This window comes from Sprattus sprattus, assembly GCF_963457725.1.
Source record: "Sprattus sprattus genome assembly, chromosome: 1".
NCBI classification, from domain to species: Eukaryota; Metazoa; Chordata; class Actinopteri; order Clupeiformes; family Clupeidae; genus Sprattus; species Sprattus sprattus.
In genome coordinates, this window is record NC_137920.1 from 63,365,200 (window position 1) to 63,437,288 (window position 72,089).

Consider the following 72,089-nt stretch of genomic DNA (forward strand, 5'->3'; position numbering starts at 1 on the left):
ACATGTTTGCCATGGTCTCTTAGTAAGTCTGAGTACAATTTTCCACCTGATTTTGTCAAAGACAGCTAAAGCATTTGTGTATCACTGGACCACATTGGATAAAGGAAAGGAATATTGTGCAATACTGCCTCCAAATAGATAGCACCCTTAACTATTGAGTTTAACATGACACTAAAAATGAATGTAGGCCTTCTTTATGTTAGTGAGAGCAGTCCAATATAAGGACCTACATAATGGTGCTACATGTACAAATAAAAAAAAAAAGTACATTTGGAAAGACATCCCATAATACACATCCCATGATGGGGTTGCCTGTGTTAGTTAATGCTGCCCAATTGGCAATGGGGTTTCCCTAGGTTAGTGCGGCCCTTGGTGATGGGGTTTCTCTTGGCGATGGTGTTACCCTTGGTAAGTGCAGCCCTTGGCGATGGTGTGACCCTTGGTTAGTGCAGCCCTTGGCGATGGTGTTACCCTTGGTTAGTGCAGCCCTTGGCGATGGTCTTGCCCTTGGTCAGTACAGCCCTTGGGAATGGTATTGCCGCCCTGGTCACCCCTGCAGGTGAGACACCGAGGTGTGCAACGGTAGAGTGGAACACGCTGGTCGATCTCCTTCAAGCTTCTGGAAACATCCTTTTCACCACTCCACAGCTGTGAGAAGATGAAGGCTTTGGGGCCGCGGTGCTTGGTGAACAGGTCCAGGGCCGGGAGGAGGTTGTAGGGGCCATTGATGTTGGAGCACGACCTAACACAGGGGGCCGTGAGCACGTAGAACACCACGCAGCTATCTGGTGTGGCTCTGTTCAGCAGGACCTGCAGGGGCGACTGGCTGGGTTTGGGTGGGTACAGCAATGTGTACTCGGCACGGACACTGAGCTTCTGGACCTTCATGGAGATCGCTTTGGCTGCCATGAGCTCCTGGCCTTTGTAGAAGCCCTTCTTCAAGCCCTTCTGCACCTCCTGCTGGGTGTCGTTGGGGAGGAACTTCTCTTTGATGGAGTCAAACTTCGAGGTGCAGTGATCCTGGTGGACATTTATGGCTACAGCATATTCCTTATTTTCAGCAGGACTGAACCTGCAATAAACACACACCCATATCAATACCGAGATAATGACAGTGAAAAAAAGATATATTTTCCAACTTGGAAAAAAAGAATGTAATAAACCAGTATACTGGTAACAGTAAGGTATAGTCTGCAATATCAGTATAAAATATTATTTCTGTCAGTTTAACGCGCTATTAACATTCATTTTTTTATCGCAAGATTAACGGTTTTTTTTATTACCTTTTTTTTTTTTTTAGATTAAAGTTGGCAAACTGTGTAGAAGGCTTACGTTACTGTTTCAGTGAATGGTGAGTGTGATGCAGCGAAATGGATGATAAAAAGCTTTCAATGGAAATTTTACTTCTAAAAGTACGTTTTTGTGTTCACTGTTGTCTGAAAATGTCAACAGGCAGCTGGCTGAAAGCAAAGAAGTAGTAGGCTTACCTTTTATTGGTAACCTATCTATTACGGTTCATTGTTTCTAAAATAAGAGGCCTGACTGCTATTTCCCAGCAAACTTGAAAAAAAGCAAATATTAAGCCATAGTTAAACTGCACTATAGTCTGTGTCCTTGTTTACCTGAAATATACACTTTATAATTTGATTTTGTACCGCCCTGTTGTTTCTCAATAAAATAAAACATTTGCATAAAGCAGGCCAATCCACTTTTCCATGTTGATAAGAGCATTAAAAAAAACTTAGAATAGATACAAATTTGTGATTAATCGCGATTCATTTAGAGTTAACTATGACATAAATGAGATTTATCGCGATTCAATATTTTAATCATTAGACAGCACTATAAAATATGTGAAGATTTTCCACCACAGAAAAATACCACATTTATCATAAAAGTGTATTTTGCAGAACACATACAGTAAATAATATGTAAAACTGTGTGCTTATGGCCCAAGTAAAGGTAACTCACTTGGTTTGGAAGTAATCAACGATTTTCCTCAGAGTACTGATGTTCACCCTGGTACTCTCAGCAGGGATAATGTCAGCACAGAGCAGGCACAGGAGAAGACACACACCTGCACACACCTGTATGGAAAACACACAACATGGACGACTCACACACCTGCACACACCTGTTTGGAAAACACACAACATGGACTACTCCACACCTCCCCAAGCACACATCAGTATTTTTGTATTAAATAAAGAAGAATGAATTCACACAATTAAAAGGAAAATAGATGACGGCATTGTTAATACAGAAAAACAAGAAACAATAAAAGATGAGCTGGAGAGAAGGAGACATGCAACATTCAAACATAACTCCCTTTGCCATGTACACAAGCCAACACAAGCACCATTCACACATAACTCCCTTTGACATGTACACACACAAACACATGCAACATTTTTGTTCACAAGAAAGGAGAAAGTAAAAGAGATGAGGGCAAGTGAAGGACAATGAAAGATAAAGAGTGAAGGAAAAAGTGAGTAATGTAGAGAGAGAGAGAGAGAGAGAGAGAGAGAGAGAGAAACAGAGAGAAGTAGAGAAAGAGAGTGAGGGGAAGAGAGAGATAGGGAGACGAAAGACAGAGAGAAGGAAAGAGAGAGCTGTCAAGAAAGAAAGTAAAGGAACGAGAGAGAAGGACAGAGAGAAAGAAGGAGAGAGTGTTTGGACTTACCATGTTTCCTGGTGCCAGTTTGGTGGGGTTGGGGTCTGTTATGTGATGGACTGAAGGTGTGTATGAGCCTCAGGCTGTGTGTGATGCAGGAGGTCCTGAGAGTCTGATTGACTTTCCTATATAAGCTGATCTGCATAGCACTAGGGAACACAGCTCCTTATGAAAAGTCAGCCAATATAAAGCTAAATGCTAAAGTGCTTACTTCTGCTGTCAGGGTTTGCAGTTATACCATCTCATCACACCTCATACCACAGTGTGTGAGTGTGTTTCACGGACAAACACAAACTGATGTGATGACTCTGAAGTTTCAAGTTTCAAGTCTTTCATTGTCAGATGCACAGAACAACACGGAGTCAGACTGGGCACTGAAATTCTTAAGACAAGACACCACACAACAATCTGCCATAACATATCATAGTATAACATAATATAACATTACATATTAGTACTCTGGACATAATTTACACATATGATAAACATACTACTAAATATATACAATATTATATGCTAAACATATAATACACATATAATAACCTCTACTAGCCTAATAAACCTCTACTTACCTAAAGACAAAGACAAATCAAGTGTGGGAGTAACAGACAGAGTGACAGTGTGTAAAGTGGCGAGTGAGAAAGAAAGAGGAGTGCATCACTGTCCATTTAGAAGCTTGGTGGCCCTTGGGAAGAAACTGCTCTCCAGTCTACTGGTACGATCGAATGCTTCGGTAACGCCTGCCAGAGTAATAATTCTGAAGGAAGGATTGGAAGCAGTCTTTCAGAATCCTGCAAGCTGAAGAGCTCATGGTCTACTTTAATCCCACTCACAGTTTCAGTTATATCAAGTTATGTTACGTTTGCGTACTTTAAGGCATTTTTCTAAAGCAAAAGTGTGTGTGTGTGTGTTTTTTGCTTTGTCAGGAGTTAAGATATGCTGACATGTTCACACAATGGCATTTCTCTGGTAGCTGAGCTGTAGTTTTCATGTTGGTTGTGTCTGTCACTCTGTTGAACCATGCACCTCTCCACAAAACACTTGAGTCTGTTTCTGTGTTCCTCATTAGCAACTGATAACTGTTAAGATGGTTCCCTAAGGTAGAGATAGGTAGGATAGTTAAAAAGCTACAATAGGTAGAAACCCTCTGGGTGGGTTAGCACCAACCAACTGTTAAAGGCACCCAGTGCAACTTTCGAGGCTTAAAAATAAACATTCAATTTCTAGTCTTTTTTACACGTAGTAAGTTTCAATAACTCCAGTCCATACCATTACATATCGACATTCAAGGAGCAAAGATGAGACATCGTTGTGTGGTGAGAACTGATAGAAAATCGATGACAACAACAATCGCCGCCATTTTCTTTATTTTTTGTAACCTACAATAAATAAAGCAGGATTCCAGTCAATGGAAAAATGGCCTCTCCCCACCGGCGATTGTTGTTGTTTACGATTTTCTATCAGTTCTCACCACACAACGACGTCTCATCTTTGCTCCTTGAATGTCGATATGTAATGGTAAGGAGTTATTGAAACTTACTACGTGTAAAAAAGACTAGAAATTGAATGTTTATTTTTCATTCAATGTTTATATAAAGTTGCACTGCGTGCCTTTAAGATGGTACCCTAATTTAGAGATAGCATGTGAAGGTCATAGCTAGGTCAAGTGGTGTGAGAACTTACACATTTGATACACCACTTGAGCTCCGTAACATCCTGTAAATAGGCTACAGTTAGTTGGGAATACACACATCTGTTCCTTTATTGTTGTGGACGAGTGAGTGTGACTGAAAATGTGTTCTATCCCATCTATCCCTATTCCCTGTTTTTAAAGGAATAGGAATATTTTAGGATTTCCTCAAATAAAATGTTGTAACAGATCCTGTCCTTATGATTGGCTTTTTCTGAAACTGAGGCACAGTTATGGTGTACATTGCAGACCAAAAATTGCATATTCTCCGATATTTCAAAATAAGTGAAAGCGAAAACTTTGATAGTGAAGTTTATAAAAGAGTAGAAAATTGAAAAAGCTCAGATTTGTTATTGAAAGTGATGACGAAGACTAGATACTATAGTTTGAATCACGTGTTGTTACTTTGTCTTTGAAAGATGAAAACTTGGAATTAAACTGAAGCCATTTTAGCAGGGCCGTGTTTTTTTGTTTACTATCGATCAATGATTTGACTCGATGGTTAAACATCCTATAAAAATCCCATATCCCAAAATGCAAAGCAAAATGCCATATAATGAACAACTTACTAACATCGACCGTAAATGTATCGTAACGGAAAGTCATTGTACGTATCTTGAAGAGAGCAAGTAATTGGTTGCTAAGCAAAATCTGAAACACATTGTGTCATGAGAAGACTTGAGAGCTCAAATCTACATGTTTTCTATTCACAATTACCATTTCTTTAAATTTACAAAATGAAAGGAGAGAACAATGCCATATAATAAATATATATGTATGTATAAATAAAATATATACACAAAAGCCTCAGTTTGATATTTCCCGGCATGACCGAACGGTCAATATTTTAGGAAGTTGTTTATATTCATATGTTTTTTTCTGAAGAAATTGTCAGACCAGAGGCTACATATTTTTAAACAAAATGTTTTTATTATCAGATTAAACTAAGAGTCACCAACCAAGACAAAATGTCTCATGACAATAAGGAGAAAGTATTTCTAACAGCTTACTAACAAAGACATACTTTTATACAGTTATATCTCCTCAATACAATCATAACCCCAGTAGATTGTTCAGAGTTATGGTGATAGTCTTAGCAGTGTGACTCAATTTAATGAGCAGAGCTTCTATACCGCTATAAATTATTTCAATATAATGCAAGTTTCCATAACAAACCAACATATGCATCACACACCCACAGTTTAGCACGCTTACAGAAATGGAGCGATTAATGGCTTACATGAACTGAACAGAAATGTTATATATTATGACTGCTTGTTATAGGAATTATCAGCACAAACAGAAAAATGAAATTGCACTACAAGATCCTCATGACACGAACTTCTTCCCCATCCTCACTGACCGTCTGCAGACGAGAGGGATCCTCTTGGGCAGGCTGGCTGTAGACCATCTCCGACGTGGGCACAGTCATGGACGGACGCGTGACCATCATCATTGAGCTGATGGGGGGGAGCTGGGTATGGTTCTGACTCCCTCCCTCCCCTGCCTCACGAAGCAGGAACTCGCGGGACAGGCTGGCAAACATGGCCTCGTGCTTCTGGCATTGATCCTCGTAGAAGCCTCTGACATCTGACACGGAGGGGTTGAAGTTCGGATAGGTGTAGGCACCATGGGCATTAGGGTATGTGCTGACAGGGTAAGAATATAAAAAAAGGTTAAAACATTTACTTTGAAAGTTCTGTAAGGATGACTCAGATAATGTCATTCAAGTATGTTACATTTTCACATCTGATCCTAAGCTGATTCTAGCTGGGGATCACTGTACTTCACTTACCAAGGTGGATAGAACTGGGTCCCCGGAACATAGACGGGAGAGGGAAAAGGGAAACGTTGAGTAGGGATTGCGTTCGTAGGGTGCTGCCCGGGTGTTGGTGGGTACACTTGATGGTGTCCAAGATTTGATGTTTGCAGTTGAAAGCCCTTCGGGAAGTGCATCATATTGGTGGGAGTCACCTCTCGCTGTGGCTCCATGAGGTGGCTATGCTCATGCTGGACACTGGGTTTTCTGAAGCAGGGCCTGTGGACCACATCCCCTGGAATGTCAGAGAGGGGAGCTAGATCAGTGCACAGTCTAAAGGCAACGGTAACAGCGCATATGTGTTAACATGACTTGGTGACTGGTGTCCTCTGACAGCTTACCACATGCAAGATGTACTAAAGGTCGAGGAGGAGGTTGCTGACGGAATAGAGATTGCCCACCAGGCATCTGGACAGGACCTCTGATCATGTGCACAGGGAGTCCTACAAAGAAGCAGTACTTTTGAGATGTGGATTGTGATATCCTCATAAGCACATGGGTTATTGATGTATTTTAATCCAAGTTATAAAAAGCCTCATATTTTTATGGTCTGCCTGGGACTAGGTCAGTCAGTAATTATGGTGGTTGTAACTTAGTTGAGGTCTTGGATGGTCTACAGTTCAATGTTAGGGATGATGTTAAATCATTTGAAATACCCCTTCTCTTGAGAAAGTCATTATAGCAACGCTTGATGTCACTCAACATGAGTTTGACTTGTTTTATTTATCTACATTGTTTTATTGCCTACATTCAAAAAAATACATTTAAGTTTTCTGTAGTTCTAAGATGTTAACTGAAATGTGTTAATACATGTAATACATGCGTAATCAACCAAACAAAGCTCTAGAAGAGAATCTGATGTGTTCTGACTTACTGGGTCTGCCTACATTTCTATACAAATATTGTCCAGCTGAGCTTCTACCACGTGAAGAGGGTTGCCTTGCCATGGTGTAGGTCGCAGAACTGTGGGGGATTGGAGGTGGTGAGGTGGTGGTCAGGGGAGCTTGTGTTGATGTTGAAGGAGCCTCGTCCCCAGCACCATAACCTTTTCTTTTCCCTGGTCTTGGCTGATAGACCCAACCTAACAAGGTGGTATAATACGGATTAGATTCAATTGACTAAATGTCACACTCATTCAACAAGGACTAAATGACAGAACGTTTCACTGGCTTACCTGGAAACTCCTGACGATGTTTAACTTTAAGTTTGTGTGCCTCCTCATAATAAGGCATTTTCTGTTCTTCAGTTAGCCTGCTCCACTCAAATCCCAGCTGTACACTAATGTCTGCATTGTTGGCCATGGGATTAGCCTTGGAGAGAGCTTGACGGTGGATTCTGGCCCACACCATGAAGGCGTTCATTGGTCTCTTGATGTAGCCACTGCGGTCTTTACACATGGGTATATCTGGATCATCTTAGAGAGACAATTCCAGAAATCAAGATTACATTAGCCTATTTACAGCCAACCTGGACCTCACCTCCAATTTAAAGCCATGATATGCCATTAAATTTCTCAAAACAAATTCTTCACATTCTTTGAGCAGACTCAGAAGAACAACACAGTGACCTTTTTTTCAGGTGTAGATGATAACCTGAATATAATGAAAGTATAACAAACTGCTTTAGTTAAAAGGAAACTTTTGGATTTTCCCGTCTTTTTCACCAGGGTCAGAACAATCAAAACTGGTCCAGTATTGAGTTAGAACAATATAACCAAAACAGCAATACAAATTAATGTTATCCGTTTCACATCCGCTTGTTGAAGCCACTGATAAACTGATGTTATTATTAGTGTCTGACAACATGGGAAGAATCCATACAGAGATAGCTGTAATGAATAGCATATCAGTGACGGAAAAAAGGTATTTACATTGATATCGCATTGTCATTTTGCAGTTGTCAGTTATGACGTTCTAAATCCATACTGGATCGATTGGATCGAACTCTTGTCACTAGTAATAATGTGGACCTTGAAATTAGGTCCAGGTTTTAAAACAAATCCCTAAGTTTGCCTTTTGGTTAAATACAGAACAGTAGTGTGTTACTCAATACGAAGATGGCAAGTTCGAAAAGGTTTACATGTTACATGCTACTCATTCTGTCACTTAGGCCTGGTTAAGAGCTTACTGCATCAAAGATCAAATGAGCTTATTCCCATCTCAATCCCCTAATTAAGCATTAGCAAGTAACTGCTCAAGTAAATTAGGGTGTTAGTATTAGTTTGGTAGGAGCTAACATTAGCTAACGTTAGAGTAGTCTGATAATGAAACACAACTAAATAAGACTAACAGTTAGCCCAGCTGGCTATCTACTGAGTTTACCTGCTGTTGATGGAGATTGTGTGAGGTTTACTCCGCTGGTATCGACTTTCACGGAGGTCTCAGTTGGCAAACTCATAGGAAAGGGGGGGAAAGGAACCCGACTGAGGGTGATCGGCTCAGCCCCTTCAAAAGTGTATTGTAGCTGGAAATCATTACTTTGAAGTGTTTGTGTTGACAGATCTCCCGACACTTGTAGTTGATCATGCCCCACAAATTGAGTTGGGACAGAGAACACCTCTGTAATTTTTGGTGAAACATTTACCTCAAGGTCGTCATTGTTAGCATTAGCAATGCTTTCCTCTTTAACCTGGACAGACTGCACTTGAACAGATGCGTTTGTAAAAACAGGGGTCATAAATAGAGTGTTTTGGCTTATAGCTTCACTTTCCGTCGGTAAAGTTGAGTTGATCAAGTCTTCAGTTTCTTGAGGCGAAGCAGTTACTGGAACAATGCTGTCCTTGCTGGAACCTGCTTTAAAAATGACTGGAACATTGCGTTTTTTAGAGTCCTCACTGCATTTAACGTTACAGCTAAAGTTTTTCGGTAGCTGTTTCTCTTCACTGAAGGTCTGATCTTCTGACTTATCAACGTAAGACACTTTCGGTGGCCTACCTGGTCTCCTCACACCTTCGCTACAAAGTCTCTTGCTAGGTTTTTGTTCACTTTCTTCATTTTTTCCCTGTTCGTTTTTCCTGAATGACATCTGCGCCCTTCTTTTAGGATGTCTGTCCATTGTTGCGGTGATGATTCTCCTTCAAGAAAGAACCGTTTGTGATCTCAGTAAAGTTTCAACAATAAACTGTCGTAGAATGTTGCTCATTCAAAATGTTGCACACGCGCTTAGTAACCATGTAGACCAAAAACATTTCACCTGAAACAAAAGATCGAACCGTTTTAAGAATGCGTCATAAAGTGTCAAAACAAAATGGCATTATTGTGATGATGGATAAAGAAGAACGAGCCGAATTACTCTAGCCATAATGAACTACCCACCAGCATAGGTCATCATCTTCCACTGTTATCTAGTCTTATCTTTAGCAGAAAATGTGATATTCAAATGTGAAGCCTATATAATCAATAAAAGTTATCTCGGAGCAATACGAAGCTTAGTAGCTTATGCAAACAATCACTACAGCCCTAAGACTTGCTTTTGCTTAAGATTACATTTGAAATATTTTTAAAGAATCCCTGTTCTTTTACATCGGCTAACAGAGCTCATACAAGGTCCACTGCCTGTCCATACAAGTAGCCTACAAACGCAATCATCAAGATTGCAGACACAGAAATATACACACTCAGACTTCTCAACATTAGGATAAAGGAAAAGAAATATAACAAATTATAATGTGTATCTTAGAAGGGAACAGCACATTATGTTTACATACAGGACTTTGAAGTGCTATTGCTTTGTCTAACTTAACAGATTTGTCATAACAGATGTCATAACTGAACTACTCACCCTCAAGCTGAGGTACATAGGTATAAAGAAATACAAACACAGACAGCGTTTAGAAGAGAAATAATTAGGATATGCATACAACGTAAATTAGTGTGTGTGTGAATAAGTGTGGGAAATATTGCTCCCACTTTCACTCCCTTGAAACATGTTGACACTTATGGAGGAGGATTGTAATTCTTCAATAAAAAAAAATAATGTAATAAGAAATATTTGTTTGATCAGTTTTGAGCATATTCTAAGATTGGTATACAATGGCATACATGTTGTTGGTAGTGTAGAACTATGTTAACGGTTTATGTGAGATTGAACAGATAAAGCCGTCTCAAGCTTTTCACTCCAATTTGGTGACATCCTGTGGACAAAAATGGAACTTAAACAAATGACTAGGAGACCCATCCTTAATTTTCCAAGTTTGCCCAAAGGCTTCCTTCCCTTTAATGTCTATTTCTGTATATTCCAGTTTACAAGTTCTGGGTTCAATCTTTGCTTACTTTGACCTGCATGCTCAGACGGTGATTTATGTTAAATTACAAGGAACTTAAACAGGTTCACACCCAAAAGCTTTACTTTTCTGGTTGATGATGTTGATGTTCACTATGTGATGATGGCCCAATTAATGACTTTGGGGAAATAGGTAAGGGCATCTGGGCAGTGTGAATATGTCTTATCTATGGTATGCCATATAAAGGTAGGCATTATAATCATTATACTGATCTTTAACATACGTCTTATGTTAAAAGGTCTTGTTTAAAAACGAAATACCAAACACTGAAAACAAGATTAGCAACAACCTCTCTCTTGTATTATGCCTTTGTATATGCTTAAAGCAAACTATAACCAACATTATTCTGTTTAACTGATTAAACTGCCCTGAAGAGATTTTCCAATACAGTGGAATAGCCAACTCCTTTTGTTTGTAGTTTACCCAAGCATGTGTCAGTATCAGTAGAAGGTATTTGTCACAGCATACAGCAACACTGAAACCTTACATCACAGGGACACGGTTCTTTGCAGGCACAGAGCACCACTTCTTTGATCCTAATTATCAGGACTTAGTTACAGGCCTTGCTTCGCAGATGAAAAATATCCTTGAGGGGAAAAAGACTAGGGATGTGGGGTTCATTTGCGTCACATTGAGAGCAGCAACTGAGACCTGCTACACAAATATGACTAGGAGACTACTGGAAGAGATCACAAAAGGCTCTGTATTGTTAAATTACATACTCAATCCTCCGAAAGGCACAATAGAAAACGATGAAGTCTTCAGACGTTTCAATTAACTATTTAATGTCATACATAAAATGTATTGAGAACAAATCAACGAGAAAAAAAAAACTATTTGATTAAAGATTCCTGTCTTTCTGCTGGCTTCTCATAAAACTAATGTTTTTTTTTCTCCATCGACTCTCACCTTCCTAAAACAATATATATGAATATAATAAAGTTTTATAATGTTAAGTATTAAAATAGGAAAACTAATCCTCATGGAATAAATCTCAAGAGTAACAAAATAAAGATTTGGTCATCTTAAACATAATGCCTCAGAATGTGACGGAGGAGATCTGGGTTTGTGTTTGAGTGAATGTCACATGTTCAGCAGCATGTGGGAATAAACAAACAAACAAACGAAAAAGACATGCAAGTTAACAGCAATGCAAATTTGAACAGCTTCATACACGTACTGAACTAGCCTTTGGATCAAATCTCAAAGCGACAAAATGGCCACCATGGCTGCAATTCTCAAAATTTGTGATGTCAAAACTGCTACAGCAGGTTGTCAAAATATTTATTGTATCTTAACAAGTCAGATGCTGAATCTGTTGGACGTCCTTTACTGACGGTACAATCGGAACAGCTCTCTGTGATGCACTGAGCAGCCTTAAATGCTACCATGTTGAAACAGCCTGATTACTGACAGACATGAAAGTCTAACTGGGTTAACATACCATGAGTTTGACCTTGTGCGCTCAAAAACAGACCCTTGTCATCTCATAGACGTAAAACAACAAAGAGCTGTGGCAAACACTTCACTTCAACCCCCCCCCAGTCAACCATGTCCTTCATCACTGATCATGTCACAAACCAAAGAAACGAAAAACCAAAAGAAAAATTTAAATCATATTAACCAAAATAAAACTCACACTTCATACCTGGAAATACAGTAACATGTTGATATACTTTATAACAACAGAGGATCTGGAAACAGTTATCATCATTATACATGTTCTTGGATTGAATACTGGCTTACTCTGAAATCTGCCCCGCATACATAAGAAGGCAACTAGCTTGCTGTCAGGCACTCTGTTGTAGGGACAGGCTTGCCATCACTAACTATACTGTGAAACCGTTATGATCACAAGTCAAGCCTGTCTGTGACTGGAGCAGGGGGAGAGAGGCCATTGAGGAATGACTGATTACAGTTACGTGTGGACTGCAAATGTTATGTTTTTCAACAGGTGACCACTTTGAGAGACAAAGTATTGTTCTATTGTAACCATATGACTCCAACATAAAACAATATTTTTTTTAAAAGGAAAAAAAGAAATTAAGGACCTATGGTAGTTCTTTGTCCTTCAAGCCTTCTTGCCCACATCCATACTGTCCAAGAGGTCTTCAATAATGCAATAATTTATTTCTTTGCACACACAAAAAAAGAATATTTACAAAGACATACGCGTTCATTCTTCTAAGTCACAGCATGAAGTATGGATAATGTGAGGTAATTTCTGGAATTTTCTTTTTTTCCTTCTTTAGACAGTAAAAGAAGCGGAAACACCAAAGTAGAAAAAGATGGGAAAACAGGACTAATTTGATCATGTTGTTTTCTTGAAATTGGTAGATGTAACAAAACTCCAAAAGATACTTTCTTTGAAGTATGTCATGTATATGCTTTCCATTCCTCCCTCCCACCCCCCTTAAAAAAAAGTTGCTCTGAAACCACAACCTCATTCTCATCCCACCAAGGAAAGACCCCAAAGAGCAACAGAGAACTGATGTGGGTGGGGGTGGGGGGCTGACCCCCACCCTTGCTTGTTTAATTTTTTTCAGTTTGTCCAGGTGTGATAGGCAGCCCCCCCACCCCTCCCCCCCTCGGTGGAGTTTTCTGTTCTCCCCATTCAGTTCATCACAAAAGTCTTCATTCCCATCCGCCTCCTCCTCCACATGTTCATTTACCAAAGTTGCCAAAGTTTGCAAAGGCATCTTGTTTGGGTGGAATCATGGTGGGGGTCATGCCCATCGCTAGCATGCCAGCAGCACCTCCAGGCAGGCCCACACCAGCAGGGGCAGTCATGCCCATGTTCATGCCAGGCATTCCCTGATTGACAGGCATGCCCCCCACTCCCATACCCCCAATCCCCATCGTACCCGTTGCCATGGCCGGGGGTATTGCCATGCCCATTTGCCCGCCAGATACCATCATGGAGCCAATGGGTGGTCTGGGGGCCACTGGAGCTGCTGGCTGCGAGTTAAGGTTCATGCCAGCAAAACTCTGGGCCATCATGTTCAGAGGTGGCTGGATGCCTGTAACCGGTCCTGAGGAGACAACACACACCATGATGAGTTACTGTGTCCAAAGGAAGAAACACCCTTCACATTAATTACGGTTTGATTTTTTTTGCTGCCAGAAAATAGTGCTCTGTCAATACTGAACACATCGCACCTTCAAATCGTCTAAGGACAGATTACTTAAATTTCACATCAAGAAAAACAAGGTGTTCCTTGATCACTCATAAGCTGCTCCTACAGCCTCAAAAAAGCTCACAAAAAGATTGAACAGCACTAAGTGACCGAAATATAATACAATTAAATAGCCTACAAGCCACCCACCCTGCTGCTGGATCATAGTGTTGAGAGTGGGCTGCGAGGGCTTGGGCTGCTGCAGGCCTGCTGAGAGGAAGTCCAGGCTAATGTTGACACTGGGGTCGGACCACGTGGCGGGGAAGGAACCCTGCGCCCCCAGCTTCTGCATACCCATCTGCTGTGGCATCATGGGACCTCCTAAACCGTGCATAGGACCGCCCAGAGTCTGTGTGGGGAAAATGCGATGATAAACATTATGTGAAACAAAGTCAGAAAGAGGCATTCTCAAAAGCTGAGCAACATGATTCACTTTGCATTTAACCAAGTACACATTTTGTCTTGGCAGGACAATTTATATAAAGAGCAAAGACACCACACTAGAAAATAAGTGTGTATAAGAACTGCTCTAACATTACATTAACCTGAAGCTGAGCTAGAGGTATTTATGGCAACAAAGAAGCCATGCACCATAACAAAGCTGTTTGGTGCAGTCACCCATTAATGCTCTGTACTATTTCTGGTCATCACTGTTTATAAACTCTCAGTATATAATTGAGGGGTAGCCTGCACACTTGATGACATTAACCACCATTTGTCTTTGCTTCACTACAGCAGCAACTGTTTCAAAACCCCCAGGCTGTATTCTACTAGTCCAGCTCTACTCCACTCTCATGCTGTTAGAGGAGTTGTGGAGTAGGCATGAGAAAGTGCATGAATGGCCACAGCCATCTGCCTCACCTGAGACCGTGACATGGGCATGTTCTGGTTCGCACACATGTTGAAGCTCAAGCTCTGTGAGGCGCTGAGTGTGGCGTGGTTGGGTCCCATCAGGTCAAAGAGGTCGGCCGAGGGGGCCTGGGAGGAGGTGGGTAGCGCCTGAGTCGGGGTGGCCTGGACTTCGCCAAAGAGGTCCGTCACTGCTTGGGGTGCAGCCGAGACGGCGGTGGTGGAGGCTGGCGGGCTGGAGGTGGTTGTGGTGTTGCCGAAGGCGTTCCACTCGCCAAACTCTCCATTACCACTGGAGGCTGGAGACACAGAGGACAAATAGGACCTCGGTCATAATATGTACATGTTAGACATTTAGCAGAATTACACATTAAAGGAGACAGCTTGCACACAAATTATATAACGACTGGATAGGCACATGTTAACACCATGCTGAATCAGCTTGACATTGCAGTGTAAGTAGAAGTAGAATACTGCTCATACAACCAAAATAGATATTAAAGAATTCTATTCTCAATTAATCTTACATACATTTTATTTGCAAGAGAGACATTACTACGGTCAGGAGAGACTGACATGGTATGTCAGTGCATTTTTGTTCCCAGGTCATTCTTCAGTGACATGTAGGTGTGGGTGCGTGCATGCATGCGTGTGAGCGTGTGTGTCTGTGTGCATAAGCGTGTCTTTCTTCTTGACGGGGGACAGGGGTGAAGCCACCCACTTTGAGGGAGGTGACCTTACACACAGCCCACCTCTGATGGAATCTGACATCACATAATAGTAATGTCTCCTTCAAACACATACCAGCGCAGAAAACACACACACACAAACAAAACAATTATACATGCAGCACATAATCACAGCACACTACACTTTCACACTGGAATGGCATTAGTTGACCCGAGGCAGGTTTGCTTGAGGGAGCAGGCAACCAGGCCATCTGGGAGTGACCTCTGAGAGGGGGAGTACGGTGGAGGGCAGGCCAGTCCAGGCCAAGGGATGCGGGCGGGGGTTGGGGGTGCTTGTGGGGGGGAAAGGCACGAGGCATGAGGCCCCGCTCTGACGGATGAGTCAGGACAGGTGTCCATCCGCATCTGCCTCAGCAGCTCACGCCTCCATCTGGACGGCTCCGACCCTAATCAATATTTCAGCGTCCTTCCAGCACGCGTGATGCCCTGGCTTACCCTACACATGGGTTGCTGCTGCTGCTGCTGGTGCTGGTGCTACTGCTTGTTTTGCAGGGCGTCCTCAAAAGAACACCACACTGCTTGTGCATCTTGTGCTCCTTGATCACAGGCAAATAAAATCCTACATGGCTGCTGGATAGGCCCATTACATTTAGTCTCCATCTTGTTTTTCTCTCTCTCTTTTTATCTCACACAAAGTGTTTTTTTTGTATTACTTTCTGTTCGGTAGAGAGGTTGTGGTAAGGATATCTGTTGTCTGTTTGTGAGTGCATGCTAATCTCATTTCACAGCAGAGCTAGAGACTTACCAGCTTTGGGAGGGAGGCTAGCAGAGGCGGCTGGCGAGGAGAAATCAGCAAACCCCCCGATTAGATCTGAACCTCCACCTGCCGAGAGGAAATAGCAGATCAGACAGCCGAGATTAGCCAAAGTCTACTCTCCTCTCTTCCTCCCACACACACACACACACACACACACACACACACACACACACACACACACACACACACCAATAAATTCCTCTTCCGTTCATGCACACTGCATCACCTTCTGTCATATCTTATCCACACATGCTCCTCCACACAAACATGCTGTCTGTTGTCTGTCTGCTTCTCCCCCCCACACACACACACGCGAAAACACACACACAACTTCTAAAAGACAGAGTGTGAAGCTGATGGATGAGGACAGTAGCAGGATGGGGAGGAAACAACACCATGTGTGCAGCTTGGCCCCGTGGGCTCTGCACCTCCTTGCCTTCACCTCACAACTCATGCATACCCAACTCATACACACCCCCCCTCACAGTCACATAACTCGAGGACACCTTCTCTCAAAGAGGTAGGATGGCACTGGATTCTCCTTATCCTCTTTTTATATCACTACCTGACTTGCTTCAAGCAAATGCCCCCCAAGCCCCCCTTATGTGCTGTGGTTCTGTTTAAAGTTTAACAGCGAGTTTTTCCTTGCCCCTGTCACCATTGTGCTTGCCTTAAAGGGGGTTCAGGCCCTGCGCTCTGTAAAGCACCTTGAGCCAATTGTATTGTTCTGGTGCTATATAAAGGATTGAATTGATTCGGCTGTGAGGGGTGTAAGCAGCGATAATCATCCCTATCTAAATACAGGTTACTTGAGAAAATGCAGCAGGGACCAGGACAAGTACAGTGTCCTTCCATCAGTGTTGCCCCAAGTTGCAATTCCAACCCCAGACCTTGTGTATGAACACCAGTGGTTACAGGTGATCAGCAAAGGGCTGTCATGCATCACAGAAATTACAAACAGAAATTCAGAAGTCAGATCTTGGCCGCGTTTAACACATTGCTAAGACTAACTCATAACTATGCTCCAAACACCCACATAAAACTCTCCAAGGATATCCATCCGAGATCTTGTGTTCAAATGAGCAATTAACAGGAGATTGGGGAGAGCCTTATTCACTACCCCCCCCTCTCACACAATCAGACACAGCCAGGTGTGTTATGATACTTACTAGGCACAGTGCCATCCCCTGATAGAGACATATGAATGTTTGGCAACAGGATGTGCAGATCATCTACTGACACATCAGATGACTAGTGACAAATCAGGTCAACTAGAGAATAGTTCCACAAATAACCAATGTAAACAAAGACCACCACTGACAGCCTGCCAATGAGATTACAACCACAACACTCAGTCAACCTGCATTCACATCAGCAGTTACCAGCAGAAAAGCACATTTCCTGGTATTCAATCAACATCAGCAAAATTAGAGAAAACAATTGAGGTACAGTACGAGAGAGGTTAATCAAATTGTGTTTTTTTTTTTTTTTTTACTGAAAATGATTCTTGGGTCCAAATGATATGGTCTTCACAAAATAACCATACCATGGCCTAGAGATAAGATATTGCCACAAGTGTATGGTTTTGTGTAAGGCACTTCTACATCTTTCTGAAGAAAGAGAGAGCCTCTAAAGCACGTACCACTGGTTGATGTCTGTGCTGGGTCCACCATTAACAAGTCTGCAAGGCCACTGCTTGATGACTGACTGATGGATGTCTGTGAGAAAAAGACAATGTTAAATCATCGAGAGGAAAGACTTCCAACTGAATTCTGAGAAGGGAAACATACACAACCTAAAAAAAATAAAAAAGTATTGAAAGATGAAAGATTAGAAACATATGCCATCACACCAATGCACTAGGAGAGTTTCAGTGGAATCTTGTCGGCGTGTCGCCATGAGAGGGCAGCATAAGCTTAGGTTATACAGCACAACACACACTGGCAGTTCGCCACTCCCAGGCTAGGCATTTCTTGGATCTGGCCAAACGTGCGTTGGACAGCTCAACATTTACGTGTGTTTGTATTTCAGTCTATTTACTGCCAACACATGGCATAAACATTATTTCCATTCCATTTTGTGCATTTATGCATATGTGCAATTGATACAAAAAACATATTTAGTTACAGTATTCAGGAAGCCGACAGGAAACAGATGTAACAGAGATAGATTACCCTTGCGTTCTCTGCGTCTGGACTGCTCTTATCGCCGGTGTAATGAGCGGCAGCCCCCAGGTCCACTGTTTTAGTGGGAATGCCACCCCGTTTGCGTGCGGAAGAGCTGGTGCACGTGGACTCTGCTGCCTGGGTGGCAGGATTGTTCGAGTCTGTGTCCTCCTCATCCTTGAACTCTGACTTGGAGGGTGGGCCATTTTGTGATGCTCTGTCTTCCTCGTTGTCACTGGGGAAAAGAAAGAGGTTCACCTTGATCAAACTTCTGTTGTGGACTGAAGTTGGAGTTAGTCTATGCAACTTTTACCCTGATTTTAGCTCCGATTTGCAATCTGTCTGCAATTTGGCAATTTGGACAGATTTCACAGATTTTCGATGAAGGACATCATTGCCATGTTTGACACAACTATCGACAGCCAATGTCGTCTTGAAATGGGACGGCCATTAGTTTTCGTGATTTGGCAGTCAGGTAGTGTGTGACCGCAGTCCTAGCCTAATTGCGACTTTTCAGTTGAGTAGTGTTGCCTAGCCGTCTAGTATGGTATGCTCAGCCTCTCACTATGACTATCAGTCTGCCTTAGTTAATAGCCTTCTTTTAAATATCTGTTCAGATTCGAAAAGTCATCTAGTTTTAAACCGCCATTATAAGACTCAGTTAAACTGCTGAATCTATTCACTATTCGCTACTCTAGTGATACCACTGCTAAGAACAGGCATAGTTTATTTGATGTGACATTCCAAAGCTTTACATACAAGTGTTGTGTAACATGATTTGCTTGTATTGATGCCAAAAAGCCTGAGTGATTGGCACACACACACACACACACACCTGATTCTGTCGGGTGAGTCATCTCGGTCTTTCTTGCGGAACTTGTTGATGGTGTCGTCGATGGTGTTGCCTATTTTGTCGCTGATCTCGCCCAGCTTCTCACTGAAGGGGAAGCCCCCTTTGCTCTTGTCCCAGTCTTCCTCCCACTTCCCCTTGTCCGCGTCCAAACTCAAACTCTGGTCTCCCGCTGGACATGTGACAAGACAGACAGGGGAGAGACACACTTATTTCCATGACCTCTCACACATCACTGGCATATTCATGAGGTTCAGTGGTAGTAATCAATAAGGGGGGGGGGGGGGGGGGGGTGAACACAAACACACAACAAAATACGCTAGTGTGGTGTAAACTCTTTCTTCTAACCATTCCCTAGGTAGTTAAAGGTCAATAGCATCTGATGCATCTCAGGAAGCTAGGGAGTACGTTCAAAAGCGTTTATTATTGCAATGCAATATTTCAATTGCCCTGCTGAGCTCAAATCTTATTTTACCTCAGGAACTTACATTCAAAAAACAATAGAATTAAAGCATTTCAAGTTATCCCCCCCATCTCCACATACTTCAGCTAAAGGCCCTTTCTGAAATGAATATAAAAAAAAAAAAAAAAGACTACTCCCACTAAAATCTGAATCACTGACAACTTCTCAATCAGACACATACGGCGAGCCCCCCACTGTCCTTTTGATGTTGCATCCCCAAACATAATTTCTCAAGTGCCACATCACTAATGGACAAACATCCTTTCCACTCCGCCTAATGAAGAGAGAAATCAGAGTTTTGAATCAAAGATGTCACATCTAAGAGTCCAAATCAACCGTGAAAAAACCCCAGGCTGCTAGCAATGCTAATGAGCCTGAAAGACTGTATGATAAAATACAATTTCCTGGATCTGAAGAGAATAAAAACAACAAAGAGAGAGAGAGAACAAAAAAAAGTGTTCATGTGTCTAAAAACAAATTCCTGATACAGGCAGAAAAATACCAGCAGATGAATATGGTTAATCAAAGGAGAAGTCGTATGAGGGGGAGGTCTTGAGGGAACAGCGGACAATCTACAAAGTGAGAATAAAGAATTTTTCTGAGATGACTTTGCTAGAAAATCCCCTAATAAGCCTTAGATAGAGGGATTATAGAAAGCTGTAGGGGTCATTCTTCAATTAATACTGGTATTGTCATTCACAGAAGGCTGGTTTAGAGTCTACTCATCTATACAGTAGTAATCACAGTAGGAAAGTGGGCTCCGGAGCGCTACTCACACAGATGCTTTTCCATGAGTATATTTGCTACAAAAACCAACAAGCTCCTTTTGTTTGGTCAATGGGATACCGTATCGGAGGCTAAAACCCTTTTGTTCGGTCAATGGGAAACCGTACCGGAGGCTAAAGCGCTGACTCCAAAAACAGGTCAGCATTGTAAGTACCTCTCCATCACTGCAAGGGATCCGCCAGACAAATAAGACAGCAAACACTGAAAGTCTTATGCTATAGATAATTGTAAGGCAATGCCTGGCTAAATACACCAAAATGATTGATTAACACACACACACACACACACACACACACAGACACACACACACACATACATATAGACACCAATGGATTAGCTGCACTTATTCTATCAAACCTACACAAGCAGATGGCTGTAACAATTTCCTTGGACAGAAATGTCCGCCAACACTGAACGAGACACATCTGCCACTGTCACCTACAGTCTCTCCCCCCCCCCCCCCCCATGCCTCTAGCACCCACTCACACTTGAAGCCGCCCATGCTGTCGGAGGACACGCCAATGTATTTGTCCTTGTTCTTCTTGGCCTTCTTCCTCTCATCCCGCAGCCGGTCGTCGTCCTGCACAAAATCCACCATCTCTTTCACCTTCTGCCGCACGTTGATGCCCTGGTCCTTTCCATTCTCATCTGCGGAGAGACAGTTATTCATTAGTAGTAAAAAAAAAAATACATATTTTTAAATATTTTTTGAAAGTGCATTACAATCTACACGGAATGGTGACACAGACAGGCCTCAAGAAACACGATTTTCTCCTCTGTCATAATTGTAGGGTTAAAAGGAGTGTTTGCCGTTTTTGAATTGCTTGGTTTTACACATCGTTGGAGACATATGACTTATTCTTCAATGCTGCTAGAGTGGGAAAATATACCCAATAGACAGCCCCGCATCCATCAGTATGGACCTAATGACTTAAACCTGTCAAACATCCATCACTTGAATAGATTATTCAACCACAGCATCACTCACTCCTTCACTTGATAGTTAATAAGAGATTTCTCTCCTACATCAGACTACATGTATGTGCCTGAAAACAACTGTAGGGTCAGATATGCCTGTTATGTCAACCTAGCCTGCACAGAGAGGTTCAACATGCCCTGTGCTGCCAACCAGCTGCTCATGTGGACTTAATAAGCTTGCGCTTCCCAATGACATAAATGATCCCTCAAGAAATAAACATGATCCCAAATGTGTTACACTGGTGCTAAAATGTCATTCACCACTGCCCTTCTGGAGCCGCGCATACATAAACAATGAGCTGTTGGGGAGAAAATGTTGGTCTGGAATGCACATATTAAGAGTTCTGCACATTCCTTGACTTGACTGTGTTATGTGATATGGGCACACACAAAGGTTGCTTCCTGTGGCCGTCACACATAAATCTGTTTCCCCGCATTACCCATCCAACGAGTCTGTGTTTACGCATGTTTAAAATGCAGGCCTCACATACTTCAACAGTGTATTGGATGACATGTTAACAAAGTACCAGAGATATACAACAAGCACACATGTAAACATACTGTACATACTCTGCATTCACCATACAAACAAACCCAGACTGAACTGCTGTGTGTTCTCCTGACAATAACTCACTGTAAAACACTACTGTTATTATGCAATGAGAGAAGCATCGACAGTAAAGCTGCATTATTCATGAAACCATAGGATGGCTTCTGATGGCTTCTCTGCTTTTTTGACATTCCTTCCAAAGCAGAGAAGTATTGTTCCATTCACTGCTTCTAGAATCAGGCCAATTATTTTCACAACAGAGGAAATGTGGTGGATTCTGCTCTGCTGTTTATAAACTTGTATTTGTCATCATAAAACTTTGTTACACCTTTTGAGCGTGAATCTTGCCATACACTCACCAGCAAAGTGGTAGTTTTCGAGGGAGCGGAGATCATATATGTGTTCTCTGGCGCTGGTGACAACTCTCTCCGAGCCGTTTCGGATGAGGTACGCTAGAAGTAGTAAGGCCTGGAGGAGAGGAGGAGGAGCAAGCAGTCAGTGTATACCTTACATGACACCTTTTTCAGTCAGTCAGTGTGTGTAAAATATGTACAGTAAGGTGACGCTAGAGTCACTGCAAACAAGAATGAGGAGATTTGTTCAATGCGGAATCATTCTTCTCTGTGGGTGTTTAGTATGATAGACACAGTTCTGATATAATGTAATTAAAATGTTTACTGAAGAAAAAAAGTATTTAGAAAGCCACAGAGACATTTTTCATGCCTTTTAATTCACACATCATTGGGCCTGAGTGTTGTGTGATACGCCTATAACAACATGAAAATGCAGCACACTCAAACCCTGCATTCATTAACAGTTCTAGATTATTATTGTTTTAAATCAGGTTTTGCAATGTCTACCTTGTAAACTCTTCTCCAGTTTTTCTTGTTGTCCTTTAGCATTCTGATCCACAGCATATTCATAACCTCAGGGAACTGTTCGTACATAAATGTGGCTCTGAAGACAGAGAAAGGAGATTTTTAAAACCTGATACATTAGGCAGACCAAACTATGAATCACTGAAAAAGCGCAAGAAAATAAAAAAAACACCACAAGCATTCTGGACTGGTTTAACTTCTACGTGACCTTTCTAACACAGGATACTTAAAACCCCTTTGTGAAATGAGAATAATAAAACTCAGGAAATTGCCAATCTGCAGCAGACTAATTCCTTAATATGCCCAGTAGTAAAGCTTAAATAACTGTACCCTGAAAAAACATCAAGCATACATTTCTGCATTATTGTAAGTACGGACCACAGTTTGAGACTAATGAATCATTTCCATTAAATTTACTTTCCAATGACACTACATTTCTAACTTAGTACAGGACTTATGACAGCCATACAATACACAACTTAAGAACATTGGCACAGTATTCACTAAAGAGCCCTGATGCCCCAAGTCAGTTAAGAAGGGAGAATAAGTCAACATTTTTGTGGCAAGAGATTGATTGAGATTCCAGCAACCCTCTCTTCAGGAACACCCGCAGCTCCAGAACACTCACTTGGCAATCTCTCCCATGAGTTGTCCGGATGGTCCCCAGGGGTCGTCATTAGTGGCTTCACGAACCTTCGACTCGATCTCCGAGTAGTTCATCACCACGTTGGTGCTGGAAAGAGGAGGGAAGAGCAAGGCCATAAATAAAAGTGGCATGACTAAAAGTCAGTTTAGAGGAAGGGAACGGCACATGACTGTCATTCAGTGGTAAAGCCCATCTCTTTATTTCGCCATGATGCATGGCTGCGGTAAGTGACGTGCTGAGACCTTGCCAAACTGGATCATATCTGGCACCCTCTCTGTCCTCGTGTTCACCAAGGCTTAAGGGGCGGCCGAACACACTTTCGGTTAAAAAAATGCCTGCCAAAGCCTTAAGTGAGTGCAGCTTTGCTGTGCTGTGCTCCAGTGTGTGGAATCTATCGCCAGAGCAATCACGAGGAGATCCAATCACTTCCTGTCGAGGGGCGGATTTTGCTCAGCTACTCAAAGCTGTCCATCAAACTGCAAATGGCTGGAAACACAGCTGGAAAGACTTGAGGAAGGTTGTGGAAGGAAACGCAAACGGCGGGACAAAAATGACAACCATTAAACAGACAGACGGTTAAAAAAAAAAAAATTACAAAAAAGACGGAGGGAAGGGAAGAGTATATAAGCAGCTTTAACATATTAAACGATAAACACACAGACCTAGACACTCGGCCATTTAAATAACCTTTTGCTATGTATGAAAACACTCAATACATTTAAAAAATGCAGAGGAAGAAAGCAAAAGAAACAAATGCCACTCAAGCCATGGCGGTGCATAATAGCTCAGACGATGAATGGTGTTATTTCACCGATTCTGTTTTCATAAACTTGGGAAACATACCACTTGAGCCACTCTCAATTTAAGCCTCATCAGATTACTATGGTGAGTGGAGAAACTTAACCCCTCAGATGAGTGAAGCTGACAAAGATGATGAATGTTCTTACCTAAAACGGGGAAAAAAAGACTTCAAGTGGGTGACAGTGGGCAGAAGGGTGTGTCAGGTTTCGGGTTGATGGTTTCCATCTTAACCTCGCATTAGTTCTCATGGAAAAAGACTCTACTTATATGGCATTTTAAGATCTACTTTTTTTCTTAACGTTTAGAATATCAATGTACTACAGTCTAATGTGACAAGAACATAAAGGGGGGGAATGTCAGAAATGTAAGCAACTCAAAATTGTGAGCCAAATGAGGCCTCGTTCAAACTATTAAATTCATGGATTTACATTCGATTGCAAACCCTACCATCATTCCAGGCTTTACCCAAACTCAACACAAATGCTTTCGCTGAGCCTACTGTCGTAAATCAGGGCACTAGGAGAGAACAGGCCTTGCTGTGCCTTCAGAGAGACAGCACGTCTGGATCGCACCCCAGAATGTTTGGGATTCCGATCACATTGCGACATTCACACCACCCTCCTGCGACTGTCCATGTCTGAGCCAGCACTCTGAGCCACACAATTAACTGTAGACTTCTCAAGGACTCAGCAGCTCTACGCACATGCCTTACCTCAGGGCTATGAAATGCCCCACGTGCTGTGTGGTGCTGCCTCTGGTCTACTGCTTGCAACTGTCTTCGGTGACTGATGCACTGACAACAGGCTGCAATCAATACAGACCTATTGACTGGTTTGGGCATCACTAGCCTAAATACCTATCACGCTAAGACCATTAGCAAGCCATGAGTGCTCTTCGAAGACCAACTGCAAAACTGGACAGAAACAGAGGGTCTGCAAAATGTCCTTCCATCGAGCCCTGAGGTAGATATCAAGACATTCAGTGACGCTTGAGCTAGCTTGTTCCTCCCACAGCTGTGAGCACTTAGGGCAATCATTTGCTAATAACACTTAGAGTGAGAACACCAACCACACCCTATCCTTTCACTGCTAGTAAATCCCACTGTGTGGCTGGGAGAGGAAGAGAAAGAGAGATATCATGATGAGAAAGTGATCCTGGAACTTCTGGTAGTCATTACTGGAGATGAGGCTGAGAGTTGATGGCGCGTGACAAATAGAGGAATGTGGTTGGGTTGTATGGGAAGTTAGCTGGGGGGTGATGGCCTGCCCATCTCTGCAGAGGCCTACCTACAACACCACCTGCCCTGAAGGCAGTGGGTCCTTCAGAGTTAGGATTTCCTGTCCATCAAGATGCCTAATTGGCTGTTACAATCCCACTGACTGAGCCAATCTAATGCCTAGAGGCCATTGACCTCGTGGCATTAATATATAGATCTGGGTTGGGGGAATCAGGCATTAGGCATAAAAAGCAACATGTCGGCCTAGTCTACTTGGGAGTCTGGATTCAGCTACATCATCATTACATGGCCAATTTTACTTCAGTTCTGCTTCAGCTCTTGAGAACAACACACAGTGTTTTTTTTTGTTTTTTTTTTAAATGCACTTTTTTTTTAAATGCACTAGCACTGCTCGCCAATCTGAGGGCTATATTTGCTGTTCTATTCTCCTTCACACATTATGTTTGCTCATATTGCTCACGCACACACAGACCACCGCTAACCTTTGGCACGGCTGACAACACTGCCAATGAGGCCATAAATCTGGTTCAAGTGGACAAACCCTCAACAGGATACTTCTTAAACCCCTCAAACCAAGCCAGAGACAATCACAGAGTGACAAAATCAGAGTTCATATTTCTGATTGCAACTGTGCCAAAACTGAAATGTTTTGCGCATCGCAATATACACCGTGTTTGTGTATATCTGGAACATAAGCAGTCTGTACGTTTAATCATTTGTGATCATTTGTGATCCAGTTTTCCTCTATGCCTTAATATATTGTGAGTCACTGGGGATTTAAAAAAAAAAAAAATGATTAAAACCTTTAACACACTCACACACACACATTCCCAAAAGCATTATGATAACTTGGCAAAAAAAGACAACAACTAGGCTATAACAAGGAGCTCAAGTGGTCATTCTGGGCTAAACCCATCTGTACCCAGACCTGCTCAAGGATATCCAAGGCCATGACGACCCTGAAGGGAGATCCTGAAGACCTGGGCTCTGTTCAGCACACAGATGGTCATCCACCTCACTTGATAAAATGCTCCAGTTCCAAACCTTGCAAGTCCAACGGGTCTAAGGCTCCTTCCGGCTACAATATGGAGGCAGATGGTTGGACTGTATGCTCAAGTGACTCAAGACATCAGCACAAAATGTTCAGAGACATCAGAATGGTTGTGTGAGTTGTGAGGGCAAAGATGGAAAAACTAGGCAAATGTTTGTCCAGACTTGCACTAATCTTCACCAAACCAGCCAAAAGAGGAAATGCTGGCCTGGGTAAGCAACCACTGTTAACGTAGCAGCCACTCGAGGTTGTATCAGTTCAAAACACGTGTTTGAACAGCCAAACATGTCCCATTCACTGTCCCTACATAATATGGATTGAGCTATTTGGTTCTAGGACCATGCCCCCATGATACAGCACCATAGAGTGGTTTAGACTCCAGTGAGACATCAATATACAGAAAACTCAAACTACATATTTCTTAGGTGCACATTATGCATGGGCTTGGAGTCATTAGGGCTAATGTAGGCCACAGTGGAATGATGTAGCCTAACAGGGACAACAAACAAGTCATGCAGTGCAATACTTCATTTTGTAACACCTTGAATTCAGTTGACTGGAGACTGCTGTTTCGTTCGCTAATTAGTAGTTCTGCCATTAATACGCCTACCTGCTGACTTGAGACATTCATTATCCTGCGTAAACTCTATGTGGCAGGATGTAAACAACATACAATAGGAGTTAAACGTGTAATATTCACAAAATGGATCCACATGTCTTTTAGTATGTCAGTCTGAACGACCATATCAAGATCTGAACCAGTGCTTCAACAGATTGTATTTGTACAAAGACAAGAAAAAAGGCAGGGATAGAAACAGAGAAAGCGAGGGAGAGAGAGAGCAAACCAAGAATGGGTCAGACAGCACAGAGCAAAGCAGGACCAACATTACTGGCAAAAACTGCAACAGAATGAATAATGAATGAATGGTTATACAAGAGCCAGCACACCAGTAATGCCAAAGCAAAAACATACAGAGAGAAGACCAAACAAATATAAAAAAATATTCTACTGGAATAATCTATGAGCGAGTTGAGTGCAATATGCTCCCAAAGAAGGGCACAAAAACACACAATCCTCAGCCCTTTGTGCGACAAGGCCTTATCTGGTCTTTTATTTTCCCTTTCCAGTAATCTGCTTGTTTCTATCCCATACTGAATGAGGATGGGACTAGTTAAGCATTCACCAATGCCAGTCGAGCATTTTGAAAACTCAGAAGCCCTTCTTGAAAGATCTCAGGGGCATTGGCTTCTCCCAGCACAATACAAAGAAAAAAAATCTTTACAGTTCCTCAAGCAAGAGTCTGGGGCAGCAACTTTCAGATGGATATGACAGTGTAAAATATTTTGCTGATAGACAGGTATCAATAGTAAGCTATGGCAAGGGCCTCAGAAGCCGTGAGGAGAGAGGCATGTGACACCCGCCAACACAAAGCAAGCGAGAGAGTTTGCGCGTAGACGTGGACGCTAGCTGGAGAAATGAAACTCCCCCTGGGGAATGGGAATGAGCCAATGTCGCACTGTAAAAGCAACCGCACCATGTTGAGCCAGCTTCGACGCTCCGATGGTTGGTTCTTACGCCGAGTTGCATTTGAGCTGCTGTAGTGTTGGAGTGGCATTGTGCTCCAAACACTCCAGTGTTCAAAGCCCAAAAGAGTGGCACTGGCTCAGGGGACACAATCCGAGGGGAAATCCACCTCAGTCTCTTGATGGCACAGACGGCAGTCTCTCAATTACCACACTTTCTTGATTGGGCCTAAGAAAGTCTGCTTCTACCAGTTGGGTGCACTACAGTTAAAAGTTATTGACAGGACTGGAACATTTATGCAGAGACTATTTACAAAAACAAACTTCTGTCTAACAAAACAAACAAGAGATTTGAACAGCTGAAGTGAGCCTAGATAGGGAAAAAATTGAATCGAAATAAAAAACTTAGCACTAAGATATAGTCAGGTAAAGAACAACATCAATGTTCCAATGTTGGTGGTAAAAGCAAAGCCCCCCCCCCCCTTAAATGTTGACAAGTTCTAAGGTTCTTATTAACTAAACAAACACAGCATAGGGATCCCTGAAAGTCATTTGGGCTAAAATTGAAATGCAAGCCATTTCCTTGTAACTCATTTGTTTAAAAACAAAGTTCCCATTTGGTCATAGTTTAACCTGTCAAATACAGTCCCGCTCAGCAGTATTGGCACCCCTAGTGAATATGAGCAAACAGGGTATGAAAAAATATGTCTGTGCTGTTTATCCTCTTGGTGTTTCACTCAAAATATTCACAAAAGTCTTACCTTTACATTGAAGTAAAATTATTGTAAGAGAAAACAACGGTTGAGATTAAATAAATATTTTTTACAAAAACATGTGTACCACTATTATTGGCACCCCTAGAAAAATCTTATAATTGAAATCTAACTGAAGTATATTTCCAGTCATGTTTTACATGTTTAAGTTCACCTGTTTAATTATGAACTCTTAAGAGGTTAACCATGACTTCCTGTTCCACTGATGTACAAATATGAGATGACACAGGCCAAATTCCATTAGTCATTCATCACAATGGGAAAGACCCAAGAACACAGTGACGATGTGCAATAAAAAGTTGTTGAGCTGCACAAATCAAGAAATGGACACAAGAAAATCTCGTACCAGTTGAAAATACCCATTTCCACTATCATGGAAATAATAAAGAAGTTTAAAGCGTCAGGTGATGTTAAGAATCAGCCTGAAAGATGACGTGTGTGTACATTGACCCCACGCACCGTGAGGAGGATGGTTCAACTGGCAAAATAATCTCCAAGGATCACAGCTGGAGAGTTGCAGACATTAGTTGAGTCTTGGGGTTAGAAAGTCTCCAAAACTACCATCAGACGCCACCTACATCACCACAGGTTGTTTTGAAGGGTTGCCAGAAAAAAGCCTCTGCTGTCAATCAACAACAGACTAGAGTGCCTACAGTTTGCCAAATGGAAGTCAGACTTTCAATGGGACTGAGTTAAATGGTCAGATGAGACCAAAATAAAGCTTTTTGGCAAACAAAACAAAGGTGGGTTTGGCGTAGACAGAAAGATAGCCATACAGAAAAGCACCCCATACCTACTGTGAAGTATGGTGGCCGATCTTTGATGTTGTGGGGCTGTTTTTCTTCCAAAGGCCCTGGACATCTTGTTAGAATACATGGTATCATAGACTCGATCAAATACCAGCAGATATTAAATGAAAACCTAACAGCCCCCTCTAGTAAGCTTAAAATGGGCCATGGTTGGACCTTCCAGCAGGACAATGATCCGAAGCATACCTCAAAATCAACACAAAAATGGTTCACCGGCCGCAGAATAAAGGTTTTGCCATGGCCATCACAGTCCCCCGACCTAAACCCCAAAGAAAATCTGTGAGATGAGCTGAAGCCGAGTCTATAAGCGTTGACCTCAGAATCTGAAGGATCTGGAGAGATACTGTATGTAAGAATGGTGTCAGATCCCGTGCCATGTGTTCACCAACCTTATCAGGCATTATAGGAGAAGACTCAGAGCTGTTATCTTGGCAAAGGGAGGCTGCACAAAACATTTAATTAAGGGGTGCCAATACCTGTGCACACATGTGTTGAAAAATAATATTTATTTAATGTAAAAAAAAAAAAAAACTTTTTCTCTCAATTATTTTACCTCAATGAAAAGGTAAGATTTTTATGAATATTTTGAGTGGAAGACCAAGAGGATAAACAGCAGACATATTTTTTCATAGCCTGTTTGCTCATATTCACTAGGGGTGCCAATACTGCTGAGCGGGACTGTATGTGTACAGACAAATTATTGTACTATACACACTGCAAGTTTGATGACTGCAGTTTCCTTGATAACTCTTTTATAAGAAAAAGAGATGAATGGGGCATCTGTGAATTGTAATGGCCTACTTTTTACTGCATCGCCTGTGTGTGTTGGGGGGTTAACCTTATGTTTCCATGGCATTCACAGGCTTTACCTTTTGTCAGCTATGCTAAAAATAGAACAACAAAAAGACTGTCAATGCTGCCAAATTTTCTTATCACTAGTTGACCACTGACAGACACTGACAATGGCCCTCGCCACTGTGCGTACTTCTTTATCAACTCAGGTGCTCAGGAACTATGTTCATTTTAAATCCCAGGCTGTTCCATCTAAGAGCAGTCAGAAGCTGGTGTTAATGTTACTTGATATCCCGGCATGTTAATGATAAACTATGATGTAGAAATGGAAAAGTCTGCTTGACCAGACATTTGTTAACTCTTTCTGGGGAGACTGCAACTACGATATCTGACAATGAACTGGCCACTGGCAATGAACCACTCTGTGTTTGGAGAGAGGCAGGGTGGCAGAGCAGAGAGAGCCTGAATTCCCTCACGAGCTGGTGAGGACCAGCCGTATCAATGACAGCCGCCATTCAGCCTCACTCATGCATGCTACCAGGAGCTTCCATTACCATCACCTGACTCCAGGCTTGGTCTGGGCCAGATGGTGGTAGGAAACTGACAGGGTTATAGAGCAGCCAAAAACCTGTAGCACAATGAGGCAATCTCAGATCTGTCATCTACAAGAAAAACACTAAGTAACAAAAAAAATGTCATACAAAGAGTCAAGTGACTGTTATTTATTTAGGCCCATATTCAAGATGACGATGTCAACAGCTAAGCCCAGAAAACTAGTTACTAGGAGTACAGGACGTCCAGGCATACTTTCGTTGGACTGAGGGCAAGTAATGAATGTGTTGATGAAGGACACTGTCTGCTCCACAAACTCTGCAACACTGTATTACTCATTAAAGGAAATGTCTCCAAATCACACATGTTTGTATGTGTGTGTGTGTGTGTGTGTACAAATGGGTAAGACAGAGCAATTTTTCCCTCTGGTCTCAAGAAGGTTTAACCTTTGAACCTTTTGCTCAACAGGCATGGCTTTGTTTAAGCTCAAGGGAGTCATGGTGAGGGAGCAACCACAGAGGCCCATTCACTGTTGAGAACTGTGGCGGGACGCTTAGGAAACCTGCCTTATCAGGCACTCACACCACCTGAAGCATTCAGCTAAAGCATGTTTCCACCTCATCACATCATTTTGCTGTATTTGGGGGAAGTCTTCTGTTCCCCATGCTTGACATTCCTGTTTGTAACGGTCACCACCAGGGTTTTACCATACCACCATATTTCAATGGATACATGCGTTAACATTGAGGGCTAAATAACTGGAACAGGTTTTCTGTTGCATCACATGTCTAACCTCTCCCATGACGGCAAAATAGTTTGTATAGATTATCTTCTAGGCAGTGTCAAAACAGGCTGAGAAATTTGTCAAGGAGTTGAATCGAAGTAGCGGTTTACTCGGGGAGGCAGAGGTCGTTCAATAGCTCTAGTAATCACCTAGGGATTACAAAAGGCACGGTTGAACAGTGTTGACAATTAGCAAAACAGGATCAGCAAGCCTTGAGGACTTACAGCATGATAAGTAGCTGCCGGCACAAAAAGTGCAACTCCTCAATTTGAAAGGACAAGTCCATTTGTAATGGCTAGTATGACCAGAAATGCTTCAATGTTGAGCTTCAATGTCAATATGACAGCCACAAGCTGAATCAGGTCAATGGATAAAACAAAATCCCTTGCTTCTACATACATCATACTGTACCATCACGTATAAAAGGTAGAACCGATCTGTTTATGTTAATAGCTTTTTCAGGGGTAACAATTGTTAATGTGTCACATATACATAAGGACAATACTGAACAGGAATTTAATCTCGTTCCTGTTCTAACGGTGAAGCTAACGGTATACCTAAGTGGCATCTTGATGCGAGATTGGCTATTTTACAATAAACATTGTTACAAACATGGTGTGTAGGGTGACGTTATATTCCGTAAATAATGAACCATTCATCGTTGCGTGAATGACGGATTACAGGGACTTTCATAAATTACTAAATTGCATGTGTTGCAACTTCGAGTTTTTCGTTTTCCATCTAACGTTAGGTTAGCTCGCGAACATTAATGGCCAGTTAGCAAACTACATGAGAATCAGTTAGAAAGAAATTCCAGTCAATTTCGACAGCTTTTAAGTTTTGGTTAAGGTAAGGTTTTGGTGCATTAACATTGCCTAGCAATTGAGGTTAATCAATTAAGTTGGGTGTATTTGCTAGTAAGGTTAGCTACCAATTTAGCTAGCCAGCTAACAATAACAAGGGCCTCAACATGTAGATGGCTAACCTTAGCTTGTGACTGAACGCAAACAGGGCCGTTGGAAGCATGCAAAATAACAATTTAATTTAACCATTAAACTAATGAAAATATTACCCACTCCATACACATTATTTTAAAGATAGAAACACTACTATATAATCGTGAATAACGTTAACCCCGTGCGAAAGACTAGTTGGATAGGCTAACGTGTGTTATCCTTCGGGGATAGAAATAGTGACAGGTAACGTTAGGGATGCTGACACTCAATGGAAACATCGTTGTTGTTCGAGGGGGAACTGAAACCGAGAGGTCTTGGTGGAAGACATGCGGCCAGAGAAAATCTAATTGTTCGTGTCATTTCGTTTCTGCCGCTGTTTTGTTTTGTGAAGGCTGTCACAGAAGCCTCCGGCGGCTAACAAGCTAGCTATCAGCTGAGCCCATGGCGTGACGTCACGTGCGGGCTATGTGTTTCCCTTGTCTACATAAGTAGCCTGCAACTATGGGCCTTGCTAACAAACGACAAGCTCTTTGAGAGAAAAAACGGAAAGCATACTTACGCTTTATCCACCAACTCCCTGACTTTCCACATATTCAGCATCCTTGCACTGTTACTGGGGCTCTCCGCCTCAATATCTCGTCGCCCTGTGCTATAATGCCCACCGATGGACTTGGATTTCCGTTACCGACAACCCAACCCCTTTTACCTCTCCAGTGCTGATAGCGGTAGCGGCGGGGCCGGGTAACTTCAGTTACTACGACAACGATCATCGTACGTCATATTCCAGCGCCTACGGTTTAGCTTACTTCTACGTCAGGAATTGTAGTTCTTTTGCAACTAACCAAGATAGGGACATTACATTTACAATGTCAGCGCTGGATGAAAAAGGTGGTGCGAAAGAAGCAATTGGTTGTGGATCTCTATGTTGTTTTGATTCATCAGGTTACAATTCCTTGGTATAGGCTACCGTGAACCCTCTCAACCAGAGCCTTTGAAAACCAACTTCGCCAGACAGGGTTACTCTCTGATAAATGTCTATAGACTTGGCTACTTACTATTGATTTTCCTCTTGGTCATGCCCTACCTATCAAATTTCCTGATTAGGCCTCCTGTCTTTTACACACTCAATCGGTTACTAAGAGATGTGTCTCTTCCTCAGAATCCCAAAAGATTTGTCAACACCGGTGGATTGGATTTCTGATGCAAGTGTGTTTCTTTTTTCCCTTAGTGCATATTTTTTACAGTTGGAATGTACTTCCAATTCCTTTGGAAATATAGCCTACTGATACTTTGGGGAATGTAGCCTTTTTCTTTTACAGTAAAATCACACACTCAAAGCTAAACCAATTCAACCAAAAAGGCCAGAATCTGATGTTCTTACATTCTAAGACCATTTGAATAATCTCAACGATTAAGAAACCATAACTCTGTCTCATTCTGGATCCTTCCGTCAGTACAATTCAATGGAGTGCACTGTGTACATGTAGCCTACTTACTTCCGTAGTGCATGGTAGTGTTGTCTCAAACCAAATGGAAAGGAAATGATGATCTTTTTCATTTTTATTGATAAATAATGACAATACAGCAACACAGAGAACAGCATACATTATACCGTACAGCAGTACATTAACACATACAGAGAAACAACAATGACAACAACAAAGAAAAAAATACAAAACAATGATGAAAGAATGAATTACCCTTTCACATCTGTGTGGAGGAGACATACAAGTCTATAATTCTTTGGGTTATGTTTGACCAAACGAAGAGAATTGAGAAACACGTCCATTTCTAGCTTGAAGACATGGAAGGATGGCTGCCCTTGTAGCTTTTTTTGTTTGTGGAGGAAAAATGTAAAAGTAAAAAAAAATACTACAAATTCCAAGGAGTACTTCACAGGGTTCTCATAATAATAAAGAAAATATTTTGCAGTAAAGGAATTTGTCAATTGATTTAAGTCATTGAGATTGTTTTGTCTTCTCAAACTCAAAGAAAAAAATGTAACATTGTTTCATCTGTGTTGCCACAAAAGGAACAAGCAGACCTTATGTCAGTATATTTAGCTGTATTGACATTCACTGGATATATCTTATGTAGAATTTTGAAGTGAACCTCCTTTAGCTTATGTGTGATACACTATTAACAAATGATGATCGCAACATCAACCTCATGGCATCTGACGTAGTTGAAAAAGAGGTCCCTTTACGCTACTAAGCCAAGATGGCGACCATTGAGGATATGAAGTACTGTACACATCAGAGAGAGGGTATAGTATATATGGTAGTTCGTATGTGTGTATCCTATTTTAGTGTCTCATTTCCCACGTATGTTCGTTTGTGTTTATCAGAGAATTTATAAGGTTTAAAGTTGCAGTCGACAATTCTAATCCAGTAGACTGGTCAAATTCTTCACTGTCGTCTAGCTGTTCATTCTGTGTGTGCACTCAAAAAAGTGGTGTTTTTACACAGTGGTGGCTCTGTGAATAGGACAAAACATTGTGGTTCAGGCCGAGCCATACAAAGTTCCAGCCAATCAACATGTTGCTTCGAGAGCACAGAAGGGAGAGGTGTAATTTGATTGGCTGTTGAGCTCAAATATTAACACCTTTAGACAGACTCGCAGACTCTACCCTCTGATTGGTAAAGCTTTGCACTTCCAGTGCATTCACACAGATATGGTTCAAACCGATGCGCTCTCAGAAATAGAAGTTATTAATTAAATTCTGTTCTGTTTACTTGTATTAGATTGTCTGATTATCTATGTACACTTCCACTTCAACTTACCCAGTCCATACGCAACTTCAAAACTCAAGTGCAGGCAAATCAAAGGCAACATATTGACATACATGGGTCAGTACAAGGGAACAACAAACAGCGGTAAAAAAATATACCATGGAATATAATACAATTATAATGAATGAAATAAAATAAATTCTAATTTAAACAATAAAAAAAAAATTTCATTTAAGATGACTACCATCTGCATTTTGTAACCTGATAGCAGAAGGAATGAAGGCATGAGGGAATTACAGTGAATTCACTGGACAGAACAAGGACAGAATGGTTGATAATTCCTTTTGCTTTCTGGAATACCTGTTTTTCCCAAAGGGAGTACAAGGATTTTTGCTAGGCTATTCTATTCAAGCCATTAAACAAGCAAATAAATGACAGAGTTAGAAGACTTTCGATGAATGATTATTAAAAATTACATAAAGTTGTAGAGCTAAAAAAGAAGAAAGAGTTACTCTTCCACTTTAAGTAAATTCTTTGTTGTCCCCCCTTGACGGGTCTGTGTTAACATCGAACTTGAGAGACAAACATTGTTCCTATATCCTTATTTGTATCTACAACTTGAACACCTTCGCCATGTATGGTAGGTTGTTGTACGGTGTCTTGTCCCAAGAATTTCAATGCCCAGTCTGACTCTGTTTTTCTGAGTATATGACAAATAAATACTTGAACTTGAACTGAACTTGAATGTATGATGCTAGCTTTTGGTTTGTCACTATTTTCCCTGAAATCAGTGACTAAATCTCTAGTTTTTAATACGTTATGGTTGTAGAAGTTATCATCACACCATTTAACAAAGGCAGGTAGGGCACAACCATGATCTGACTCCAAACCCCGGAAAAGAGACAATAGGACAGTGACATGTCATCAGAGAATTTCATAAAAAGTCCTGCTGCTGTCTGTATACATAATAAAAAAAACAAGGGGAAAGGACACAACCCTGGGAGAGCCCATATTTGAGACTTTGGTGCTGGACAAATGTCCATTCACCAACAACTGCTAGATTCTATTAATCAAAAGTGCTCATGATTTTTTTTTTAGTAAGTCATTCAATCAAGACATGAGGCTTCATCTTGTTAAAAGCTGAAGAAAAATCAGCAAGAAAAAGTCTCACTTGAGATTTGAGTTTCTTGAGGTGCTTCTACACAAGCTAACTTGTGATTGTGATCTAGGAACGTTAGTTTGCAGTAATTATGATTTGTCTTGCTAATGTGCACACATAACCAGTTGGCAGACAGGGATGTCCAACTCCTGTGAAATATCCTGCTCCTGTCTATGTCCATGCCTGTGCTATGCTCAGTAGTAGTTTTCAGCGTTGTCCCATCTTTTCCTCCTCAACATCAGTAGAGTTGAATCCATCCACAGTGTGCTCTCACACTGTAGCCAGTGTTGAAGTCTGATCATAGAAGTGCCCTGCCAGGCCATCTGACTTATGGACAGTCTAACGAGCAGATAGAGCTAATTTCCTTATGGCAATTAAAAGATTTCAAGTTTAAAGATGGGGGCATCATGACAAATGGTGTGGGATAACCTGGTAAGTGATAATGCCGTAATGCACAATATTCAAGTGATAATGCAGTAAGTATGTGTTAAGTCCTCTATAGCAAAGTTGGCTCCAGTTCAGTTCATGTCTTTTTCAAACCATGCAGCTTAACTGTTTAGAGTTAGGCATAGGAAAGGACCAAAGCCAGAACTCATAGCACTGCTACATGGAGTCCTCTCGTGGCACGGGCCCACGGCTCTCTCAGCAGAAGCAGGATTTCCTTTGTTCTCTTGTACTGTGTTCAGTGTTCAGTGTACTGAAACAAGGGTTTTAAAAATAATAGAGATCTGGGTCAGGTGGGGTTAAGGATGTGTTTGAAAACTACATATAAAGGCTATTTCATTTCAAATGAAGATCCTGTGTATGTGTGTGGTCTTTACATGCACCATGCAGTTCCACCAGTTTTTTGGCTTGCCTAAGAAACTCCATCTGAAAATGATTGTCGTTTTCACCGGCCTCTTCCTTTGTTTTTCTGTGGGTTTGGAATTATTAAATTAGACCTAGGCTTAACCATTTTCATAATTATCATTTCTGCTTCAATAATAAGTAATAATAATTATTATTGTACTGTATAAAAACAGAGTAGAGCATGAAGCATGATTATCAATAAGGCCTATATATTTGTTAGTTAAATAGGCTATACAAATATACTTGCCTGAGACAGATACTATTTCAGGCTATTGTTAATAAAATAGGGCCTAGGCTACTTGCCTTTGCAAATTTGGTTTGAAATGTTTCATACTGTATTCTTGTCCTTGATACCAGGTCATTTCTTTACCAATGATGTTGTGTGAAATGCTACCATGAATGACAGCCTACCCTCCATCGTGACCAGTGTTTGCAAATTTAACACGTTTCATAGTATAGCTTGTAGGCTTGCCCTAGATGTGGTACCAGGTTACTACTTTACTACTCCGACATATCATATAATGTCAGTCATTGCTGTTGTCTTACCAATTACAGTGTGCTTCCAGGCTACAAGCAATCCACCTGCTGCCTTTGTTCCTCTAAAACTGGAACTGCTATCAGTTTAGATTCTGGCCACACAAAGTATTGGGATCGAGGGAGGGCTGCACTTCTGTATCCTCTCTCATCTCTCACACTTATCAGACACTAAATAACAAGTTGTACATGCAAACCCTAAAATGACAATATCTCTATCTGTGCATTTTTCATTCAGTTGTATTAAGCTTCAAATTTTATTTTTCAACCTAAAAAATTCCGTTCCTCTGTGACTTCAAAGGAGGTTCAGAGCATGGCTGTGTTTTGAAGTGGCAATGCTGAAATACTTAAAAGCACTTTAGATTCGAAAGTGACTGTGCAGGCCCTCCCAGACTCCTTCTAGTTGGTGGTATTATGTTTCCTGAGGTGCCCAAAATGAGGTCTGTCTTTTAAAGAGAAACTGTTAAGCTGTTAAATAAAATAGTTATTGTAGGAGAGGGAGTCATATGAGATCTAATGACACTGCTACTTGGTCTTAAGGCCCACCAGAGGGCAACATCATCCCAGCTGGAGACAATTTCAGCTGAGGTGGGACTCCCCCATCAGACAGTCTGTGATAGGTCAACTATCAGATCTCAGCATCAACATCCTCATCCACCACTTAATGTGGATACTCTTGCTGATCTGTTCATGAACCCCCTCCCACTGTACACACATTACTCACATGAGCAGATAAAAAGCATGTTTAGGTGGATCAGTTATATGTTGAGGACATTCTCTGATATAATTTAAAGTTCACAAAAGTTTTAGGCTTTAGGTTGCAGAACTTTAAGCTTTATGCATCTGTTTCTTCAAAACAATGCTTACAGTAATATATCTTCTAAACTGGCCTGTAGTTCATAACATGTTTTTCAGTTTGGTGAGAGATAATCCTCTTCTCTCCATTGACCTTTTTGTATTCTACCATACTTCCAAACAATCTGTGAACATACTTCATTTGATTTATTTATTGTTTATGTATTAATTTCTTCATTTGATTATATATTATTATTAAGGTATAACCACTACATAGAACTGCTTTAAGGTTCAGCTGGGTTCACAATATTAACGCACATTAAATATCAATACGACTGCAAATATTAGCTTTGCAGTGGGCTGCAACTGCATAGTAGCCGTCTTACGTTAGACCTTGCAGATAGAGTAAGACACAGCATACTGACGTGAAAGCTTTCTGTCAGAGAGTGAGTGAGTGCCACATCTCTTAGGCCAGGCTGAACAGATGGACTGAAACACACCAACAGGCCTTCAAGAGAAGCATCATCGGCATCAAACAACAGCTCTGTCTCCGGCAAAGCAGCTCATCTCCTCTCATGCTGCTGCACTTTAGGCGGCTAACTCCATCAAGCCAGTCACCACGGAGACAGGAGACAGCAGGAGCTGGATGCAGAGGAGGACAGCCTTGTGTCAGCTCCAATTCCAAGTCCATTTCTCAGGAACTCGTCTTGATGCTCTTTGCTTTTTTGCCTTACTTCCTCTCTCTCACCCTCCTTCTCTCCCTCTTCCTATCTCTCTCTCTCTCTCTCTCTCTCTCTCTCTCTCTCACACACACACACACACACATCTGTCTTTCAATATTTCAATTCCTTCTGTTTTTTTAGTCTTCGCTTTCCATTTCTCTCCTCCATTCATCCACTCATTCTCAGACTCTCTCTCTCTCGTTCTCCTTCCTTCAAACCCACATCCTCTCAACATGCATATGTCTGTTTGCATATTGTGAGTGTATAAATTCACCAGGGGGTTCAAGAATTTTGAAGAAGAATGCACCTCTCTTCACAACATTGTCTTAAACAAACACTAACTGAAATATATAAATAAATAAGCAGACAATGACAACTGCACACAAAAAAACAACCCAAACTTGAGAAAAAGTTGCAGCGCTTGACATGAGACTGCACTTACCGTCCCCAAGTTTCTGTGCCTGGCCAGACCATGTCAGGTCCATAGCTGTCATACATACCACATGATCCACGGTTTACTCAGCTTGAAGACATAATCAGAACACTCAGAAGCAATCTGATCACGTTGACGCTCAAAGGCCGGGAGAGATTGACAGAGAAAACCTGTTTCTGGCCCTGGTAATAAACTATTCACGAGTGTTGTGACCAATGGGAGGAGGCTTTAAGTAGCAAACAATGTCTTTCAGAAGCACTTAGTCTCAGATCTGTGGAAGAAATTGCTGAGCATTGTCAATGTGATCAGGCACAAGCATAGACTGTGTTGTCAAGCCTCCTTGTCATATAGGATGCAATTCAAAGGAACTGCATCACTGTATTTTTTAAGACTGCCATTGTAAGAGTTCAATTCAATTAATTGAGATGCAAAACATGTAAAATTGACTCTTTACATTAAAGGTCAGTTGGAAAATGAGGTTGAGGCCCTGATCGTTGTGGATATAAGGTCGGCAGAGAACTGTTTTGAATGGACTCTCTAACACATAGATCGATTGTGTAAGCACTGCACAGCCATGTCAGGCAAAGAACTAATTGTTGAAACATGTAATGTTGTGAATTCCCTCTTCCTGGTCAGGTAGTTCCAGAAATAACCTGATACATTTTATCAGTTGTTCATGAACTTTTGAACTTAGTGCATTTTAAGCACACACATTCATGTAAGTCTACAGCCAGTAACATTTGCTACAGAATCCCAAAACAACAAACAAAACTATTTCTAATCCTTTAGATCTCTAAAGACCAGACATTCTTTAGAAAACTGGTGTAGTAAATGACTGAAAAAAAGAGTACGTGGATGTGAATGGCAGGTCTCCAGCAAACCCTTAAACTGACTGGTGAGGAAACAATCTATAAAAATGTATCTAATGGCTTCAGCATTAGTATAGATAGTATAGATACACAAATTGTTAACAAGATGTCTATATATATATATATATATGCCAATTGTTTTTTAGGAGCAGCAATTAAAGCAATGTTTTGAAGATTTTTGTTGATAACTAGTTTTGATAAAATCCTGAAATTCACTTTGATGGTATATGTGGTCATTATATGTGGTCATGACGTTGTCAAATATATAACTGAAATATACGAGTTAACAAGCTAGATAGACTTTATCTAGCACCAGCTGACCTAGTTATAAGAGATTCAATGGAGGTTTGTTTGCTATTTGCTGGTTAGTAATAGCCTGGTGACACCAGCCTACGTATTTCCGCCTGAATTGATTTCAAGCTCATACTCAGTCTGGCCCAACCCCATTGACAATCGTCTCCAGCATAGACATGTATCTATACATGTCTATGGTCTCCAGAACTCAAAATTTTGCAGGACCAATCAGCGAACAGTTCAGAGCTGTGACGCAAAACTCGCCTTGGAGGAAAAGACACGAAAAGCTATCGGAAAAGTTGTCTCAACTCTCGAGAACATCAGAAAATTAAAAGGAGAACAAGAGTATTTTCTTGTAAGTTTTATGATTGGAAAGGACGTCGTAGCTCTTCTCCCAACTGGCTTTGGGAAGAGTTTAATTTACCGAATGCTTACTAAACGTTGCTGATTGGTTAAGGGAACTCCAATGATTTTAAACCTCAAGATAAGCACCCGCCCATCTCGGAAACCAAAATGCATTGGGTTGGCCCAGACTGAAAGACGGAATGAAATGGAGTCACAGGCTGGTAATGGCCAGGATAGGTTAGTAATACCTCTTTGGACATTTGATTGCAAACAGTTATCAGTTTTTAGCCACAAGAGGGCACTGTAACTCTGTAGCTATAGTTGCCTCTAAAGTTGCCAAAACAATTGGCATAACATGCAATTAAGCAAGAGATTTTCTAAAAAAAAAGGAGCTTTCCCAGTAAGCACTGAGGAAGACTTCTCATCCAGTGTAAATATGTTACATGTTTTCATGTAATTATTAGTTACAATCAACATTCTGTTTACACAGACTTTCTAAAAAGGTTGAATATATATGTGAAATGATCTGACACATTAAGAATCCATATGTCAAGTTCTTCTGTATTGTTTTGTATTTGAGTGTGTCATTTGTGAGTTTCTATTTGTCCGTCTGTGTGTGTGTGTGTGTGTGTGTGTGTGTGTGTGTGTGTGTGTGTGTGTGTGTGTGTGTTTCTTAAATGGAAAGTAAAAAGTGGGAGATTTGACCTGTTGTGTATGCTAGGGTCAAATGATCTATGGCATGTGGGTGTGTGAGACGCATATCGCTTGGGAAAAAGAGCAGAGGTCCAAGAGTGGTCTGAATCGCAGCCAAAAACAACATCCCCAAATAAAAATGCAAGCGGGTGAGAGGGAGCGAGGGAGAAAGAGAGAGAGAGAGAGAGAGAGAGAGAGAGAGAGAGAGAGAGAGAGAGAGAGAGAGAGAACAAAAGAGAGAGATTCCAGCCAGTGGTTGTAATTGCAAACCTGAGAACTAAGACGTGGGCATGCACATCTGCAGTGCAGTGGAACGAGACAAAAAAAGCCACAAATAAAGAACGCTGCATTTCTGATGAAACGGCAAAATGAAAAAGAGAAATCCTCCCTCTCACTCCTTCTCACACACACACACACAGTGTTTCACAGCACTTAGGTCTAATTGCATCCATATGACAACACCAGAAAAGAATAATGGGAAATTTGGATTGTTTTATTTATGTCTTTTTTTCCGTATGGTGTTTTGTTAAACTATAAAGAGATGGAGAGAAAAGCTGGAGCGAGTCCGTGACCGCTGATGATGATCTGACCACATCTGCCATGGGAAATTCAGCTGAATAAACAAGCCCCCTCCATTAGTGCTCATGGAAATTGACAAATGGCTTGGCCGCCATGTTGTTTCACTCGTTCAGATTATTACCCCTTTTCCCCACTTTTTGGCCTGCAAAACGTTTTAAAGGCATGCAAGTATTGTATGCGCAGTTCATCCTAAGTATACACCACTCAGCGACCGTAATCATGAAATAATACAAATTGGTCAAAACAGGTGCATTGGCTCACTGTATTTCATTGGTCTGTTGTTGGTTCAAAGAGAGTATAAGACATAAGATACATAGATATTAGATTTTATGTTCAGGCATCTTTCTCCGCATAGATAATATCATAGATGGTACTTGTGCTAAGTCATAGATTTGCGATTGCATACTCCTTAAAAAATATTTCCAGTCAAGAAGCTGTGATTGACGTGTAAGTTATGGTGGGTGTGCAGAGTCGATGGCATTGGGCAGTAATCCAGCACTGTGTGTGTGGCTGTCATTGCACACACTGGCTCTATCAGAACTGGAACCTCCATCGCACCCCAGCCCTCAGCCACCCATGGGAATGTTTTCTGCCCGTCAGGCTCGGGGCCAACATTTCACCTAAGAGCCGTAAACGCCTCGATCACATGGTCGTTTATGAACCGTTTAGGCTGACGTGAAAATTGCCGTAATGCACTCTTGTTAGTTTTCTTCCTTTTTTTCTCTCTCTCTTATTTCTCTTCTGTGTATTCTGCTTCTCACCGCTCTCGTACCCTTTGTCTGTGAAGCAGTAGTTTGCATTCCAGGAGCTGTGTGTTTGACTCTGCGTTCCTCTCTCGTGTTCAGCCTTCTGGGAAAAGCTGTCAGTGCCACGGTGGTGTTGATGGCAAGGGACGCATAAAAAGTGGGCATAAAGTGTTGGCCGTTCAAACTTGGGCAGCAGCACAGAGGGAGGCCAGGGGGGCAGACATAAACAGGAAGGCTGCCATCCGAGGGCCCTGAAGACAGAATAACCCTCCCTCCCTCCCTCCCTCACTTTATTTCTCTCTTTCTCCTTCTTGGGTCTCTATCGCTACTGATCTGATCTCTCTCTCTTCCCCTCTCTTGATTCTTTAAATTCTTTTTTTCTTCCCACATTTTGCTGTAGTGGCCCAGTATTCTTTTCTCCAGCAATCTGATCCCCCTCTGGCTTGCTCTTTCCCTCCTTCTCTCTCTCACTCTCTATTCCGCTCTGTCATTCTCCCTCTCTCATTTTTGCTGAAGTTGCCCAATATTCAGCATCTTCTCCCTTCAAACGCCAAGCGCAGCTCCCCTGTTTTATCGACGACGGCGGTGTTTAGTGGGGCGAGCCTCACGTTTTGAAAATGTATTTATGGCACAAACAACGAGAGACAGACACAGAGACACAGAGCAACACATTCCTCAGCTGTTACCAAAATAAACTGGGAAGTTACAGGGGAGGAGAGAAAAAGGGCTCTTGCTAGTTGCACATGCATCTGGGGAGTTCTGGGACTTAACCTCATGGGAAAGCGCCTGAGCTTTCATTTAAAGGGGTTGGATCGTTCCTCTTATCGCGGGTGAAAAAAATGAAAGGAGGGGGAAAGAAGACAGAAAAGGAGAGGAGGAAGAGCCTCCTTTCTCTCTTCCCTTTGGAGTGCGGCTATAGTAGAGGAGGCAGCGAACCTGGTGTCAGTCATGGCTTTTTTTTATTTATTTGTCTTGTGATTGACGTCAGTAGATTTTTCAAAGCGGCCCATGAGCCTTAGAGAAGCTCAAAGTGTCATGTAGGCCCCTGTGGCTTGAACCACCATGTCGGGGTGGTGAAATGCAACCACCACTATTCCCAAAGTCTCTGGACAGCCTCTTCTCTCTCTCTCTCTCTCTCTCTCTCTCTCTCTCTCTCTCTCTCTCTCTCTCTCTCTCTCTCTCTCTCTCTCTCTCTCTCCTATCTCCCACCCTATGCGCCAGCATTCTGATCTCCAAAGCATATGCTCTTTTACGGTCACATGCAATTAACTATTTAGTGGGTGAGGGGGAGATGGAGATGGAGGGTGGACCACCCCACCCAACCCCCACCGCAAACATCTGGAGACATTAACAGTTAATGCCTGGGATGGAGGAGAGGGGGGGGGATGAAAATGGGTGAAGCTCAAGGACACACGCGTGCAGAGCATTTTAAAAAAAATAAAAAACTTACAGCGAGCGGGCGAGCTAGAGTAAAAGAAATGACATAAATTGTCAGATTTCCCTGTGCAGCTTACAATATGTTACTTGTCTGAAACCCAAGAAGCCTGAGAAAGGGCAGGTTAAAGCCTAGCACAGCAGCAGGGCGACAGGCAAGGCTAGCAGTATGACCCCAGTGATGGTACACTAGCGGAGCGCCAAATTTGAGGCTGTTTCTAATTTTACGAGAGCTATTCCTGTTTGTGCCACATTTAGTAATCTAAAACAATATAAAACCACACGTCAAACTCAGAGACTAGAAGAAAATAAGAAGGCTGAGAAAGTGTAAGCGAGAGAGAGAGAGGGAGGGAGAGGGAAAGAGAGATAGGAGTTTCATCAAATCATGTTTGGTCATTATCAAAAAAGTAGTTTTCAGATTTGGTTTTGTTTGTTTATTTTATTTTTCTGTAAAGACCATTGAGCAAATGTATCTTTGTGATCTTGTGGCATGAATGTGAGGACAGAAAATTCCTATGAATCATCCCTCATTGGAACAAGTCAAGTTTGTTCAGGTAATCTATTTCTTATAAGAGGTTAATGACAGAAGTATACACAAAATTAGAAGTCAGATTTCTTTCCCCCATCAAAATTAGCTTTTGAAATAATTAAGGCACACTTGAATGTGCCTTATTGATTTATTTTTACCAAGGATGGGGTATATTTGCTTATTAATCAATAATTACTTAATCTGAACAAATTCTAAGAAGGATAACCCCAGACAAACATTTCAAAAATGTTTTGGATACAAATAAAACTGATTGGAATGTCATTTGTGATTTGGTGATAGCTTAAGTCTGCAGTAGGCTATAGTCCATGGGTATAGCCCAACTTTCTGAAAGAGAAAAAGACAGAGAGAGTGAGCGAGAGAGAACGAGAGAGAGAGAGAGATACTAGGGAATTTACATTCTTAAAACAACACTGCCTTGACAGGCAAGTCTCGAGCCATAGCGCAGAGGGTGTTGAAATGCCGTTTTGCAAACACAGTCAACTCAACGAGCCAGTGTGACCCGTGACACTGCAGGCAAAAACAAATATTATTACTTCTCGGCTAGCAGGAAAGTACGGCGCGTTTGGAAAAGGTGTTAATTGTTTTCAGGCTGTCATCTTTAAGAGCTGCTGAGATCAATTAAAGACGTCACGTTTCCGCAGGTTTAATCTGAGAACGATTGTGGAGAGGAAAACTATCCTGGTATTCATTTGAGGAATGTGAGTGCCTGCCACAAAGTAATCGTGTGAAAACAGTCTGTAAAGGGAACTTTGTACCCTCAGTCCCCAGGAATAAATGCTAAATTAGTGAACTAGATCTCATGATTAATACTTTTATTATATTTTATACCGGCTTAAAGTTCAACACAGCAATCTGTTAGTGGTACTGCCATCAGTGGATCAGGCCTGCCTTTAATCACAAGTACTTCAGGCATTGTGTGTGATTCAGTAAAATGGTATTCAGGGACGTTTCTAGGGACTCTAGGGGCCCCAAACAAAAGTGTGACCATGGGCCCCTTGACCCCTGCCATCTATACATCTACAAAAGGTATCCATTCAAGCGAACCTTCAACAGAGTACAGATTAAGGTGCTTACTATACTTGATATAGTGACTTGCATGTTTGTGCATGTATACATCATGAACAGAGTAAAGTAAAAAGAATACAAAATAAAATTCATAATTACATATTAACTGAAATATTTCAAATGTGTGTGTGTGTGTGTGTGTGTGTGTGTGTGTGTGTGTGTGTGTGTGTGTGTGTGTGTGTGTGTGTGTGTGTGTGCGTGTGTGTGCGTGTGTGTGTGTGTGTGTGTGTGTGTGTGTGTGTGTGTGTGTGTGTGGACACCTTATACAAAAAAAAAGCATTTTAGTTATACACAGAAAAATAAGTTTTATTGGTAGGGGACTTCCCACAGTGGCCAAACCTCTGACTGTCACTGTCATACCCAACAACCTAGCCTAAGTATTTATAACACAGCAGGGCACACAACAACCATCATACTGATACCTAATGATACCTATCAACAACAACAACAAAAACTATGTCACCTTTGTGAGCATTTCACTGGGTTTGTCAAGTGGGCACCTTCCTACATCAGTGTTTTGTTGAATTAGGCCCACAACACCTCCAGAATGCTTAACACTCAATACCTCAGAATAGTAAGAAAGTCAGAAAGTATTACTGAGAGAAATATCCACACAAATAAGGATGGCTCTAAGTATGGCCTCTTCAGCTATACCCAAGCCCTGATGATGCAGGCTATGCCAAAATCGAGAAGATCTTGCAACAATAGGCTTCTTCACGTAATACAGATTAATGTCCCCAAGGAATATGTGGACACCTCAACCATAGCCACTGGCTTACTTTTTCAGCAGCCTCAGACAACTCCTTTAAAGCTCCTTTGAGTGAACATCCTCGAAAACCAAAATCGAACAAAAGCCATGTCGTTGATTTAGTTACAAAGCCTCAAGCACCTATCTCCACTGGTCTTGTGTGTGCTTGCTCGTTCCCTCACTCTCGCAAACAGTTCCGCACACTTTAGCTTCCTCCATTCAAATGCTCCCTCAATCCCATCTTCAAAGGGAATTGTTAACTCAATAAAGTAAACAATGCACTCACACTCAGGATACAACGTGGTTTCGTAGCAGTCACAACTATTCACTGTGGAAGTTTGCCTTCTGAGACCAGCCAGCAATCTCCAATCCTGCGCTCTGCTCCATTTGCCTGTACAGGAGCTGATGCGGCCCTTGCACCATAGAGAAGCTCAAAGTGTCTCTGTCTGTCTCCACCTGGGTGGGCCATCCTCCATTGGTGAATCTAACTCTCTAACTGGGGGAATGTCTGCTGGGAACGCAAGAGCCACATGCCTCTGATTGGCAGTATGTACCCGTTGAGGATACCTCTTTAGTCCCTTTCTTTTAGCTCTTAAACCTCCCGTTTTTTCTTGAGTGAATGAAAATTTCACAAACTTAAATGGATCCTTGTAGACTGCATCCCTAGGTTGTTCTTTCTTCTTTCTCCTTCATCTGGCCTTGCCAGTCTTTACCTTTACCTACACCCGTATTTTCACTCTGTTCATCATCTGCTCGTTTCCATTACTTTTTCAGCTGCCTCCTCTCTCGACTCAGCCTTTCTATTTCAACCTGTCCTCTTGCCTTGGCTTGACCTTGCTTTTCCTTCCTAGCTTTCTGACAAACTCCATATCTTTCCATGCCATAACTATAGATGACATCACCCACGTGATTCAATATATTCTCCGCTGTACCCGTCAATCCTTCCAAAATGTCTTTAAAATCATCATTGATGCAACTTCATGCTTGCCGGTATGCTTGACTAATTGGTTGTTGCACGTGCAAATTGTGACGTCAACACAGCGCCATAACCTTTTATGCTCCCACTTCAGGCGTGCTTGACTCGCTGTAGTCTTCTCCTAAACGATCGGTATCGCTGCTGTGAAAAATACCATCTTAATATGCTGGAAGGTATGCGGCGTAGAGTGAAATAACAGTTTAACTGTATCACCATTATTTATTTGTGGATTTACTGCTGGAAGCAGCAACAACAAGAGGTGATGTGCCAAATGGAGCACAGTGAAATAGCTTGTATGCCATGACAGTTAAACTGTATTACCAATTTTCCTTTGTGGATTAAACTGTACACTAAAAGTCTCTGGTTAGTGTTTGTGTTTATTGCTAATCAAGCAAAACTGGCCTGCTACTTACAGTTAACTACAGATTAACATACATTGTTATGGTAATAGCAGCTCAACTGCGTTATGGAACGAGCTTCTTTTGTTCAGCGATTTTCAAAAAAGATATGTGTGAGCACAGCCTAAATGCAACGTTTTGACCCTCAGTTCTTCATCAGGCATGACAGCTACTGCCTGTAGAGACAGACCTGCTCACAAACTCACAGCTCATCCATTTTGTACATTCGCCAGCTTTGCCGCACCCGCCAAGTTACAAAAACTGGAAAACCTGTCCTTCGGAGGCCCCCTTCCAGGCCGGGGCCCTAGGCAATTTGCCTCCCATGTCGCGACACCCCTGATTGTATTAACTCTTTCCTGCAAAATGTTCAAGTTCAAGGATGAAGGTTTAGTTACAGGAATATCTATCGAATACAAGAATTTCTATCAAATACAAGAATCTTTATAACAAAGTGAGAGGCAGTAAACCATCATGTTGAACAGAATAAGGCTGACCTCAACATCTAGGAATATCTCCTTTGAAATATAAGAGAGTGGATGATGCCCCCTCAGGGCTCCCTGACAGGTGACACATTGTTGACACACAGCTAGAGCCTTCTGCAGCCCTACCCTTCTGAAGCATCCGACACCAGCTTGTTTTGAGTCATCATCAGAGGGGCGCAGAATGGTAACAACTTTTTCGCTGGCGAGCACGGGCACGAAGCAGAAGGGTGAGGTTGTGAAACACAAGAGACCCGGGAGGCAGAGAGTGCTGTTTGTGGAGCCTTGGTAGTGTTGACTCCAGGCAATGATGTCTGGAATTACCCTCCCCAAAATGCCCCTTCTTCTCCAGGCACTCCAGCATCACCAGCAGCCGGCCCCCACTTTCCCCTGGAGGATACCCTGCTATCCACACCAGACCCCAAGAGCCTGATTACAAGCCAGGCTCATGGTGGTGGTAATGGTGTGTGTGTGTGTGTGTGTGTGTGGGGGGGGGGGGGGGGGTAGTTTGGAATGGGCGATGGAGGTGGTGCTGATGGTGGTGCCGATTTGACAGAAGAGAGAGGAAACAGAGGAAAATTGGATAAATGCCTTAAGGCCAAACTGTAAAACCACCTTTGTTCACCTGCCATAGCGAATAAGCGCTCGGCCTCCCTGGATGTGTGTGTGTGTGTGTGTGTGTGTGTGTGTGTGTGTGTGTTCATGTGCATCTGTGTCCCTGTGTGTATATGCAAGACTGTGTGTGTGTGTGTATATGTATGACTGTGTGTCTGTGTGTGTGTGTGCGTGTGTGTGTGCGCCTATGAATGCATACACACGCGCGCATGTGTTTGTGTGTGTGGGTGTGTGTGTGTAGACTATGTGGTGTGGTAGGGTGTTGTGTGACAGATTGAGGTTTGAGTGTGATTTATGTCCTCATGTGGGTACGTAAGATCACTCAACAAGACGATACTGGGATCGGGCTCTGACAAGCATTGAAAACATAGTTTTATAGCTAAATAAATCATTCCTTGACAAAATATGATGTGAAAATACTTGAATCTTCTTGCAGTTTAATTCCGACATGGTGAATATCTCAAATATTTTAAAATAGCCTTAGCAAAAAAAAAGTGCTGTTTGCCAAGACTTGGTCAAGCAATACCAGTGTGGATCCATGTACAGCTCATCGCTTGACCTCATCATCAGCTCTTGGCACACCCACCTCTCTGCTCTCCATCTGAGAACCATTACAGAGTTGTGCGGCTCCACATATGTGATCGCCAGCCTCTGGCCCCCACACACACACTGTGGCCAAATCAAACAAGAATGATAGGCAGCCTGCCTCCTACTGATATCAACAGGGTGACACAGGGGGTCAAATTTAAGTGCCTCTCTCTTTCTCTGTGTGTGTGTGCGTGTGTGTGTGTGTGTGTGTGTGCGTGTATGTGTGCGTGCGTGTGTGTGTGTGTGTGAGGCACCCTCACCACAGTCAGCTGGCATGACTTACCAAAGTTTCCCAGGGAAACAGTTCAGATAGATGAGAGGTGTCTGAATTCATAAAAGTGTGAGACGAATAAGACAGTCAACCGCAAGGTTGTTGGGATACAACCTATTTCTTCATGACTATGTCTACAGAAAGGGTCTTTCAGGAGCATACACAACATATACTGTATATAAGTGGAACACAACCAGAAAAAAATATCCAAAGACTGTGGAGAGCCAGGATAATATTTTACCATCAAACCAGCTGATTCTGGAACACTGGCACTGATCCACAGAATGAACACCAGATCTTTGCCAGAGTTAGCACTGGTGGTGTATTTATAAGTAATAATGGTGCGGACATTTGCGGTTTTGCACGTACTTAGGAGGCCTCCAAGTGCCTCTCTCTGACCGCAACCCTACCAACATGTGCCCAGACTAAAGAAAAAATCCTGTCCGACATTACAATACGTGAATGAGGAAAACCAGAGTGGAAAAAGTAAGTATTTGTTATAGATCTTTTCCACCACTGAAATTCTAAGTCACATAGCTAAATGCCATAAACATAAAACCCAGTTCATATTTATGCATGGACATTTATTTGTGCCTCTGTAAGCATTCTACCAAAGTGTGGAAGGCCTCTTAAATTGGCCCTATAGTGCTAAACCCAGTCGGTAGTCTATCTTATAGTCCATCTGAAATCCACCAGGATATACAGGATATGTAGAAAAAATTTGCTATGTAACAATGTTTGTTATAGAGTGCTGAACAAATGCTGATAAACCAGATAAAGATTGTTCATGCTACTGTATATAAAAAACACTGCCTTTTTAGTGAAACAGTCTGCTTCAATAACAGTTGCGGAGTTAAAGGCCTCATACACATATCATGCTCATAAATGGGAGCAAAGAACACAAGCAACTGCCCTAAATCATAACCTACAGAACCTCTCTGCACCGAATACTGACAGAAATTATCATGACATCAACTGCATGACTGGTAGAAATGCAATTGCCTCTAAAATGGCATCATCAACTCCGGATAGAATTGAGGGCACAACAGAAAAAAGGAAAACAGCAACACGGCTTGCAACCCCCAAAGCATAAATATTTAACGCCGCATTTGCATCAGCTGTCTCATCCAATCAGAGGCCTTGTGTATAATCTGCCATCTAGATGTGCCTCAGAGCTCAGCGTTAGCCACTGGTACTATTGGCCTTTCCTGGCTGATCCTCAGTCAGTTGCTGCAATCCCCTGCCCTTATGTCAGCCATCAGACAGGATTGAACTCATGCTTATTAGCCTCATACACAGTCAGATTGCTTCTACTGAGTCTTTAAAAGTCAGGTAGAGCAGTTGCCTTGATATGGACGTGAACGGGCAGCTTGTCAAAAGGTTTCCATAATGCTCTATCACCATGCTAGTTTGGATGAGAAACCCTAATATTACACACTTGGTTGTGAAAGCCAAGGGCTGCCAGAGAACCTGTCAATTACCATCAGGTGGGTGACATTACATTTGCTTTCAAGTACTGTGTCTTCCGTCAGTGACTTTAAATAGATCACAAGAATTCCCAGTCATCAGCTCTAGATGAACACATCACAGCACAGGGCCTTCTTCATGGGATTACTTTATTATTTAGAACTGGTCAACATAGAGTCAAACCATAGAATTAGAACATTCTATGACACACACCTGTGGTTAGGCTCACATGAGAATTAGTAGGCCTTACAGCGAAAATGGAGGCATGGTTCAAGTCACACAAAGAAGAAGATGCTTAGTCTCACAACTCACTGGAACAGGCTACAAAAGAGCAAAGGTTGTAGAACTTATAGTCCCAAATAGAACATGGTGCCCTTTATAGCACAGCAGTCGGGATCACCTTTTGTTGATAATTGTCAGGTTAACTCTCTCTGTACGCTTCAAGATGGCATCCTTCTCTTAACCAACCTTTAAAAGCTATTAAGTGTCAGCCATCAGTCTCTCTCTCCCTCGCTCCTTTTTCACACACACACACACACACACACACACACACACACACACACACACACACTCACACACAGCTCTTACGCACACATTCTGTTCAAACTAGCTGTCAATTTCCAGCCACTTTTGCCAGAAGGAATTTAAATGTTCCCAGCGGCACATTCATTTGTCTCGCGTCCTCCCTGACAGCCACGGTGGGTTGAAAGGATTCATGAACGAAACAGCGAAAGGGCGCGAGGCTGATTAATAAGCGAACTGAACTATTTGTTATGCATTATTAAAATCTCACAGTATCATGAGCGACGGTTCAAGTACGGAGGGCCATACGGCTCATTTATTTACTGCCTTCAAAATAACGATTTTACATCGCGGCTCCACCCGCACTAACCCCAGCTGACTCGTGGGCCTCCCGCGGCTGCGAAAGGACAAATTTGACGGCGATGTCATAAGCGAGTCTCTCAGCAGCGCTTGAGCGACGTACCCTTTTTACGTTCGTACACTCCGGGGAATCGTTTTCATGGATTGTCGCGGGTCATTGCGCTGGAGGCATCCAGCCGACCTGTCTTATTACCACCGATGTTCCACGTTCAAGAAGCATTGCCAGGCACAAGATAGAAGGTGATCTCTGTTCAGGAAATTGATGAGCGACACAGTCGCTTTTTTAGGTGCATCTGCTCCTCATTTCACGTTTAATCGCAGCGTCATGTAAGGCATGTGGCATAATCATAAACTTAGGTGCGCACCTCTTAATTGGCTACTTGAAGGAAATTTGTGGTGCTATAATTGGTCTGCGCAGATCCTTCATAGTGTACCTCCTCTTGTTGATTAATTTCTCTTCAAAATGGAATGCACTAAGTGTGATATTGTTAACACAAACCAAATGAGTCCTTCGGCACTCACAGCAGTGTACCACAACAATTGGATTAGCACCAGTCAAATTCTGGAGATCATTATTTTGAGCACATTCAGGCTAGCCCACGCAGGCATACATCTTGCTCATGCACACTCACACGGAAAGAACAAGCCATCTTCTGTCTTTTGACTAAAACCAATCTTTTCCCTCTGACCAATCCTAGCTGTCCATCACGTCTATAGTTTTGGGTCTGTTATCGATTTTCAGAAAACCCTTTCTTCTCAGGTAACATGAGTGTTGGCTAGACAGCCTGTACGTATGTGTGGTGTGCCATTGTGTGCATATGGTAGGTCTATGTGTGTGTGAGTAGTGTGTTTGAGTGTGAGTGTGAGTGTGAGTGTGTGAGTGTGTGTGTGTGTGTGTGTGTGTGTGTTTGTGTGTGTGTGTGTGTGTGTGTGTGTGTGTGTGTGTGTGTGTGTGTGTGTGTGTGTGTGTGTGTGTGTGTGTGTGCGATATGTCTATGTGTACGAGTGTGTGTACGTATGTGGTTGTGTAGTTGTGTGCTTGAACTTGGCAAACAGGCTGGACGAGAGGAGAGAGCTCTGCTCTGTCAGTTTGTGTTGGGCACACCAGCTGTGGATGGCCACTCATGTGGAGGCCTCGCCAGGGACACCAGCTGTCACTCCCGGGGTGACACCAGGGACCCTCAGGGGCACTTGGGGATTGGCACTGTGGTCTCTGGGCCCCCCTGCCCTCATCCAGTATACACACACACACACACTCACAGATGTGCATGCTCTCTCTCTCCCTCTCTCTGTCACACACACTCATGAATGTGCATGCTTTCTCTCTCTCTCTGTCTCTCTTTCTCTCTCACACACACATACTCACGAATATGCATGCTTTTTTTTCTCTCTCTCTCTCTCACACACACACACACACACATATATATATGGGTGTTTGCACACTCACTTACACATACACACACACACACACACACACACACACACACACACACACACACACACATACTCACACTCTCACTCACACACACACACACACACACACACATATGGGTGCTCGCACACTCACTAACACACACACACACACAAACACACACACACACTACCTCACACACATGCCCTCCCTCTCTGGGTGGATGGAGAGTGGTAAAGAGCCAGGGTAGAGCAGCGTGTCTGGCCGAGTGTGACAGATGAGGGGGGACAGAGTGAAGACAAGCACCTGTCTGTACAGCAAATGTGCATTACAGAGAGAGGGGGCCTGTCTGTGACAGCAGCAGCCTCTGCTGTTAGCTTCCAACCACGGAGCCTTTTTCCTGCCATCCTGCTAACACGTGCGAAAAAGCACGGCATGGAGAGGAGAAATGTGTGTGTGGGTGTTGTGTGTGTTTGTGTGTCTATCTATCTCTTTCTGTGTATGTTGGTTTGTGAGGCTATGTTTGTTGTGCCTTGACAAGTTATTTTAGGAGGAAGGAGACATGCCATTGACCATTTTTTTTATTTTAGTTTTAAATATTAAACCACTGACCCATAATGTGAACAGGTCTTTACAGTGGATGGTTGGACACTGCACGGTCCACGGTCGAAGGCAAGGTACAGTGCTGTGGTTGAACAAGGGGACATGTCAAGTCCTCTAGAAAATGCACGCGCACACACAAATCAAGACACACACTAATGCATGCAAAAACACACACAGACACACAGGCCGACAAACCAACACATCCTGTTCCCTCTGATACAGTCCCGTGGGAGCGCAGGAAGAGATACTTCTATCCCGCTCCAGCGCAATGATCTCATATGATTACGCGACCTCGTACGGCATGGAAAATATGACTTCTCCCCTGGGATTTCCACAGCATGGGCAGGGTCAGAGAAAAAAGAGGCAGAGAGAGACAGACAGAGGGAGAGAGAAAGGGGAGGAGGGGTGCATAGTGACAAGGGTGGATCTTCCAAATTAACACCAGAGATATTTCAATGTATGAGGAGATCATAGTTTGTTTGTTGGTTGCAGTGGGGTCAAAACGGAATGGGATAACCGGAACATTTCAACAATCTAACATATCATCATGGATTTCTCATACAGTTGAGACATTTTTTTGTGAGCCATGAAAGTAAGATCTACACTTCAGCTGTCTACAGGGTGGCTAGTAACACTGCGTACAAGACAGCTTGTAGTGACAGTCCAGCATCTTTATTGACTGTCTCCTGTATGTATCAGGAATACAACTCAGATTGCAATCAAACAGCTCACACAAAGCAGTGTGTGTTGGAGACTACACTTCAGAGGGAATTTGAGGAAGTACTGGAGGAGGAGCCTAAAGAGCCATTGTGGACTCCTGCTACGCAACGCGGTTGTGTGTGTGTGTGCGTGTGTGTGTGTGTGTGAGTGTGTGAGCCATTGTGGACTCCTGCTATGCAAACGAAAGTTTAGCAAATGGCCAGAGGGGCACATTTGTTATTTTAAAAATCTATGCTAATTATTTGACTTGGACTTGGTTAGTTTCCAAGGCCTGTTGCAAATTTTGCTCTACAGTGCTTAGCAGTAGTATGCAAACAGGTGTGAGACCTAGGCTGGGGATTTACTGAGGAGAGTATCGCCCCAGTGGATATGAACTAAAGACAGAACACATTCACCTCGTTTTTGCAGTAACTTATCAACATATTTTTCAATTTCAACGGAACCATGTAAACCATGGCTACTAACTAGGCTCCTATCGTTTTGTTCAGCTTTGATCTTTATCATAGAAATGTACACTTTAACCCAAATAGCAGGTTTGGATGTAAATAGAACAATTATAACCCTTTTGTGACATCAATTATACTCCATTTCTTTTTTCAAGAAATGAACACTTGGCATTCCTGTTGACTCAGCTGAACCCTGTTCGACTGGGAGGGCTAAAAGGGCTACATTTCACTCCTACATAGGCCTACTCTTTCACACACACACACACACACACACACACACACACACACACACACAGCCTACACACAGCTTGCTGTTATATGACGTCCGCGCATTGACTCGTCCTTGGCTGTCAGTGATTTCTCTGTCACTTTGTGAGAGCACGGGAGCGAGTCTCAAGGTCGGGCAGGAAATGCCTGTGCAGATGTAGCCGTAATTTAGGACGCGATGAGAATATTACAGCCGAAGCAAACAGAACAGGACAGGAAATAGCATATCTGCAGCTCATTAAAGCTTTTTTCCCCTTTCTTTTTTTTTTCATAGCGAGTTGGCCGTGGGCTGTTCATATACTATGTGAAATGACAGAAACAAAGGCGAGGAAGAAGAACAACACCTCGCGAACGGAGTGAAAACAGTGCTTTGCACTCTGTCTGCCTGTCTCGCATGTTGTGTTTGAAGTGTAAAATAATAAAGGGAAAGATATCACGTTACAGGAACAGTTCCCTCTCAGGTCAGTCACTGGACGCAGTGAGGACTGTAGCTCAACTGTAAAGTTATTACTGAGGACGGTGAGAAATGTACTGTGCTGGATAGGCCCCGCTTGAATGGGCTCGGTGCGGGCTATGGGCTTCTGTTGGGTCTGCTACCACGAGTAGACTAGATGGCGCCATTCTACAAAGTAAAAAGCACGGGTTTTGACAGAGAACAGGGAGAAGACGTCTCTCTCTCTCTCTCTCTCTCTCTCTCTCTCTCTTTCGTTTTTAGGATTCGTTTTTAGGATTCGTTTTTAGGCATGAGGAAAACTCATGCTGTGCTCCTTGACGTGGCCCGAGGCTGCACACAGGCGCTGACAGAGGAAGGCAACACTTGGCAAAAAGCCCTAAGTAACCTAAATCTCCCTTTCTTTCCCCTTAACTCTCACTTTTTTCGTGTAGCGTACCGCCAAGGGGTATCCTGGCCGTGATTAATCCACTGGGCTATTCTCCGTCTTTCCACATGCTCCGACGTCTGCTTGGACACGTTCCGCCAACGAGCGAACGTTATAGACGCTCCAAGCTGGCAAGAAAAAAAACAACCGGCGTCGTGCTCGTTCGTTGCGCCTTCCAGATCCATGGCATATGTCGATGCACCTACCAGCTAAGCACTCAGTTTGCAAGGGGTAAACCCGCTTGTTGACACCAGACTCGGGAACCTCTAGGCTTTTGGGCTTGTTATGAAATAGTACAAGCAAGAGAGAATACGAATATTCCTGTTGAAAACCTTCCAGTTACTCTACTGCCGGTCACTTGATCACAGCATCGGCACCAAGAGCAGAAGAAATGAGCTTTCACTTGGAGGACGGTCAAAATATTAAGAAGAATTGAAAACAGGCCATGACAGAGCGCAAGGATGATTTGCCAAAGTGGAATTTGGAAACCACATCATTGGAGGAGTGGAGAACGTTTCCAAAGCACACTTTGTCAACTTAATACTGATAGATAATAATAGGGCATTGCTTTATAGCTCTATCATTATTTTAGAGTCAAACCCTTCATTTTGTTGATATTACATATGCCAAAGTGCTGTTGAGTAGAGTGGGCAGGAGATAATTAAGTGGAGACAGGAAAACCCATACATACATGCACATACTGAAACATGGAAAGAGAGAAAGAAAAATGTCCTACTCCATTTGTTCTTTTTAGCTGTCTTTAAACTAACTCAGTGTTTACTGACATGCACATCCTTAGAATAATTACAACTTGATCATTTCTTCTTTTAGGCTGTCAGACTTGATCATTGTATCTGTTCCATGCAGAGGCCACTGGAAAGAATTTCCAGTACTTCCTTCCCAAATCAAAGTCCCCCGAGATGGCACGCTTCAAAAAGAAGGAGATTTCCTCTTAGATGACAGTTCTTTCACACAATATCAAAGAATGAGTGTCCACAAATTCGTTTGAATCTCACCGATAATAGTATGTCCACATCTCAAGCAAAACAAGCATGTGTGGAAATGTCTTCTTACTTTTTTTGGAGTCATGACCGTGAATGACTGGGTAATACAGATGGGGGTGGGGGGGAGGGGGTGTTTTGGGGAGGGTGAAGAACTTCAGAAGGATTTAAAATGCAGTGTGTAGTCAAGATTCAAATCAGTAAAATACTGCCAAAAATACCACTGGCAAAAGTTCCTCTGCCAGTAGTTGCATACATGTGTGTTTGTGTGTGGATTTGTGTGTATCTGTGCACATCTGTGTGTGTCGTTGATATTTGTGTTTTTGTGTGTGTGTGCTTGTATGTGTGTGTGTGTGTGCTTGTATGTGTGTATGTGTGTGTGTTTGTGAGTGTGTATACTTTTCAGGAGCACCTGGAGAGAAGACAGGCCGATTTCCCGGAGGAAAAACTCCTCAAATGACTTATTCATGAGCTGATGAACTGAGGGACCACCTAGAGAAAGTGGGGAGAGAAAAAAGAAAGAGAAAGACAGAGAGGAGGGAGGGAAAGAAGGAGAAAGAGATAGGGAGGGAAAGAAGGAGACAGAGAGGAGAGAGGGAAAGAGAGAGAGAGGGAAAGAAGGAGAAAGAGAGAGGGAGGGAAAGAGAGGGAGAGAAGGAGGGAAAGAGAGAGATGGTGCCTGCCACTCCTGTCTGCCAAAAGAAACTCAAACTAATTAAGCTTCCCTCATAATTGCCTACTCTATAATTGCTCTTATCAAAAAGAACAACCCTGCCGTCATTAACCCAGATGTTGGATTTGGGTTACAGTAAACGACAAACTTTCCCCTGCAGTGGGTCCCTTCTTCTTGCTGGTCCAGTGATAACAGTGGGTCCCTTCCTCTTGCTGGTCCAGTGATGCTTTAATGGTGTTATGTACTGATATATATGTGTCAGCTATAAGACACTTTAAAGTTCTCTACTATTTGGTACTTGTGTAGTGCACTCGTGTATTCGTAGTCGTACTATCATGTTTACTGGGACTTTTCCCCAGTGTCTTGTAATATTACCTATCATGTGTTTTTTTGTGGTTTTATGTTTTATTTGGTGTGTATTGATTGTTTTGTACAATAAGCAGTTGACCGTGCTCGTTCCCATGTGGCTAGGAAAAGGGTTCTTAGAGAAAGGCGCACTGTAAGTAGGGAGGTTGGACAAATGTGGACCTCTTTTTCCGTCTCAAAAGTACTTTAGTGAGGACTGCGCCCCAGCAAGTGGCAACTGCTGTCCTTGAGTGACTGCTGCTGTACGGTGGTTCTCAGAGGAGTCCTTACGGGCTGCGAGGAGCGTGGAGTGCTCTGGAAGAAAGGGACGGCGGAGGCAGGGGGGCTTTTCTTCGGGGCTCTCAAAGAAAAGCAGCCTTGGGAGACAATATTACAGGCCTCGAGAGGCCCCGGCAACGCTCTCTCGCTCTGGCTGCTCCATCTGAAACAGACCCACGCACACACACATGCACACACACACACAAACACACATACACATACACACATACAGTCACACTCAGGCACTCATACAGACACACACACACACTGACACAGTGTTATACACATGAACAGTCTCTCTCTCTCTCTCTCTCTCTCTCTCTCTCTCTCTCTCTCACACGCACACACACACACAGTCATACAGGCACCACTCACTGACCTGCTGCGATTGCCCAGGGTTGACTGTGATATTGGTAGTTCCCCAGTGGAGATAATTCTAAATACTGTGCAGTGAGAGGCAGGAAAGGTGTGAATATACACAGACACACAGACACACAGACACACAGACACACAGACAGACACACAGACACACAGACAGACACACAGACAGACACACAGACACACACACAGACACACACACAGACACACACACACACACACACACACACACACACACACACACACACCATCTTTCTCATCATTTGGAATCTCCAAAGCCAAGGTACTGTCCAGAAACAGTTCTCCCCCTAATACCAGAGGAGAGAACTCAAGTAGCATGCCTTTTCTAATTCAGTCGTCATTCAAATAAGCCGGTCTGAAATAACTAGGGGGTGCATGTCATCACACGGGTAGCATTTGCATATCTTTAGCTCACGTTTTTTGATTGACAGGGAGACAGACAGGTAACTCAAGGGGCATTCAGCCACTGCATTTGTTTATGGGGTAGGATAGCGCTGGCTTCATCACTATTCAACATCCCGCTATGTGTGTGTACGTGCACACGAGTATGTGAGTGTATATGCATGCATACATATGTGTGTGTGTGTGTGTGCCCTTCTCCCCCCCCCCCCCACACACACACACTCCAGCATGCACACATGGCCCATGTGGGATAGTATTAGCATCAGAAAGGGGGGGAGTTGCAGTCGCTTTAATTTTTAACAAGACACTTGCAATGAGCCTCAAAGCATTCCCTGTAAACTGACAGAGCCTGGATGAAATAAAAGAAAGGAAATTATGCAAAAGAATTAAAAAGAGAGAGCTGAACTGCATGCGGTGCCGACATCAATCAAGCACCAACGGTGAGGCCGGTTGGAAACAGGGAGAACGAGAGAGCAAAAGAGAGAGAGGGAGAGCATCCTCCCTTCTTCATGAAAAAAGACGAAAAACAAAACAAAAGGGAAAAAAAAAAATCCTCAAAAATCCACCATTAATCTCGCATGTTGATCAAGGCCATAGCGTTCAGGAATTAATCATGAGGCCCGAACTCCAGACATCAAACAATCATAAATAAATAAACAGCACTAAACAATGTGCCGTGCTCCGACTGAAGTCAATTTCTCATTAGCAAGCAGAAGAGTGTGTGTGACTGTGACAGCCCGCTGTGCCTTGTGTGTGGACTAAAGAAGGCCACGAGAACGGATCTCTCTGTGATCACAGTCAAGTACTCTACCTACTTCTCGTTTCATTGTTCCACGATAAAGAAAGAATAGCTCCTTCCCCTGCCCTACCATCCCCCCCCCCCCCCCCCCCCCCGCCTACTTCCAGTCAACTCAACTCCACTCCTACTCTTAAATATTTTCTGGGAGATCTGAAAATGACTTTTACCTAACAGAGTATTCAAGCAAGCTTTCACTGAGGACTGTTCATATCCTGTGCTATACAAATCCAAAACCACCATTTTTAACCTCTTGTGAAGTGACTGCATCTAAATGTATAACTCGAATACGATTTTCTTAACTGAATGAATAGAATATTGACACACCATAGAGATTAAAACAACAACAAAGATATGATGATGACAACAGGAAAAAGTGTCTTCATATCACGTGTGCTGTTATAGTACTCTGCAAGTGGTCTTTGAGTCCACATGTCTGCTCCTGTCCGCTCCCGCCTCTCACGGCACACACCGTGTCACCATGGTGGTGCCGAGAAAGAGCCGGCCTGCTCCCTGTGGCTGCTCTCGGCGGGGAGAGAGCGCTCACCCGGCGGCCTCGTTGTCATATGGTGTGTGCTGGGGGGATTAATTAGTCTCTCCTCCCCTTTTCTTCTCCTCCCCTGACTCTTGTGTGTAGTACCACTCACAGCGGGCATGCCAGGGTGCCCCCTGAGTCGCACCCAGGGAACCCTTCACACACACCTTTACCCCATCCCTGCAACACACACCACTCTCTCTTTCTCTGTCTCTCTCTCCCTCTCTCTCACACACATGTGCACGCACACACAGGGAACAATGCACACACACCCTTACATCCCCCCAACACACATACACACACACACACACACACACACACACACACACACATACACACACACGGTGCCAAGGCGACGCACCTTTTTAATCAATCCCCTCAAAAGAGGCAACAGCTCCCAGAGGGGGTGCCCCCCGCTGCCATGCCGTGCTGTACCTGCCGCCTCGGCGTGGCCCGCGGAGCAGCGCCAGGGTGTTAAGTGGCGAAATTAATCAGGACTAATTTCCCCCCTCCCCGCCCCATGCTGCTAGAGGCCGGCCGTCCTCGCTGTCAGGTGAGGGGAGTAATGAACTCCACTGGGGGATCAGCATAGAGAGAGGGGGCAGCCTCCGCCATCAAATAAAAAAAGGAAAATGGGAGGGAGAGAGAGAGAGGGGGAAGAGAAATGAATGGGCATCTGTCTTTTTTCTCTCATACACGGGAAGAAAGGTCAGGGGAAGGGCTTCATTAAAGTGCTAAAGATTTTTCTCTCTCTCCTTTTGCTTTTTCCTACTTTCCCATCTCCCTCTCTCCCTCTCTTTATCTCTCCCCATTTTCCTCTGTTTCCTTTTGTCTAGCTTCTCATCTCTCTCTCTCTCTTTCCCTCTCTCTCATATATATATATATATATATATATATATATATCTCACACTCTCCCCCCTCTCTCTCCCTCTCCCCCCCCCCCCCCCCCCGTCTCTCTCTCTCTCTCATCTCTCTCTCTGTGGTAACATGTAATGGAAATCTCACCCTTGATTTTTGCCCATCTCTGACAGCTGCTATAATCTTTGGAGATTGCTTTTGTTGAATGTAATTAGCGAGGGCACTGACGCACCAAACAATTAAGATGCCTCATCCCTCCCCTGCACCTCAGCAACAAGGTCTGCTGTTTTCAACCAAATTCTCTTTGCAGATACACAACCACACAGAAACACACAAACACTCTCTCTCTCTCTCTCCCTCTCACTTTCTCACACACACACACACACACACACACACACACACGCACACACACACCCACACACACACACACACACACACACGCACACACACACACATACTCTCTCTCTCTCCCTGTCACTTTTTTATGCACACACACACACACACACACACACACACACACACACACACACACACACACACACACACACACACACACACAAATACACAAACACACACACACACATACTCTCTCTCTCTCTTTCTCACACACATACACGTACAAAAACACACTTGAGCACAGAAATACACTTGAGCACACACAGACAAACACAAATCTTTGCTTTTCTTTGCTTCCTTAACCTGCCACAATCACATATCAGAAACTCAATCTAGTAGTGTCGTGATTGAGTTTACTATCACCCAGCATTTGAAAAGGAAGGCTGAAGATGTGCATTTCTGCTTGGCTGACCTCTAAAATGAAAGCTTAACTGTTTCCCAAATGCCCTTATTTTGTTCAGAGCTGTCAGTGTTTTTCTCTTTTCCAGAACAATTACTGAAGAGCTCACTCCTTGCTACCCCCCCCCCCCCCCACCCCCCCCCATCTTCTCAGAAACCACACAGGCTAGTGAGTAATCAATTTGAACTGAGGGGGAATTCATAGTTTGGGCATTTTGGACCTTTGGAGTCCATTGCAAGATAACTGCTTTTCTTCAAGGGCAGCATCTTTCAAAACAATAACTAAAGATACGGTGCTGAGCTCTCATGACAAAGATAAAAACATATTAAGATTTTATATCACACGGACAATTACGGACATACTTCTACATGCTTGGACATTCTTCTACGATTGCTCCAATTATTGATTAATGAAAATATTACCATAAATGAACGTTAACATATACGTATATTTAAAAAATACACGTTTTTCCATGGGCTGATGATTACACTAGACACATCATTACAGCAATTAAACAACTCTCTCTCTCTGTATATTTACTTCTCTTAGTGGTAAATGAGTGAACACCGGGTTGGGGTGGAGCACAGCGGGAGGCAGGTGTAGCAGCGGCTGACCGCAGCGGCGCTGAACCATGGCAGTTGTGTGGTCGTGGAGCTGTGCATTGAGCAACTCCTGTTTCTAAATCAGGGTTGAGGGCTGGGGAATGGCGCTCGTTGTTTTGGGTGGCATGAGAGGGGTGTGGTCGTTGAGGGTCGGTAGAGGAACCCCCAGCTTGGAACTTCAGGCTGGCACGGGGATTTTCTTTTTTAAAGAAAGGATAAAAAAAGATACGCGGGAGGAAAGGGGCACAGTTATACCTTTCTCTCTTTGGGAGGTTTCACTTCCCTCTTCTTGGAGTGGCCACACTTCCTGTCAATCACCCTTTTATACACTAGCCAGGCCTTAGCATGGCTTTGACTATGGTTACAAAACTCCCATATTCAGTGAAAGGCCATGATCAGCCCACATTAGCTACAAACAGATGGTGCCAGGAACAGTGCATATGTATCCTGGACAGAAAAGAAAAAAAAATCCAAAGCAGTTCATCTAAAGCAGTTCATTTCAGCTTGTCTGTCAAAAGTTTAAAGCAAATGTAATCAAAAGGAATTGTCATGTGTAGAAGCAGGTGCCTGTGTGTCATCTCCTTCCCAATGCAATATTTCACAACATTCATTAAGATTACATTGAATTTCTGCAAGATTATATTCTTCAGGCTACTTCAGAAACTTTAAAGAGATACAAAACAATCTCCAATACAAAGGTACTAAACAAACAAACCAAAGTTAAATTAAGAACACCTTTCCAAAGTACACAAAAACCCATCACAACCCTACCTTGCATGCTTTTGAAAGACACTGCAACAATGACACTGCGGCGGTCATCAGTATTCTGCGTCCGAGCAAGAGGTGGCTGTCCTCCTCCGTGTTGTTCATATGAGGGGCGATTCATGGCCCCGAGACAGGGGCAGGACAGGAGGAAACGCTGGGCTCCCGTGTCTCCACTGCCCCCAGACACGGACCACCAGCTGGGCCCAGCGGACATTTACATAATTCAGGCACTAAAGCCATATGGTCATGGGACAGGGCACATTGTTTGCCTGTGCCACCGCTGCCTGGAGGAGGGAGAAGAAAAGGTGCATGTTTTAAGAGCATGTACACACGCTTATTACATGAACACACTGCATGCATGTACACATTCACACGTGCACACACACACACACACACACACACACACACACACACACACACACACACACACACACATAAACACACACACACGCACACACACACACACACGCTCACAGGCACACACACGCACACACGCACACACGCACACACGCACACACGTACACACACACGCACACAAACACACACACACACACACACACACACACATGCATGCACACTTTTATTCTAAAAAAAACATCAACATCCAAGCCCACTCAACAGCACTGATGCAGAGCTCCATATTGCGTCTTGGCTGAGGTGGAGGGGGGATCATCTTGGCAGGTGATTTGGTATTCTAGGGCATGCGTCGGAGCAGCAGGCAGGGGCTAATGCTCTTTTTGTTTTGCCTTATTACCCCTGGGGGTCCCCTACTGCCCCCCTCTCCCCCCCTAAATGCTGTTGATAGCATACAAGTGCAAAACAGGATTAGGCCTCCCTGTCCTCCCTCTTCGTCCCCAACATCACCCCCCACTGCAGTCTTCTCTCTTAGCAACAGACGATGCACCTTCCCCCATGATGCATCTGTGACGACCCACAATGCAGAGCAGCTGGCAGTGACCTTTTGGTGTACAGGTGGGGTGGTAGGAGTAGCAGGGAGGGTGGAGGTGTGTGTGTGGGTGTGGGTGTGTGTGTGTGTGGGATGGGGTGAGGGGGTTATTGACACCCATCTGCTTCTTCTTGGTCCCAAAGAACTGTGGCTTTGGGCTGATGTGTCCCCACAGAACCTGTGTGGTGCGGCTCTGTCAGGGGGGCGGGTTTGCCAGATCAGCCCAGCTATGGACAAAGGCTCTGGGATTAGGTATTATGGGGTGGGAGGGTCCCGCTGCCTGGTGCTGAATCCAAATAATCAGGACCCTCCACAGCTCAAAGACAAGAGAGGAGGTGCTGATGGTGGGGGGAGTGAGTGAAAAAGGAGGTGTAGAGTGTGTGTGTGTTTGTATATGTGTGTTTGTGTGTGTGTGTGTGTGTGTGTGTGTGTGTGTGTGTGTGTGTGTGTGTGTGTGTGTGTGTGTGTGTGTGTGTGAGTGTGTGTGTGTGTTTGTGTGTGTGTTTATGTGTGTGTGTGTGTGTGTGTGTGTGTGTGTGTGCTTTTTCTTAATGGGAGGGAGGCAGGATGGTAGCGAGGGGTGCACCCTCTCAATTAAGCATCCCTGTGAGTTTGGCCGTCTGACTGCTTACTCCTCGACAGACAGATGGTCCCACGACTGCCCACTGTGCACCCTAAACGTCGGTGGGTTGACAGGACCGGTGCTTTCACTCCCTCATCTCAGACAGGTATTGCCCTTCTCCTCTCCACAGCGCTCTTCACCTCTCACCTATTTCTACTCCCTATGACACGTGTGAATTCCATGAATTCTGATCGGGGATCAGTCTGATCTTAAGCTTTTTCGCCTGGGAGCTATCTGGTGATATGAAAGGCAAAACAGTACCTGGTTCCCCTTCATGAAACCACCTTTAACGGACATCCTCCCCTTTCCTGTGTGGGTGACCCCCCTCTGGCGTGACCTCTGTGGGCCAAAAGGGGGCAGCATAGTGCTGTCAATTCCGAGACTGATGAGGAGCGTCGAGGTCAAAAGAGGGTGGAGGAGCGGGCTCTGAACGAGCCAAAACAAGAGATCATTCATTAAGGCAGATAAAATGTCAATTTTGCACTTCACAGGAACTACCAGAGGTGGTACTCACATAGGACGTCTCGACACGTGTCGATAATTTCATTTCCTTTTTTCCCGCCTGCTCTGAAATGTTAACTCTCAGTGTTTGTCTGCCAAAATAACTTAGCAAGCACGAAGCACACGTGCAAACGAACAAACAAACAAACAAATAAACCAAATGCAACTTAACAGAACAAAATAGAACAGAACCACACAGCTTGTTTGTCCCAGCCAGCCAATGTGAATGTGCATAGCACCATGCCCCTTGGCCCTCCACAGGGTTGCAACATCTCAGTGGGTGAATCACGTCTGAATTTCCCCTCATTCTTTTCTATCGTTTTTCTTCTCAATCACCACATCGCCATTCTTAAAACCTGTTGTGAAACAAGGCATTGCTGAATCACACAGGCTTTTTCTGGTTCCCAGCATTAACATCTGTTTTCTGGTGATGTTTTGTAGCAATACCTGAAAAAGGCTTGACTTCTGCCATCCCGGTTTGTGTTTTGGATGGGGTTATTGCTCAAGGGCCCACTAGAGTTTGCAGGGTGGAGGGGAAAGATTGCAGGCTTCGTCCCCTGACCTTGTACGCTTCCCTTGGTTATTCTTTATACAGAGTGTTTACTTTAGGGATTTAACTCTCATAAGTACACAAATGGTGCTGTGAAAACACATAAGGACACTTATGTGTCTCATGAAGCATTGAAGTAGCTATTGAAAAGAGCTATTAAACAACAAAGTACTTCATGTCTGATTAAGTTGGAGTTATCTGATTTAGTAATTTGAAGAAGTGTGAATATACAGGTGAGGGAATTGTGGAAGCACACTGATAAGCAGTCTCAAGAGGGAAAAGAGCACATGCACAATCCTTAAAATGCACCTCATACGTCTGAGTGGTATTCCAAAATCCACTTCTGACACAAAAAAGGGACTAGGTTTCTCAAAGACATTATACAGTCGAATGCATTGTTGTATGAAGTCTCTTTTCCTTCCTCTCTCTCTCTCTCTCTCTCTCGCTCTCTCTCAATCTCTCTCTTCTCTCTTTTGTTGCAGTGATCTCAATGCCACCAAGTACCTCTGGGAAATATTGAGGTTCTGTATAAGACTTAACAATGTCTGAACAATTATTTCTCAATCAAACACTTTTGCAAGTGGTCTGGTGGCATTCAGTCACTCTAAAGCAGTGGTTTGATAAGGGTAAGAGTGTCAGATTCGACACAAACCGAAACCCTTGCTTTGTATTCCGTAAGTCAGTATAGAAAAATTCTGGTGGTTTGTTTACTCTTGGGCCCATGCCTCCCCTGAGAATAGCACTGATGGTAATATTATTCCACAAGAACATATATTTGTGTTTATGGACAAGGAAGTGGGTTTAATCAAAAAGCAAAAGAGACCCTGGTTGGGGAGTGGAGTGTATGATGTGTGTGTTCAAAATTTATGAAGTGACAGCCAACGGCAGAAAGAAAAAAACAGATTGTGAGGGCCCTGTCACTTTTTTAACTATTGTTTGTGTTTTGAGTTTATTGTCTATTTGTCAACTGTCAGATATCACACTGCACGGCTTTCATGAATGTATTTATCTATTTTATCTATACTATGAGTATGTATACAGATGCAGTCTTTGCAACTGTATGAATTGCACAGATAATTGGGTATCACTAAATTAAGTCACCTTTGAAGATGATGTACCTTTGATTGTAGGCAATTAACTGTCAGTGCTACTACTACTCCTACTAATTATACTATTAGTAATAATAATAATAATAATAATAATAACAATAATAATTTTTAGGTTGATCCACAATATTTAAGCCTGTTTTGGGGAAATATAACAAATCCATGTGCCTATATGAATAAGAAAGCCTTGGTGACCTAAAAATTTAAGTTGAGCAGTACGCATGCACTTCCTTTATTCAGTAGGCTCCAGTTTTTTGTTGTTGTTGTTTTGTTGTGCTGTTGATTGGCACTCAGAGCGGGAGCGAGGCTGTCTGTTACCAGCAGGACGACACACACCGACTCCACAGTGGCAGATGTACTCCGGCGCTTTCTGAGGAGAGTGACTGCAGCTCTCACCCTGTGATGTGACAGTGAGGATGAAAGGCGAGGATGTCGCCGTGGCAGCAATTACCACGGATACAAACGCGGAACAAAAAGCTGCTGTGTTTGGCACTCTGTCGGCCAGTCAGTGGGGTGTGCTCTTTTTAAACTCTTTTTTGTAGTGGCTTGATGTATTTATTCACCATGCTAAAAAAGCAAAACATATTTTCAGAGATTAGATTATAATTAATTCTAATAAATAATTCTGTATTATACCTTATACTGCAGACTGGGTTTTTTTTTTGTTAAAAATATCTTTGGTGCTTCCATTTTAACATGGCTTGACAAGCATGTTTTTCTACTTTCATGACTCGACAGTCTGACAGCAAGTTGACAACAGCATTTTTGCCACCAAATTCGTGAAGTATTTTTGTTAATGCCAGAATATAGTCACAGAGTGTTTCCGTAACTCAGATTGCTATAATCACACACTGTACCAAAAACAGAGAGATAAAAAACATAAAAACACGTATATTCATGAGGGTTTATGTGAGGTTACATTTCACATTTTACAGAGAACCAATGCCTACGTTTGCTTTTGTTTTTCCATGAAAGGTCCACATTTGGAGCCGCCAGACCCTTCCACTGAACTGAACTTTTAAGTGCACCTCCTCAAAGTCACCATAACTATCCGCTGTTAGTGTGGCAGAACAGATACTGAGGTTCATACTATGCTTTCTGTCAACAGTTACAGTCCCTTCAGTTTTTCTCTCTATTTGTAATTTTTGAAGAAGTTGACAGACCCTGCAGCCACATCATGTGGTGGTTTGTGGTGACATTCCAACAGTTCCAGAGCTCCGCCGTCTGACACTCAGTTGCGATGGTGAAAAGACATTAAAACAGCCCACATGGAAATTGTCGGTATTTCCCTGCCATGACCTTCATTACTGCGAGTTAGGCTTAGCCATTACAGGACAAACACTAAAATACCATGGGGGTAAACCTTGTTGTGTGAAACTGCAAGTGTGTAATAATGTGTCTGAGATAATTTATATTGGATACACTTGACATGGCTGGTAACGGGACACATACCACATCCTCAAATGCTGTTAGTCCTTACAAACTATGTTCCTGTCAGTCAGAGAATCAGACCTTAAGGTTTTAATGCTTTAAAGGCCTTCCACATCATTCAGAAACACATGGCAAATGATACTGGAGCTGCAGAAATAGTTTATAGTTAAAAAAAATGTGGCATTGCCAGAAATTGCAAACATCTGAAATGCTTGACATATTTGGTATCGGGAAATGTCTGTCTGCCAATATCCCATGATTGGCAGAATTACTTTCTCTCCATCACTATTTGTCTTTGCTTTTTCTTTCTTCATTTGTCCCTTTGTGTTGTTTCTTCGTTTCTTTCTTTTGCTCTCCCTCTCTTTGTCTCTTTGTCTCAGCCTTTTCTTTCTCTCTTAATTATTTGTGGATGTATGTAGGTATGTGTGTGTGTGTGTATGTGTGTGTGTGTGTGTGTGTGCATGTTTGTGTGTGTGTGTGTGTGTGTGTGTGTGGTGTGTGTGTGTGTGTGTGTGTGTGTGTGTGTGTGTGTGAGTGTGTGTGTGTGTGTGTGTGTGTGTGTGTGAATGTCTGTGTGTGTGTGTTGCTCCCTGTTTGGTATTATGCGGTCCATAAGGTTCTGGCAAACAGTCCCTTGCCTTTCTAATAGATGTATAATTCACAGGGCCCATCATAGGCTGTCAGCTCTACAGAAGCGAAAACCTGATGCAATGGGGGGGCAATGCTACTTATACAACAGCATTGAATATGAGACAGAAGAAAAAGTGTGTCATCTCATCTACAGAAAAGGTTTCCGATGTTGAGACGATCCGTCATGCACAGTGTGCATGTATGTTTTCCCCAACATTACAGGTTCTATATCTATGGAATTACTATGAAATACCCCAGAAGTAGTGAGTTAGGGTTAGGAGTCTATATTCATTATATGACCACATTTTTCTGCCCTTTCCTCCGCAAACACCCACCCTTCCACTCTCTTGCATTAGCATAGCAAGCCCAGCCATGCCTCCCTCGTTGTCCTTGGCTGGAGCATTGAAGCGGCTGGGCCGGCTTATCCCCCCGAGAGAAAGGAGAGAAGAAAGGCAAGCCGCCTCTCCAAAATAGCCCCCCCTGCAGCTGCCGTGCACCCTCACTCATTGGGCCCTCAATCAAGCGCCCCAGACACCTGGGTGGGCCCCCCACTCCCCCCACTCCCCCAACCCACCCAATCACCCCCTCTCTGGAACCCCAGAAAAGAGCATGGCCACTGGAGGCTGTCCAGGCCGTGGGCAGGGCCTGGCCTGGATAGGGCATGGCAGGGCTGGGATGGATCGTCCGCTCTGAAGGTTACGGCAGCCGTTCTGGGGCTCTCGACGGTCGTCTTGCGTTACTAATGTCTGTGGGTGTGGGTTACTAAATTGCTCCCTATTGGGCGTCCATGTGGGGCCTTTTGGGCCCAAAGCAGAGCCACGGAGATACGGTGAGGGGGCAGGGGGAATGAGGATGATGATGGGTCCCTGGCCAGCCAGGGCAACCCCACATGTTCGCACATATTAAGGGACATGAACACAAGGTCAGTCCAGCGTCTTGAGATGGCAGCTGACAATGCATTAAGCACCAGATAATGCTTTTCTTCTGTTGTGAAGATGTAATACACACAGTATTGTAAATAGCATTGTGACGAAGGTGAAGAGGTCTGCCTAATAACATGCTGTAGTTTGAAGTCGCTTTTTTTATTGGTGGTTAGTGTTGTAACATGGCATGGAATCCTGTGATCCCACACGGACCATGGAGGGTGAGCCTACTGTCGGAAAGGATTACATTTCGTGACAAGGCATCTTGAGAGCTTTTGTGATTCAACCATGCCAGGTCTCACACGTGGAACGCACACACACACACACCCCTGCGGGAAAATGGAAAGACAGAAAGTGTGTAATTTTTTTTTAGAGGCTTGCATACGGGATGAGGGGGAGGCGGAGGGGGTCTGAGCGGTTTTAAAGTGCTCCCTCATTACACAGATTGTTCTAAACTGGAAAAGAAGCAAAGTAATATGGGCTAAAGGAGCCGTACGCCGCGGGATCTGACCCAGATAAACCCAGATAAAAATCACATCAATTACAAGCAGCAAGTCACTGGGCCCCAACCTGCAAATCATTACAGGGTGGCCCACCCCCAGTCTAGACAAATACTGCCCAGAGCAACTGGCCCTGGGTCACTTTCCAGGTTTTATTCATCACAGACAATTATGGGGCAGTGGAGAGGGAGGAGAGCGCACAGCTGATCCAGAGTTATCAGCTACGTCCTGGGCATGTTACTTATTAATGGAATTAATGTCTGCCCTCCAGGGAGCATTGGAGGGACCAT

General features: G+C 43.0%; 1 protein-coding gene across 1 annotated transcript; it reads right to left on the reverse strand.

Moving 5' to 3' along the window:
* Window positions 1–13,089: 13,089 nt before the first annotated feature.
* clint1b (clathrin interactor 1b) lies at window positions 13,090–33,266 on the reverse strand. Its single transcript, XM_080836827.1, has 12 exons — window positions 33,151–33,266; window positions 23,295–23,399; window positions 22,649–22,745; window positions 22,148–22,256; window positions 20,747–20,908; window positions 18,997–19,183; window positions 18,171–18,396; window positions 17,639–17,714; window positions 15,985–16,062; window positions 14,503–14,789; window positions 13,792–13,990; window positions 13,090–13,497 (listed from the first exon to the last, which is right to left on the reverse strand). The coding sequence occupies exons 1-12, from the start codon at window positions 33,189–33,191 to the stop codon at window positions 13,130–13,132; spliced, it is 1,935 nt and encodes a 644-aa protein (XP_080692953.1). The 5' UTR covers window positions 33,192–33,266; the 3' UTR covers window positions 13,090–13,129.
* Window positions 33,267–72,089: the final 38,823 nt, after the last annotated feature.

Bases quoted from the DNA above. Each gene is read 5' to 3' on its own strand.
- clint1b (XM_080836827.1), bottom strand. From the start codon at position 33,191: ATGCTGAATATGTGGAAAGTCAGGGAGTTGGTGGATAAAGC. The intron at 19,184-20,746 runs GTGAGTGGGTGC...TCACATGTCCAG, and splicing joins CAGCATGGGCGGCTTCAAGT to CGGGAGACCAGAGTTTGAGT. The intron at 13,991-14,502 runs GTGAGGCAGATG...TTCCCCACACAG, and splicing joins TGCCCATGTCACGGTCTCAG to ACTCTGGGCGGTCCTATGCA.